This window comes from Galleria mellonella, unplaced genomic scaffold, assembly GCF_026898425.1.
Source record: "Galleria mellonella isolate WM207_F2 unplaced genomic scaffold, CSIRO_AGI_GalMel_v1 utg63, whole genome shotgun sequence".
Lineage (NCBI taxonomy): Eukaryota > Metazoa > Arthropoda > Insecta > Lepidoptera > Pyralidae > Galleria > Galleria mellonella.
The window spans coordinates 8,183,105-8,245,194 of NW_026442130.1; the positions used below are offsets into that span (position 1 = coordinate 8,183,105).

General features: G+C 31.4%; 6 protein-coding genes across 6 annotated transcripts; 3 read left to right on the forward strand and 3 right to left on the reverse strand.

Annotated features, from left to right (window-relative positions):
• Positions 1–8,865: 8,865 nt before the first annotated feature.
• On the forward strand, positions 8,866–13,876 carry LOC113521976 (uncharacterized). The gene is made up of 3 exons (XM_026907674.3): positions 8,866–9,276; positions 10,255–10,447; positions 11,857–13,876. Exons 1-3 carry the CDS (start codon positions 8,977–8,979, stop codon positions 12,153–12,155), a joined length of 792 nt encoding a protein of 263 aa, XP_026763475.1. The 5' UTR covers positions 8,866–8,976; the 3' UTR covers positions 12,156–13,876.
• Positions 13,877–14,367: 491 nt separating this feature from the next.
• On the forward strand, positions 14,368–17,098 carry LOC113521633 (proteasome subunit alpha type-4). Its single transcript, XM_026907228.3, has 6 exons — positions 14,368–14,511; positions 14,627–14,669; positions 14,752–15,081; positions 15,580–15,710; positions 16,397–16,520; positions 16,892–17,098. Exons 1-6 carry the CDS (start codon positions 14,509–14,511, stop codon positions 17,032–17,034), a joined length of 774 nt encoding a protein of 257 aa, XP_026763029.1. The 5' UTR covers positions 14,368–14,508; the 3' UTR covers positions 17,035–17,098.
• Positions 17,099–23,365: 6,267 nt separating this feature from the next.
• On the reverse strand, positions 23,366–27,984 carry LOC113521567 (peptidyl-alpha-hydroxyglycine alpha-amidating lyase 2-like). Its single transcript, XM_026907129.3, has 5 exons — positions 27,767–27,984; positions 27,550–27,695; positions 26,942–27,140; positions 25,390–25,905; positions 23,366–24,570 (listed from the first exon to the last, which is right to left on the reverse strand). Exons 1-5 carry the CDS (start codon positions 27,896–27,898, stop codon positions 24,451–24,453), a joined length of 1,113 nt encoding a protein of 370 aa, XP_026762930.1. The 5' UTR covers positions 27,899–27,984; the 3' UTR covers positions 23,366–24,450.
• Positions 27,985–28,079: 95 nt separating this feature from the next.
• Positions 28,080–28,968, reverse strand: LOC113521846 (uncharacterized). Its single transcript, XM_026907501.3, has 3 exons — positions 28,860–28,968; positions 28,672–28,782; positions 28,080–28,532 (listed from the first exon to the last, which is right to left on the reverse strand). Exons 1-3 carry the CDS (start codon positions 28,866–28,868, stop codon positions 28,359–28,361), a joined length of 294 nt encoding a protein of 97 aa, XP_026763302.1. The 5' UTR covers positions 28,869–28,968; the 3' UTR covers positions 28,080–28,358.
• A 480-nt stretch (positions 28,969–29,448) lies between these two features.
• Positions 29,449–51,012, reverse strand: LOC113521568 (uncharacterized). The gene is made up of 6 exons (XM_026907130.3): positions 50,453–51,012; positions 35,958–36,229; positions 34,005–34,212; positions 30,946–31,092; positions 30,393–30,533; positions 29,449–29,870 (listed from the first exon to the last, which is right to left on the reverse strand). The coding sequence occupies exons 2-6, from the start codon at positions 36,220–36,222 to the stop codon at positions 29,789–29,791; spliced, it is 843 nt and encodes a 280-aa protein (XP_026762931.1). The 5' UTR covers positions 36,223–36,229; positions 50,453–51,012; the 3' UTR covers positions 29,449–29,788.
• Positions 37,488–39,634, forward strand: LOC113521847 (uncharacterized). The gene has a single exon (XM_031909906.2). The coding sequence runs from the start codon at positions 37,645–37,647 to the stop codon at positions 39,598–39,600; it is 1,956 nt and encodes a 651-aa protein (XP_031765766.2). The 5' UTR covers positions 37,488–37,644; the 3' UTR covers positions 39,601–39,634.
• Positions 51,013–62,090: the final 11,078 nt, after the last annotated feature.

A 62,090-nucleotide genomic window follows, 5' to 3' on the forward strand; every position in this document is an offset into this window, starting at 1 on the left:
TATCTGTTATAATAGATACGATTTATAAGATGTTTATCTATTAATTCTATGCATTTAATGGGTTTTTTTATTAAGAATATCATATAATTTATTTCTTTTACTTGTATATTAAATCTAAACTATTTTTATTGAAGTTATTATGGTACGTATTTTCATATAAATAGATAGATACTTTTATTTTGCAAAATTAAATATGTAGCTACTGAACATAAGCTTCCCCCTTAAGGGATTTGCCTGTAGTTACCCCGCTTGGCAGATGAATTTAAAACCGCAGTCAGGCTTTGTAGATGTCTTAAGAGGGATGTTGCTGCCCATCCCTCTTACGACACCCACAGGAAAGGAAGAGGTAGTCCATTCTATGCCAGGACTACACGGCCATAAATGATATGTACTTATTTAGTGATAATTTAGTAATTTATAATAATATTAAAATAATTTAAAATTTAATATATAAATTGATTTCTACAATTATAAAAAAATAATATGTGACCCAGTTTACTTCTATCTCTAAGTTCTATCTATAGAAAAAAGGATTATATCTATTGAAGAAAGACTGAAAAATTAATTATCAAAATTAGTTAAGAATAAAAAAATCACAAATACGAAAAAAATCACATTATATATTCACATATTTCACAGTCTATCTGTGAATTTTTTTATAATTCACTGTTTTTTAATCAGAGGAAGACTTTGTAAAAAGTAATTTGCTTGGGTAACTCTGTCCCATTCGTATGTCTGTAGTAAAGCAGTTGTGTGTGCATGGCTGTTTCGATTTAAAGGTAGCGATATGGCGGTGAAATTACAGAGTACAGAGACATAACATCTTAGTCCGGGGGGAAAGGGATTGTTAGTAATGGAGACAGAGAATCCCATTGCTAGCAATATACCCAACCAGGTCAACCTCCTCGCGGTTCCCCCTGGAAACTATCATGGTTAATTCCTGATGAATTTAACATGATGGGCTAACTGGCCTGTTTTCATTCTCATCTATCACCCTTCACTGGTGCTCCGCCAGCGTATCCCGTTAGCGCAGGCGGGGCTACCAAACCATTTTCACCCATCAAAAAAAAAACACCTTAGTCCTCACAAATGGCAACATATGAGGCATATCATTGGCGACACAGAATATTATAGTCATGACACTGTATATAGACGACGATTACCACTTTCCATCAAACGGGCCATCAGCTTGCTTGCCAAAAAAAACACTTAAAACTCGTAACACAATTCGATATATTTAAAACGAATTGCTATGTTCAGTTAATTTATAAATATAATATATCCCTTTATCTCGCAACAGCTAATTTAAAATCAAAGATGATGGTGTATTTCCTTGTTTTATTTCGTTTTATCCTGAGAATTCTCCACTTATTCATTTGATACGGACGTCCTAGAAGACGGAATTTCAAAGGAACAAAACATTCCGAGTACATGGCACATCTTGTAACATGTACTTAGCTTAGCATAAGAAATATAATTTTATACATAGAATATAAACTCAGGCTTTGCAGTCGTGAAAATCCTAAAACACCTTATTTAGAAATAAAATATAAGCTGACCAAAATTCACGCCTCACGAAAATCATGGTAATTTTCTTTGAATTTATCATTGACAGTTAAATATTTTATTTAAAAAAAAATCTTCAAACTTCACAAAATTTATATGAAATAATACAAAAGTATAACATTAAAAAGATAATCAACAAAGTCGATTCAGAATTATTATCAAAGACGACACTTAAAAAAAAAACGAATACAGTCGAATTACGAACCTCCTCCATTTTGAAATTGGCGGAAAAAGACACTAATAAGCATATTCTACGATTATAATAAACACTATATAAATCAATATTTTTTTTACTGTTAGTATGTTTAGTATTTTTTTATTGACATACATACAAAAAGTCAACATTACATCGATACTATAGAGGACTGCCGTCAGAAATCCTGAACCACTTAATCGATATAGAATTGTAATCGAGATGACGAACAAAGTACGTCGAGTCGGATTTATCGATATCCGCTATCCGCAGTCCGTCGTCGCTCTGACGAGACCACACATTGGGAGCCGCTATTATTCGAACTAGGGTGACCACATTTTTCTCTAGACTTTTATATAATAAAAAATATACATGGCAGAATAAAAAAATATATTCTTATTAAAACTTATCACCATCATTTCAGAAATTAATTGGCCACCGTTTTACAAGCAGTTTTTGGGGGTACCCCATAAACTGCTAAAAAAATTTGTCCTAAGGCCTCTTATATCCGTTTACCTATAAAAAATGAAGCAACGTAGTATATATATACTACACTACCTCACTTATCATATATCTAGTGTATATAGTATATATGTAATATGTATAAATAACCCTCCAAATCCTGCAGTAGGTTAAAAAAAATGACGATTTAAAAGTTCTTGTAAACAAGTTTATTTGATTTCAAGATTTCAATTTGAATTTGAATTTATATCTAGGACTAATTTAACTTAGGTATTAAAAGTATTTATCACTCTATAGATATATATTTAAAATACATAAATAACAAAGAAAACGACATGTTTTACCGTAATGTACCTATAACTTATAAGGTATTTTCATATATATAAATCTTTGAAACATCTTTAAGAACATACACACGAATTGCAAAAACAATTTCAAAATTAGAAACATTTTTTACAATCGTTTAATTATAGCTTTAATTGTGGGTGCCGGCTGACAGCCCTATCGGCAGCCCACCCCGGACTACCACGGTCTGTAATCTCTATTGCTTTCTTATTAAGATATTAACTACTGGTCGCAAACGCAGTATTAATGGCGAAGTCGCTGTTCTGCTTTATGATTATGATTTGAACTGAACGAGGATGCCTCGGCCCGCTCTTTAGTTTGCAATAAATTGTCAGTTGCTTATTTCTAGAATGTACCGGCGCTGCAATTATTGTATCGATATCGGGTTCTTAAGAGAAAAACACGATACGATGATAAAAATGAATAAAACGCATACAACTTATTGACAATTATATTATAGTTTTAATTATGGTATATTTTATGTTTTTATGTCGCAGCCAAAATCAAAATACAAGTAAAACATAAGGATAACATGAAATAACTGAAGATATGTAATAAGATTACAGCATGGAGTTAAGGGTCGGCAACACGCAATAGACACCCATGGTGTTATAAGTGTCCATAGGCTACAGTGACTGTTTACCACCAGACGGGCTGTAACTTGTTTTCCACCTTTGTGATATAAAAAAAACGAGATTCTTTAAGAAAATAAGTGAGTAAAGAAGTTCTTTGAGGAATAACTACACAGAACCCCTTAGCAGCCGTTCATCCCTCACTGGTGTCATGCCAGCATAATCCAATAGCACAAGCGTAATTATCATTTCATCATTATCCATAAAACAATATTCCCTTATAAAAACTAAAATATCCTACAAACCTATTTTAACTATTAGTGTTTTGTCACTATCTGTCAAATTGAGAAATTAGTACATACGAAAAGGACAAAACACTTCAATAGTTAAAATAGGCTAAAATAGATGTTTGACTTTTTTCATGAAAAAAGGGGTAAGTGTATTAAAATATGATTATGGTATGTGAGGAAAAACAATTTTCAACTTCTTAGCTGTGTAACCGTGATTTTAATAAAAACCACAAACCAACCCAAGTCCATAATGTAGAGCGCAAGCGTGCGGCAGAGCTCGCGATGCGCCGGCAGTCACTAACGATAAATCTAATGATAATAATCGAATGCAGCCGGTGCCGCGTCTATCGGCCAACATCGATTTATAATAATTAACAGTCATGCCAATGACGCCAGCCATGCACTGCTGTGATTTACTTTAATTTTTTTTAACCAACCTTAAAAAAGTCTTCTACTAAAATTTTCCTATATTTTTCTCTCAACTTTATTATGTGGTGTGAGATATTTATTGATTTAGACATCATCATCATCATATCAGCCGTTAACTGTCCACTGCTGTATATAGGCCTCTCCCATAAAGGAGGGAGTTTTCCAGTAGTTGCCACGCTTAGCAAGCGCATTAGCAACCACAGTTAGGCTTTGGAGATGTTTTAAGAGGGACGCTGCTGCCCATCCCTTGCCCTTCCTTAGTAGCCTCTTGCGACACCCACGGAAAAGGAACGGGGTGGCCTATTCTATACCGGGATCACACGGGAATTATCACCATCATATCAACCGTCAACTGTTAAACATAGGCCTCAGCTATAAGAAAAGTTTTGCCAATAGCTGCCACGCTTGGCAGGTGGGTTGGCAACCGCATTTGGACATGTAATTAATAAATTATCATGTAAACATTTCGCAGTAATTCACTGACGATTTACGATTAGATAAAATCAGATGAGATTGTATCTAGCATGGTAAAGTCATGATAAGTAATCAGATATACAGGATGTACCATTAGTATCCTTTTATAACACTCCTTCTTGTTTTGTACTACTGCAACTGAACACTTTTCCTGAAGAAACATGAGAAAGGCGATATCGGTTGATAAATTATAGGCCTTCTTATAGTAACAGATTACTAGATACAATGTTTTTTTTTTTTTTTTTAATTAATAATGATGCAATGATGTCAGCACCAGCGCTAACGATATATATTGGCAAAATACCATTGAGGGATTATGATGATGAGGGGCGAGGATGAAAAACCAGATAACCTATCGAGATAAATTCATCTGGAATTAAGCACGATAGTTTCCACGAGAGACCGCAAGAAGATTGACCTCCTCCACTTCCCCACGCACTGAGTTAGCATAGGACCCTTTAATTATATTACTTTATATTAACGATAATACATAATTATGAAGTATATACAGAAATCAAAGAAAATTGATTTTAAAATTAGTACTCACGCAAACATATCTAGTTGAATAAATAAGTACCACACCATACTTGTAAGAATTTTATAATAATGCCTCTTTAAAAATATATACTATTATATAATTTAAAAGCTTTACGATAAATTTCTTTAATTTTACGCCACTTAGACTAACATTAACTAGACTTATTACAATAAAAAATGGAGTCACGCGTCGACGTATTCCTGGTACAATAAATCAGAATCAATAATCGACCATAATCGATATTGCGCAGACGCCGCCGATCGATTTATAATCGTCGTGAGTCGGGAAGTGTAATGTTACATGCCCATCCCTCGGAAGGTAATGACCGCAGGATTTACTTTCTTCCCATCATAGGTTGTCTTCGTTTATCTGCCTGTTAAAGTCATTTAGAATACGAGGCCTTACCAACGACTTCGTTTGCGTTACCGGGATATATTGTTTGACTAAAATATTTTATATATAACTTTTTTATTCCATGACGATTAATAAGCCGTTAAAGCGCCAAGAAGCAAAAAACATACAAAGTCATTTTAATTTTCAATACATTAGGTTTTATCCACGATTTGGTCTGTGTGACCGAGATATATGTATTCTTTGACCAGAATAAAAAGTAGCTTATGCCCTGTTCTATCCCGAATACGTATATCGAAACCTTACTGAATAAGTTTCCTCACAATTACAAACATACCATGCATATACATGCATGAGTAAGAATATATTTATGTCTACGTATGTATGTATTTGTATAAATGTACAATTAAATATGATATAAACAGTTATGCATAAACTTAAGTTTATCTAATTCTTTTTGTTTAAAAATTGTCACAATATTGTACACCGGTCTACCCGCTGATATTGATGCAGCTTTCCACTTTGGGTTTACTGGAAGAAAACTCATTTAGTACTTTTTTGTTCTCTTTTGTACATTTACTCACCTTTGTCATATGTTTATGTATTATTAATGTGTACAATAAACTATAAAATAAACTGCACCACGTCTGTATACTGTCACAAGCATTTTTTAATGGGTGATGATGGAACAGTAACCCCGCCTGCGCTATCGGTAGTCTCCATTATTAACAATGCCTCCCCCGGTCACATTAAACCTATACATACTGAGGACGATTAGAAAGTTTGGAATTTCTGGAAATTAGAAAATCCATTATAAGTTTCTTCTAACAGGGGAATTGTAGAAAAGAATAATTAAAATCAAGCACTTAAATATAATTCTACTGAACCACTTGGGTATAAAACTTTAAAAGTAAAATTACTTTATAATACGTGGGCATCTAATTGTTCGCAATTTGAGATTAATATCTTACTATATTTCAAATGAAATATATTTATTTATCCAAGTAACATATTTTATAAATCTCAAATTTCGAACAACACAATAAAATTGTAACAAATGGAAACAAATCAGTTCATTGCCTCACTTGCCCAAAAGGCTTTCAAACCTCGTTATCACGTGCCGCGGTGACAAATGGGCCCCGCCTCCCGCCACAGCTAACTCGTATGTCCAGGAATTCATTAGCTTCCCTATTAATTGGGGGCCGGCCGCAAGTCCTCCCTAATAGCAAGCGGCAATTCCAAAAGGTAGATGTATTTGTTTCCTTTTTATTTTCGTTATTTATAATAAATTACCTAAATAAAAAACAGTTCTAAATAGTTTAGGGAACAAAAAACAAATGAATAGGTTCAATTTTAAAATTGTTAGGATAGGTCTTCACTATAAGCACTTAAGTAATTTCTCAAAAAGTACTTAAGTGCCTTTTTTTACAACACGGGGCAAACGAGCATGCGGCTCACCTGATGGTAAGTGACTACCGCTGCCCATGATCACCCACAACACCAGCGGCATTGCAGGTGTGCTGCCGGCCTTTTAAAAAGGAATATACTCTTTTCCTGAAGGTTATGTTGTCGTATCGGTTCGGAAATACTACTGCTGGAAGTTGATTACAAAGAATGGTTGTGCGTGGTAGAAAGTGCTTTGAAAAACGCACGGTGGAAGACCGCCACTCGTTTAGATGATTGGGATGAAACTTTAATATGTGGCGGGTTGTACGGTGGTGAAAATCAGCAGCAGATATCGATCCGAACAATTCCTCAGAACACTTTCCATGATAAATTCAGTAGAAGATGCACAGAGATGCAACATCTCTGCGAATCTATTTTTAATACTGATATTTGCTGATTATAAATTTATTCTTTTATTTCTTATTTTTTTTTATTTAGGATCCTCGTTGTCAGTTGTTAATTCTCCACTTAGGCCTCCCCCATACAATGTCATAAGGAGTATTCCTTAGCCACAAGTATCCACTCACTCCTTGCAATCTGCAATATTTGAATTTTGAATTAATACATTAGAGGCTCCGTCACTGTATCTACTGAGGAGTCATCCTACACTGCATTTGCCCGTACCGGGTCACCATTCTAGATTCATTCTCCTCCGGCGATCATCAATTAAACTATAATATCACCATGATATAGATAATATAATATATGACCACTCATTGCCATCCAGCTTATCCTTCAGGCTGGGAAAACGGATTCTTAGTAATAGGATGTATGTTAGTAATGGAGATCCAACAGCCCTATTGCTAGCAATATACTCCATTAGTTCGACCTCCACGCAGTTCCCGTTGGAAACCACCTTGATTAATTCTTTATGATATCGTCACTATGGGCCAGCTGGTCTATTTCAAACTCAACCTAGAGCTTGCTATTCCATTATCATTCGTTAAAAAACTATACTAGTATAATAAACCAATAAAATAAAATTTATTCTAATGCCGATACATGCAAAGACATCTGTTGAGAAAACACTGTAAACTTCTCATGTAATGCTCCGAAGCTATGAGTAGTGTCATCTAGCGGGTAATAGCAAAAGTTATCTTCTATGATTATCCTAGTATTATAATTGCGAAAGTTTGTAACGAAGAAAAAGACAGATGTTTGTTATTCTGTCACACAAACACTGCTTAAATGATTTTAATAAAATTTTACCAACTAGTAGGTTAGGCCTAACGCGGGTGGGGCCACGTAATACAACTAGATTAGGATATATATCTATTAACCATATCAAAGAACAGAAATGAAAGCCAAGTCGAAAGAAAGTATTAAGTGTGCAAATGTGAAACTGAACAAAAATAAAAACGATGAAATGAGAAGCGAGAATTTTAGTATCGGGGTCAATAATAGGCTGACTTCGTGCAGAAGAAGGGACTCATTATGATGAACTCCTTCTTCCAAAAGCAACTATACAGAAAATAAACCTGGGCTAACCTCTATAGATACATAAAAAATGAGATAGACTTCATCATGACGACTAATTGCCATTTGTTCAATGATGTCTCAGTGATTAACAGGTTGAAAACCGAAAGTGATCATCGAATGGTAAGAGGCACATTGAACCTGAATAATAAACTGGAAAGATTTCGTCCGATGAAATCTACGCTCTGATCTTCGCATTATTGAAAACCCCAAGAGTTGTCAAGTCGAATTGTCAAATCGCTTTCAGTGCCTGGTGAACTGTGAAACAGTGGACGATATCAATAAAAAGCTAATGAAAATTGTGCAAGCAGTGGGAGCTAAATTTTGCAAGTCCCGATGCTCAAAAAGAACCCAAAAACTCTCTGATTATACTCCAGATCTTATGAGGGAACAGCGTAAATTATAGTCTCAATCTTCAACGTCAGAATATAGGCAGCTTACCGATATCACCAACATTCAGAATTTATGTAATAATAAAATATAAATAAAATAATACAGCCCTTTTGAACTTCTGGAGAACACCCACTCACCTATTTCAACACTGAACACAAATATGAAATATTATTACAAACCTCTCAATACATTATGTACCTACCTAATAACATCGACTGGCACAATTCACTAAATTGCGCAAGATGATTATCTTGAGAATGTCAATTTTTCGATAGCCGATCTATTGAATTCTCTTGCGTTATCTAAAACAAGAGTATCACTATCGTAAGTTACAATTTAGTACATAGGTCGATTAGGTTCCATGTAACCGTCTTGCTTGTAATAAGTAACTAAAAAACACTAAGCACGATTCGTGGTCACTATACCGTAAGTAGTAAGGCAATGGATAGACCTAGTACAAGTCGACAGTCCGTGGAGAAGATTGAAGTATTCGAAGTACGTGAACATGTTCCTTATCAAGCTGAAGTGACTAGGGCACCAGCGGCATACGACGAAGAGAGTGGGATAGCATACGATTCCTCATGGGATTCGGCTTGGCGAGCAATCTGTCAGCTTTACAATTTACTCCATCATATGCAAGTGGCGATCGTGGTGTTTTGTTTGTGGCATTTCGCGCTGACGTCGGAACCCAACGGAGCTATCACTAACTTGCAACTGCACATCATCTTCGCGGGCACTGGTGTATGTATTTATTATTTTAATATTTATTTATTGATAGTATATGTATCATCATATCAACCGTTAATTGTCTACTGTTGAACACAAGCCTCTGCAAAAAGGACACTGTTGCCTATTCCGCGACCATTAAGTTCGCTTTCCAATAATAATACAAATCAAAAATTAATTTTGTTACTAATTTCACTTAGAGAGTATTTCTATAAAAATTCTTATAGTATTACTGTGACAATTTTTGAACAATCTTGAATACCTTTACAGTAAGTTCTATTGAAATAGACTATAACAATATATCTGTCTATCGCGGCTTTATCCACATGGAATGCGTTATCTCTCGCACCTCATTCTTACTTAATATTATAAACGTCAAAGTTTACATAAAAATGATTGTGTACTTTTTACTCAATCACACTAAAATGACTAAACAGCTTTTAATGGAATCCTTATTTAATATTATAAATATAAAAGTGAGTTTCCGTGCCTGCTGTGGCAAACGCAGATAGGCTTCGAAGATGTTTTAAGAGGGGCGTTGCTACTCATCCCTCGCCCTCCCTTAGTCACCTCTTACAACACCCACGGGAAAGGAAGGGATGCTCATTTTATGTTGGGACTACACGGCTAATTGATTGATCAATTAGCACTCAATCAGATGAATTACTTCTGCCAATGACAATTATGTATATTTTACTCTGTAGCCCGGATAAAAAATGATTATGAACAATGTATGTTTAAAGTCACAGACACGTCAGAAACGCTCTCGACTTTAGTGCTTGCTTTGGTTCTGAAGAATGCCAAGGCATGGACTGTGTTTTTACTATGGCAATAATATTAATAATCTTTAAATATTTTTTGATACGTATTGACTTGTATCTGCATTTAGGCTCCATGATCAGATTAAGTGAACATAAAACAAATCAAAATGTTTCAGATCTTATTATGTTATGTTTGAAATTGTGTTTTAAAATGTTTAATTTCAAATTGCAGTACCAGCTATTCCTTGTAGAAGCAGTGTTAACATTACATCGACATAACTCCTGGTCATTCCAACTCTCTCCTGATGCCAAACGAATCGTCCACGGATGCCTGCAGCTAATTGGATCGGTGTTCGTGTTAGCAGGTAGCTTCCTAGGACTAGCCGAAGTTAATATGACCATACCTACTGCTCATGGAATATGTGGTAAGCATTCATTATTTTATTTTTATTTTATTAGCCGACTACAACAAAGAAAGGTTATATTTTAGCAATCTTAACTAGCTTGTTAAAATTGTAATTTTAAAAGTATGTTTGGGTTTACGTATACTCATCCGACTTTGACGAATTTGGTGTAAATCGACTCATTATTGTGATCCAGTAAGTTAGACTAGGTATTTTTTTTTTATTTTGTCTCTAGTAGAGTTAAAGATTTTAGAACTATTTTTTCTTATTGGAGTTATAATTTTTAAAACAAATTCTCTTAATAAATAAGGGTTATTTTATTAATTCTAATTTAATTATTTATGATATGTATATATACTACAACGAATCTATGTACTTATAGAAAAATAATTACGTCTACTACTGCTAAATCACTAAATAATTCTCTAGTAATCATAGTTCAATCTTTTCTTAATTTGAAACTTTGTGAAATTATATTTTTAAATTTGTTTATTATTATTATTGTTATCATAAAAAAATTCTAATAAGTACAACAACTAATGATGTTTTGACAAAAAAATGTGATTAGTTGGGAACAAAATTGCAACAAAATACTTACTAACGTTAACTCATTCTCTCATCAGCTTGATTTTCACTTCATAAATCTCTTATGATTCCCAGAGGATAAAAAGGAGTGATAACACATTGTATAGTATACCGCTACAGCTCTATATAAATGCATCTCTCGGATGATTGAAATATGTCTGTCATCATAAGATAACTGTAAGATTAGATTAGGTACTAGTAGTAAATTCTTGTTTGTATCTATCTAATGTTGCCAAACTAATTCACTGATAATGCACTGGGTATTTCCTTACTGAAATAAGAACAGCAATTGATAAAAACTGTAGATAAGTAATCTAGCTATTTAGCCATCCCGAAAATGGGCACTCTTCGGTGTACATTTTTATCAATTAAAATAAAATTTCTTAATAGATAATAATAAAAATAAATATTTTTATATAATTTTTTTTTAATATAATTGCCATGTGGTCTCGGCATAGAATAGGCCACCCGTTCCGTTCCCGTGCGTGTCGTAAGAGGACACTAAGGAAGGGCGAAAGATGGGCAGCAGCGTCCCTCTTAAAACAACTACAAAGCCTAACTGCAGTTGCCAATCCGCCTGTTAAGTTTGGCAATTACTGGCAAAATCCCTCTTATGGGAAAGGTCTATGTTCAGCAGGGCATGATGATGATGATGAAATGTTTTTATCCAACTTGAAATGACAAATAAACTGATGGGTATTTTTTAATGAGATTTTCTTTCCTAAAAACTGATAAGATGTTACTCGTATGTCTACAATACTTAATCATTTCACTGTCAATGCATTTTAAATTCACTCGTTTTGTTTTATTATTATTTACAAGCTTGTTTTGTTTTATAATTGCAGGTGTAATCGCCCTGGGATTTTCTCTATTAAGTTTTGTATCAGGCGTCATGGCACTATTTTCTGCCAAAGTGCGACTCATGGTTAAAAACGGTCCTATGAAAATGGTGCATATGGCGGTCGGCATTTTTGCTATATCCATGGGCCTTGTGACGATGGCTATGGGTTTCCATATGCCGTACTTCAGTGCTCGACAGGGTGGTCTGTCGACTGCTTTAATAGTTTTCGTAGTATTAAATCTTGCTTACATTCTTATACAGCCGATTGTTAACATAATATCAACAACAAAAAGCGTTATGTGACTAGTCGATGTCAAGGGCTCGACAGATGGCGACAGTGTAGCCTAATGTTGTATATCTCGCTCTTACGTAACTCAAAATTGGTAAAAAGTGTTAGTGAACTACCTACCTGAAAACTATTCAGGTTTCACAGCTTAAATAAAAAATACACTTCTTTTTCATACATTGCTTAAAAAATAGGTTTCTTTTCTTATTAGTGAAATCTCTACATACGCAGAAGTCTTTTCTATGTAGGTAGTTTATTACCAAATACTCACTTGGCCAATTTTGAGTTTTTTTTTTTTTTTTGTATAAATGTAAATGGAATAGTAACCCCGTCTGCGCTATCGGTATATACTGGCGTGGCACTATTAAGGGATAATAAGTAAATATAAAGCAGGTCAGTTAGCCCATCGTGACAAATCCACCTTTGTGAAACACACAAATTCACCACTGTGACAAGGAACCTTTTGATCGTTAATAAAATTTCCCTTCTGTCTTCCTGTACTTAATATAAGTTAGATAAACATTCCTTGCTGTAAATTTTTATAAGTGTGCTAAAACTGCATGCTGCATGGGAAATTTTGTCCGGTCTAACTGTCCATCGTCTGTATAGATTCTAATGAATTCTTAGTAAGCAATTTACAGTCTCATGTTTACTAAGTCATTTTATAAATAATTAGATTTAGGTCAATTATAGCTAAATATTTAATGTCATAACCACTGATAAATATTTCATTCATCAAGTCTCTATCATCCAGAATTTTTTATTAAGTTGTTTATTCGGTCTATAGTGAGTGTGATTGCTCCTTGGTGTCATTTTATCAAAAATGAAAAATAAGTAGGTACACCATTAATAATTATTTGAAGAAACATATTGTAAAATAGAGATAAATCTAACTTAAATCATTTAATTTCCTAATTTACCTTAAATCCTTAAATAAGGTATAATGTGTTAGGATATATTTTTAATTTTAATTTTTAATGACTTTTAAAGAGAGAACTTTTGATATTTTATATTTATATTCACAAGAGGTACGGTTTACTCTATTAACTCATATAAATTTTATCGTGAATGAAATAGCGGATTTTTGTAATTTATTTTGAATTTTCAATTTCATTGATTTTGCTTTGTTCTTACACAAATCTCTATGTACAATAAAAAAATTTAGTGTTTTAACTCTTATGTAGATATTTAAATTACGTACCTGTAACTTTGGTAACAATACAATATCTAATAACTCTATCATACAGCTGGTCTGATAATACAGATTTTTTATAAATATATGTAGCTATATTTTAAACTTAACGCGATGAAAATTTTTGCTGATAAATAGTACCTACCTATATACCTGCTACCGATATTTCTACGTTGTTTGCACCATGACGTGGTCATAACAGGACGACAGTCCTGTGTATTTAAAATATATGTAAACAATGCGAATTTTTTAAATTAACTATATGTAGTTGATTTTTAAGTATAATTATTAAATTTAAGGAATAACATTGGAAGCACGCTAGTACTAGGTACACCTAAGTACTAACTTGGCAACAACAATTTCTACATTCAAGTAATTTTTTTATATTTGTTTGTTATTAGCAATTATTATTATTAATTGATAAGATACTTGTATTGTTATTTAGTATAATAATATTAAGTAATGTGTAAGTGAAGATATACCTACTTTGCTACCTAAGGACGTGTAAAACGAGTGTGCTTGTAATAAATTAAATTCTAAATAATATTTTGATTCTTATTTTTTAAACATAAGTAGTTGCCTAGATATATATTTCCTATATCCGCTGGCGAGGCACCAGTGACGGACGATAGGTAAGAATGAAAAGACTAATACATTTGAAATTCAGCATGATGGTTTCCAGGGGAGCCACGTAGAGGTCGACCTGATGAAATCACATTTAGGAAAAACTATTTTATTTATATATTTTTTTTATAAATTTAAAATTAGCCCCTATATTGGTAGGTATGATAAAAATGGGTGAGTAATTCATAAAAGTAAACTTAATTCTTAAATCGCTCTGCAGAGACAGCACCAGCAATCGGCCATTAATTGCTTTTTAATTACAAACATATAAAAATGAAGAATGTCAACAAATATTGTGCAATTTTGGTTATCGCAATTACTTACCTATTTACTGTTATTTATGATCAAAGATTTCGGTTTGTTCATTTGCTGTTCATGCATTCATTCATCTTTTATCAGTCAGTCAAAATGAATCAGTCAAACAATCAACTGTCAAGTCACTTTGACATTCGTGAATCGACAAGAATTGTCCGGCTAAGTTTGATATTATTCTGTAATATTTTATTTTTACAAAACGATACTAATTTCATAAGTTATTATTTAATAACTTAATCATGGTACGTATAAAAATACTAAAAAATGAACAAAACTGTTGTTTTTGCTTGGTTATAGGTTATCATGTTCTTGCTTGGTCATTGGAATTCATAACATTGTATTTTTTTATTCTAACAGGCTCGTCGTTATGATACACGTACAACAATATTTTCGCCGGAAGGTATTTAATTCTAAATATTATTCTAACCTTTTATATATTGTACTATACCCGAGGTATATTACATTTTGTAACCTTTTTTTAGGTCGGCTTTATCAAGTTGAATATGCAATGGAAGCTATAAGCCATGCAGGTACATCCCTGGGCATTCTGGCTACTGACGGTATATTATTAGCAGCGGAACGTAGAAATACTAATAAGCTCTTGGATGAAGTTTTCTTTTCGGAGAAGATTTACAAGTTGAATGATGATATGGTGTGCTCTGTCGCTGGAATAACGTCAGACGCTAATGTTCTTACAAACGAGCTCAGATTGATCGCACAAAGGTACTTGCTACAGTATGGAGAATCAATTCCTTGTGAACAACTGGTATCCTGGCTTTGTGATGTCAAGCAGGCCTACACACAATATGGAGGTAAGCTTGAATTAAATATTACACAGTAAGGTAAAAGGCCAAGGCATTTCTATTTAAGGCAATCCTTTTCAAGGTCACTAAGGAAACTTAATGGTCATGATTTGGGCAGCAGTATCCTTTTTAAAAAATCACCAAAGTCTAACTGTGGTTGCCAACCTGCCTGCCCAGCTTGAAAACTACTGACAAAGCCCCCAATAGGGGGAGACCTATGGTCAGCTGTGAACAGTTAATAGTTGACATAATGATGAAGATGAAGGCATTATAATTTTGATTATATTAAAAGTGATAAATAATATTAATTACCACAATTAAATCTAAAGTATTAATTTGTTAACTGTTAAATATCTAAAAAGGTTTGGCCATTAAATGGCTGAACAGGTTTTAATGAAATTTGTTATATAGAGAGGCCATCATGTGAATTAACCGAGTAAATACTTGTTCCAATATACACAAGCTAAGCTGCAGTAAATAAGTATAAAATAAGTATTATTGTAATAGGAAAACGTCCATTTGGTGTCTCAATTCTCTACATGGGATGGGACAAACACTATGGCTACCAACTCTACCAGTCCGATCCTAGTGGAAACTATGGTGGCTGGAAAGCCACCTGTATTGGAAACAATAGTGCAGTAAGTAATTTTTTTTTTTATTTTGTTGCCTTAAGTTTAAATTTAGAATTTTTTTACCTTAACCTATATAGACTTGTGTAATAGCAGAAGGACAATGAAAACTGAAGAAACAATCTTTTGTGAAACTATATAAACATTAAATGAAATTATCATTTTTACCTTTCTTTATAAGTTTATAGTTAAACATGCTTATTACTGCACTGTATATACCAATTTTAATATGTATATATTGGTATATTTATGCCAATAAACTTTTTAATTAATAAAATTATTTAAAAAATTTCATTGACCATATAACAATATGGTGTAAAAGGTTGACTTAATGCTAATAGCATCCTCCCTCAGTCTCATCTTTAGAATAAACTGTGATTTGCTACTACTACAATAAATATTTGAAATATTTTAAATAATCTTATTCTCAACAACTGTTGACAAGAAATTCCTGCTAATAATAATAATATTAAGATTTCAACTTATGGAAGGTTTATAATAAATACATAATATGTTACCTGAATACCTTATTTTACACCATAACATTATGATAGAAGGAATTTATGATAAATATTGGTGTAATCATCTATAAGCAATTATTATAGAAAATAATAGTGATATAAATCAAAAAATGATATTATAGTATCTAAGTATGTACCATTTGTTCCATAATTTTACTCACCTGTAATTTTCAGGCAGCTGTATCAAGTCTGAAACAAGAGTATAAAGAGAATGAGACAACATTAGCTGAAGCACAAGCCTTGGCTATCAAAGTACTGAGCAAAACCCTTGACATGACTAAACTAACTCCTGAGAAAGGTATCTCTCATTAATAATTTAATGTTACACATTCTCACTATGTCCTATACTACTTTTATAATTGGCAATATAAACAATCTTGATATGACTTTTCATAGTAATTAGTGTTTTATGCACTTTTATATCGCTAATCATAAATAACTAAAATAAAAAAAAAAATATATATATATATATATATATATATATATATATATATATATTTACAGTGATCATGATTATAAAATTTAGAGATTAATTGTCTAAATATTATTTAAAATACTGTTACAAGTGATACTAGTAATAATATTCATTATAAATAAAATTAAAAGAAAAATGCCAATTAACATAATATTTATCGATTGAATTTATTTCACATTAATAATTTTTTTTAGTGGAAATGGCAACATTGACTCGAAAAGATAACAAGACTATAATACGAGTACTCACTAGTACTGAAGTGGAAAAACTAATTGCGGACTTTGAAAAGAGTGAGGCTGCAGCAGAAGCCGCTAAGAAGCAACCACCCAAATCCTAATTTTTGTATATTTTTATTTGTAATAAGTATTCTTTTTTGTCACAGTAAAACATTTTAAAATAAAGCACTATTTTATTTCACATAATATAATTAATTATAATCATTAACTTACCAATCTAACTTATTATTAAAAACAATATTTTTTTATAACATTAGTTGGTTAATGGTTCTTATTGCAATGCTTACCTCGCCTACACAATACAGAATTTTCTAAAAAACTATTTTATTGGTATACGCTGGCGAAATAGAATTTGGAACAATATTTAAAAAGTACTATTATAATTATTTAGTATTTTTTTAATACAATCAACAGATATTTTGTAAAACAAAATATTGCCTGTTTCGTTAATATATTTAAATACTCATAGGTTGAAAATAGTTCGTTTTCATAGACTAAGAGTAATACTTTGTCTATGAGAAATTTACCGTCAATGTCCAGTTTTGACGTGGTCTTGCTTGACATCGACTGATTGTAGTCTTATGTGTATACTTTGTACATTGTAACATGATGAACAACAATTAATAATAAACAGCTAACTTTTATTTTATATATTGACTTATAACTGTTTCCTCAGAGGAATAAAAATTTTAATAATTAAAATCAGCCAGTATTGTTGAATAAGATATAATAGATAGATAGAATATACCCTTTGGCCGTAATTTTAATAAAATTAATTGCTTCTACAATTTTAGTAAAACGTCAGTCGTATCATACTATCATGCATGGAGTATAGTATTATCTATCTATACATATTATATTTATATATCTCAAGTTAGACATAGTCTCATCTGTGATACCTATTTATTCTAGTTTATTATTGAATCAAAACTGAATACTTGTTTATTTAATTTAATATTATTCTAATTAAAACATAGTGACTTGCTAAGTATTCTTAGTAAGCAGCAGTTGTTTCAAATATATTTAGTTCTATAGACATGGCAGTCGAAAAAATGAAAGCGACTGCTGTTACAATACCTAAAAAATCACGAGTAGAAATGAACGTAAGGCAGCTGTTAAATAAATGTGAAATCATTGCTAAACAGGAGTCTGTTGATGGTAATTGGAGGCTTAGGAAGTACGTAGAATCATTAAATGAAATGTTAACTGAACTGAAAACAAGTCCGGAGTAAGTACTTTTTTTATTCTTACAAATGTAATAAAATTGTAACTAGGCGCTTCTTGAGAAAAAAAAATATTGAGAGGTTTTGATAAGAGCAATACAAGCCAAAACAATAAAAACAAATTTTATATTCTTTTCTGTCTGTATGTTTGTTTCGACATCAGGCAAAAACTACTACATTTAGTTCCATCTAGTTTTCACGGTTACATTCCTGCAGGTATAACTTAAAAATTGGTGTATGTTTTATAGAACTGGTTTGTTTCATCGATTTTTCTGCTTTTAAAATTCATGTATATGAAGTAACATGCATTAAGTCAGTATTGAAATAAAAACAAAATATTTATCTTTCTGCATATTACTTATTTCAGAAAGCCATCCAAAGAAGAGCTAGCTGGATATACAAAGCGGATAGGTTTTCTAAAAGGAATAATACAGACCGCTACATTACATAGCCCAATTGAAAAGGTGTTGTTATTAGAAATTTTTTTTTTTAATATGTTCTAGGACATATCTATATACATGCACAATGGGAACTTTATGAATTTACTGTTTGTTATTTCCAACTATTTATTTATTCTTTATCCACCACATTATAAAAAATTGTTTGAGACAAATGGTTCATTAGTATTGTTTCGACTTTATCTAGAAGTCTTTATCAGGCTGTATATTGTCTCACACTTTGTATCACAGCATCATGTCTTGCACTACAGGCTGCAGCTCACACAGTCTGAAGATGTAAGATAACAACAGCAAGAAACAATGGTGCTGTTGGTGTTGAGTGGTTGTATCCAGTGTAGTTGTAATTGTCTATGAAAGACTCACATAAAATTCCCATTGTACATGTATGTAAACATTAAAAAATTAACAAAAGTTATAAAAGTAGTATTTGGGACTAGCTAGTATATTCAGTGTAGAACTCACCAAATTGTTAATATATTGTTTTGTTTACTCTTCATTAATAAACTAGCAAGTAGGCTGAAATCCTAGTTGATTTATATTCCCAAATTTTATAATTCATAAGATAAACTTTCATCACTATTTGTGTAAGTAGTGATGAAAGCATAGTACAATTATGGAGAGATCAGGCAATAATGTCATAAAGTATTTTAAAAATAAAAGAATTTATGTCCATAGACATAAATAGCTCCTTGGTACACCTCATGCTTTACTACTCCTAAGAACTAAAATATATAATTATATAATTTCACTGCCGTGTTCCATCATTCAGTGGAAATAATGACAAAAACATGATTAGGACAGAGACACCAGGACAGTTATGTTTTTAAATCAATAATATAGAAATACTTAAGAAGGATTATAACCATAATCCTTCTTAAGTATTTCTATTTTAAAAATCATTGTTAATTAATAAACACAACTTTGCAGTTGGAAGCAGTACAGCAATTATCGCATGGTGCGGCGACAATGTGTGTTGATGCATTAGCTCAAGAGATACATCAGAAAACTGTAGTCAAGTATGGTGTGGAGTTGCGCTCAGAGTTGTTTGGGCCAGGTATGATTTCTATCATGTTTATTATGATTTATTAAGTGTGTAAATATGAATTTTTATCCTATCTTATTAATATAATAAATGTGAAAATTTGCAACAGCTAATGGATGTTTATTACTCTTTTACGCTTAAACTACTGAACTGATTTGAATGAAATTTAGTACATAGATAGGTTATATTCTAATTTAGTACATAGTATGTTTTATATTGAATTACAGGGTAGCAGCCTTGGGATATAACTATTTCTAAAATATACAAAATATATGCACATGTATATAAATATAGAGTATAGATTATTAGTTTTATTTAATATCTACATCATTAAATAATAATAAATAATAATAAATATTCTTTCTCCACAATTTCTAATAATATCTTAATGTAACTGATTATTAAAAAAACAATGAGCAACCTTATCACTATGAGCAATATTTACAATCATGAATATTGCTAATCATATACATGTATACTTATATCAAAATTCAAACCCTATGGATAAATATACATTACATACATTAACAAACTACATAACTTGGTGTAGTTACATACAAATACTAAATAAATTAAAGACTCTGTATAGAACTTATTAATTAATGCATTTATGAAAATTTTGTATTACAATTGTTTGAAAAGTACAAATGCTGTTTCCAAAACATATTGTAATATATTTTTTCTCAATAATTAATTCTCAGATGATACAGACGAGACATTACGGAAACGCAACATTATCAAAGCACCAAACTTCACAAGCAATAGCAGTAGCCAGGAGGATATTGACTCCATCCTGAAGTATCATCAAAATATGCAAGAGAAAGTTGCAGAGAATATGGTGATGCTGACAAAGAATTTGAAGGAGCAGTCGCAAATAGCAAGCACCATAATTAGGGGAGATACCGAGGTACAATACTGTCTAATGAATTTTTTTGTAGTGTAGTGATTTATGACATAAAGGAGGAGAGCTCTGCCTATCCACGTTTTTCTATACAAAAATTATAAAGAGTGAAAATTTGATTGTTTATTTGTAATGGATAAAATCAAAACTTCTCAACAAGTTTTAAAAATGTTTTTATCTAAGTTACATTTTCAGTAAGTAAGATAGGCTATATATATATATATATATATATATATATATATATATATATATATATATATATATATATATATATATTCTAAATACACAATGTGAAGCCTGGCCGGATCAGATCAGATCGGATCGGATTGGATATAATATCCACACTATAAATATTGTCAGAGGGAGACTTTGTACAAAAGTCGATTGCTTCGGTACCTCTGTCCCATTCGTGTTTCAACCGTGAAGCAGCTGTGTTTGCATGGCTGTGTTTCGGTTTGAAGGGTGGGATATGGCGTGGCGTCTAGAAAGTCAAATAGAAAATAGGAAATTTAAAAAAAGTTTAATAACTAAAATCAGTCCTTTGACTATATATACGTAAATTTTTTTTATTTATTTTTTTTATTATTTTTGATAGGTAGATAAGACAAAACCTAGTACATTAAAATTTATGTTAGGTTTATTGGAGATTTTATTTTATTGATATTGTGGTTTAATGTCTATAATTTTACAATGTGTTAACAGGCATTGAAGAATGCGTCTGACTTGACAGACCGCAATCTGATGTCACTAAAGAATGAATCGGAGCGGTTGAGTGAACACAGTCGCAGTGCTTGGAAGTGCTGGCTCTGGATCATGCTGGCTGTAGTTATGGTTATATTTATTAGTGAGTATACTAAACCTTGTCAATGAATCGAATTTTATTATCATTTATATCTTTTTTAACCCTTCTTTGTTAACCCTTCAATTGCCTTGGATGAGAACTGTCTAGGATATTTTCCTTGTACACGGCAATTTTTCTTGTGGCTTACAAAGCAATCGCTGTTAGTTTTTGCCGAAACAAATAATCTTTTTGTATGAAGTATAAATATTTTGAATTATTCGATCTTAGAAATCTGCGAGTCTCAGACTTTAATGAAAAGTATATATACTGTTCTATTACCAATTTAAATTGGCGGTCTGTAGAGAGTGGTTTTAGCAATTTGTATTTAGTTAAATATCATAAAATATTACAATGAATATAGATATACCTATATAGTATATACCTGCTTATGAATAAAATTTTATTTGTTGCAGATATGGTGCTCTTTATGAAAGTTATGAAAAAAAGAAAATATGACACTAATTAAGGTAGGTAACATTCTTTGTATTGTAAGTTAAAACAATTAATTTATTTATATATCTTAAATGTCATTGTATGTAACAACCATCTAAAATGTCGTGCAATAAACATTAAAATGTAAAAGTTTTTTTTAATTCTAATTTTAATTAACTTAAACGGTACAAAATACCGTAAACCTGTCTGTCTTCGTATAGGCGCTTGCCATTCGTTACTAATTTTCATACAATACCAAAAAGTGTCTGGACATATAAGCTACTAAGTGTCATAATCATTTGTCATCATTGCTGAATATAAACTCTCCTTTTTGGGGAGTTTGTCAAAATTTGTCACGCTTACCAAGCGAGTTGTCACCAGCAGTTAAGGTTTAATGATGTTTTAAGAGGAACGCTGCGGCCTATCCCTCGATCATTAAGTTCCCTTAATCGCCTCTTACGACACCCACTGGAAAGGAAGTGCTGGTCTATTCTATGCCGGGACCATACAGCGAAGGTAAAAGGTATAATAGCTGAGTATAATAGTCTGCAGTTGTCTACCGTGAAACATCACTGCGTTATTTTTCAATATGAATGATAGCGAAATTAGTCCCAGGAGAGATTTATTAATGAAATTAGTCTTCGGAGAGTTTTATTAATAGCTCAGTCTACAAAAATGGTAAAGCATCAAAAGCTGCGTGTAGCACTGCAAATGTATTTTTCACACCTATGTTGTTATAAGTAAACTGATAAACTCTTTCAATCTGATGGGCCGTTAATAATTGTATATTCCCAGTATTAAAAATAAAGCCTCTATCTATTATTTAAATATATATCGCAGTATAAATTATTCTTATGACAACAGTCACGGCCGAATTAACCATGTCGGGGCCTCTAGGCAAGGTAAGGACGTCACGTTCACAAAAATCTGCTATAATATAAATAACTTGAAATGCGTCAAAAAGAAAAGACAATAATATTTTCATTGAAGGTTTGTTAGAAACAAATATTCAAATGCAATATTCTCTTAAGGAAACATCTTTAGTTGATAGGGGTCCCTATACTGTTGCCTACACTGGCTAATGGATAATACGGTCCTGGTAACAGTTTTGATTAGGTCCTCTGTCACATTCGTGTTTCAGCCGTGAAGCAGTTGTGTTTACATGTATGTAACATAAAGAGTGGAATATGGCAGTGAAATACTCTGTTATATCCATGGTATTGTTCATGTCTATAGGCAACGGTTACCATTTTCCATCAGGTGGACCGTCAGCTTGTTTACCATTCTAAGTTTCATAAAAAAAATGACAGCTGAGAACACACCGTGTGTTCAATTCCCGCAATAGTCTGAGTGTTTTCTAATTATAATATATATGTATTACACAATATTTACATGATGAATGTTTTGCTTAGTTTGTATGATTAGTAGCTTTGCTAGATGGCGCTGTGTAACATTTTCAAGAATACATATTTGATGTTTGCACAAAAAGAAAATCTTACACTAAAGTATTTCTAAGAGGATTGAATGAAAGAGCGTTACTAAATAATATTTTTATTATCTTGCTTTCTACAGAATTCATATGAGTTCTAAGAGGTTTTGCCAGAACGTACCAAATCAATTTTTGGTCCATATTTATTTAAGTATATTGCACAACTACTTGCAACTATACATTTTAGAATTTAGAACTAATAATAAATGTATGAAAATAGTATCTTAGTACGATTAAATCATGTTAATTTTACTGTCAAGTGTCGTTGTCATTTCGGAATTTACTACATGACAGCTAATAGTTAATAATTGGCTACTATTCATATAATTAACTAATAGGAAAAAAAATAACGAAATATTGTTCTAATAAAACATCTCCCCTTTGTTTATGAATATATTTCTCCAAAGTGTGTGCGTGATTATATTGGACCATTCTTCCAATATTTAGTCCCATCTTATGGACGATGTTTAAGGTAGCGTAAGCCTATAAGGTAAGAACCTTTATATAATTTAATGACTTATTTATCTTAGATAAAGTACTATTTATTAATGTAGGTATAAGTAATATATCAATTTATTATACCGTTTTGTATCTGTTGTGATAATTTTTTTATATCACTTGCATCTCAAAGAATTAAACAATTTATTTCATATATATACTTACAGTTTGCAGAAGGTGCAAAACAAGTATTTATGAAATCTCTTAATCAAATCTTTAAAATATTGAAAAGTTTATCTATTTAATGCATGCCTGCATATAGATCAAAGATATTTAATGTTTCTGACGTATGTAGACGATGAATAGGAATTATTTAATTAAAACTGATACCGTAATTTAATTGATAACGATATAATAAACTTTCGACTAATATCAATTTAAAACAATTGCAATTTATTAACAGGCTCTATTACGTATTCAAAATTTAGTTTACCACAATTTATATATGTATTACAAACAGATATAGTACTATAATAATTTATTTTATACGTGTCACTGATTTATATAATTACATTTCCAACATTTTAATTGGCCTTCAAAGCGAATTTGATTCGCATCCATAATAAAAGCATTTCTCTATTATCATATTACGTAAAGCTCTATTTGGTTGGAATTTTTCTATGAATATTTACTCTACTTCTTATCATATACGTCTGTCAATTCAAACTTCCAGATTTTGTTTGGTCCTATCTCTGTAACGTACAGATGAGATCCGTTCCTTGTTACAGCCAACGAATGTGGGTTGGTGAAGCCCTGTAAAAAAAAGTTTCGGTACCTGATTTTAATTTTTTATATATAAAATTTATAACTATATATTTTTAATGAGTAATGTACGTACCAAAGTAAAGTTGAATAAATAAAAATAAATGTTTCTACTGCCAAACAACTGCTGGTATGGTTGTTTCAGTTTGAAGTGTATGGTAAAGTAGGGAACAAATGTAGCAGTAAAATTACATGTTAAGGTTTAGTCCTTAGAAATGGCAACACATATGAATTACGGTACATTCTGTGTAGTTATCGTTGACGAAAACTTAGAGACTTCCTTTATACGATAACTACATTAATTCTATTTAGCTATTGTATCACGACATTACAAATCTAGTGATATCGTGTCGTGGAATAGTTAATTATAAAAAAGTGCCTATAGTCCGCACGCTAAAGCATTCTCAACAGTAACAACAACGCATAATATTATTTTTAATAATAATACGAAGTGACTTTATATACTTGTCACTTTTCTAATTTGATCGTTATGAAATTGCTATACGGGATAGGATGTACTGTATGGGATGTAAAAGGGCACAGAAATTTTAAACTAGTCAATGATATATAATAAAATTAAAAATTTATATATATATTCACGACTGTAAACCCTAATGGTATAGTCAAAAGTATTTATCGACTGTTTCCGTTGCAGTGAATGTAATACGAGCATAGCAAGATGTTTATATTTCTAGCCTATTACAATTCAAATAGATGGAATTGAATGAAGTTGGTGTATTAACGATTTTGGTGTCGACCATATTTGAACTCACAAATATAATATCTGCATTAAAGATCAATCATACTCACAGTGCTCGGCTCCCAAGTATCCAAAATATTTCCGTAAACTGCATTCACTGTGAATCCTCTGACTGCGATGTTCTGAGCCGTCGGCCCGTTGACTGCATAGATCGTATCACCGTGAGACGTGACAGCAAACACGCGACCCAAAGTCGGATCCTGTATGACCATTGCAGGCTCCAGAATCTTAATGTAACTCTTCAATCCAGCCTTAGGGCAAACAATCCTCATATTCTCTCTATCAGCCACACATACAATGTCTAAATGTTCCAATAAAGTTACGCTGTGTGGAAGATTCAGGGTTAAAGTATCAGAATAAGATGGAATCGCCAACAACAATGTTCCCGCAGCATTGAACTTTAGAATCTGGTTATTACAATAGCCGTCAGCTACAAATATCTCCCCGGTGGTCGCGACGGCTACGGATGTAGGCATGCAAAGAAGCACTCGACGCCTGTATGGATAGCCAGCGGTAAAGGCTTCACCAATCGTCAAACTTGGGTATTTGTGGTTGTTGGGTATATACTGGAAGTATACAAATCATCATTATTAATATAGATCTATAATTTCAATGCTGGCTTCGAAATGTTGTTATCTGCTAAGAAGCACAAATATATATTTACTTAAAAGAAAAAATTGCTTCTTAAAAATGTTAGGCGTTAACATATCTAAAATGAAATCTAAATCATTAACATAATTTCAGGCTAGATTCTCCTAGTGAAATTGAACGTTTAATAATAAACAAGAGTTATTATTGTGTTCTCTTTAATTCATACGTAATTAGCAAAAAATAAGTTTAACGCCGGGTAAAGTATAGCCCCCTGATTTACCTATATAGTAAGTAAAATATATATACCTATGTATTGCAAAAATTAAAACCAATTCTTAAAAAATCCTAACTTTTAGAAACCACTCATTTCTATTTTCTTTACTGCAGCTACTTACTAACATAAAAATAAATTCTTAAGGTACTATCTTGTTCGTGACACATCCTAACTACTCGTAAAATCAGTTAATGTGTACAGTTAACGGACACAACACGCATACCTCTTCAGATAGTTATCATCCGTTAGCAGATTAACTAACTGCAGTCGAATAAAACTAACTATTGAAATGTTATTGTAGAAATTAATAACTACTTAGTACACGTATATATTAACATACGTAGAAGCCCAAATTTTAAATTCTAAATCTGAATTAACGAAGCTGTTACAATCTAATGGTTGATGCATAAAATTAGTTTCAGTAATATTAAAAGTAGAAAAGTAGTATGTCGAACATTATTAAAATTACGCCCTCGTCGATATCGAAGCTTTTACGGCATTAATTTCACTTCACATGATGAAATCAGTTACATGACTCTAAATTTATATAAACATGGCGCGGAGCACGTAATTCTTGGTTTCGGGAAACTAATTCATGCATTATAAAATTAAAAGTTTACACCTAAAACTTATTCAATCCTCTACTTTCTTAATTTGAATTGGTCTTTATTATTATCTAGTATTGCTTATTTATTTTAATTGTTCAATTTATGTTGTAAAAATATTATGTTTATTACCTTGAATACTTGATGTTTTGCTACATCAGTCACCCATACATTGTCATGGTGGTCAACGGTTAAACCATGTGGCATGTAGAATGCATATGCACCCCAACTATGAAGCACTGAACCAGTGTTGGGATCAAGAACCAGAATGGTATCCTCGATTATAGGTCCTTTATCCAGATTTTGGTAGACGTTTGATTCATTAAATGTACTGCAAAAATATAATTACCAAAATTGATCACAATATTTTTAAAGCTTTACTTTTCAAGTCTGTTCTCCAAATTAATTTTTATTACAGCGAATACTTTAATCAGGCAATAGTATTCGTATTGAAATTTGGTGAATTGGTATTAAAAAAGCTTCAAAATCAAAATATATATAGTTGTCAAATTTTTTATAGTAGCTAGTTTTATGAAAATCTTCTTCTATGTACGAGTACAATTAATGTTTTTGATCAACGGAAAATATTTTTTTAAAAAATCATATATCATCACATTGAAAATATTTTTAAAAATTAATGCATATCAGATAGCTACTACAGAGACTTTGCTGGACTCTGTATCAAAACGCTGTTAAATTCAAATACTTTGACATTCTGTATTTGTAAATATTTAAGTTACCTTTCATCCCATACTCTTTCCGCTCTGTGAAAAATCACAGGTTGTCCCAGAGAATTGATTGACACGGCGGTAATTTGTCCCACATTCAAAGATTGTTGGGGCCAATCTTTCACTTCTTGAGGTCTCAATACTATTTCATCCTTTGGCTAAAATGTGAAGTTATTAATTTTGTTAGTTGTTACATAAACGTTTATTGCAAAGAATTCATATTACATACCAAATGGAGGTCCAAATTCTTCAGTAAGTCATCATTAGAGCCATAGCTGAAGTAGTCGAAATTATCACGCACAGTTTCTGGTTCACAATTAATTACAGCAAAGGCTGAGACAAATAGTAGTATCGGCAACATTTTGAGATATTTGTTGTTATGTGACTATTGTTGAAATGTGTCTGCTATGTGGCAGATCAGTATTGATTGCTGGTACTTGACTGTATAAAGTACGCATGCGCTTTCCAGCAACATCAGCACGCAGCGTCTGTCTTCCCAAGGTCGATTTTAGGAAAGCCATTTATGACTAATGAAAACCAGATTACGTAAACATATTTTTATTTAGACATTTCACAAGTCTTCAGTAAAATGACGAAGAGAACACGATGTATTTACAATTTGAACAGGAACAAATCAATATTATTTTAGGTTACATAATTACGAAAATATAAGACGAAATTTCATTTCTTTTAGTATTGGATCAGTCTCAAATTAGAATCGTTGTTAACTTGGCACAATCACAGGCTTATATATGTTTACAATCCTTGTTATTCCTGATGAACTAGAACTGTACACCTCATAACACCTAACTGGTTGAGATTCACTGTCCACGCCATTCAGAATTTGGCTGATCCCAAATGTATCCCGTCTCTGTCATGGAACACACCGCGTTGTAGTATCTGCCTGGACTCCGACAGTAAGACCAGGAGGGGCATTTGCATCTGAACAGTATTTGAAATTCTTCTTTACAAACTTCATTCCACCAGCACGTCCTCTGCAATATAAACATACCTTATATTCACCCCGTTTGTCATGAGTTAGATCAATTGTTATTTTTTCTTCAATTTATTATTATTAATAATAACATTTTTAAAACTGTTAAACTATTTTATTTTCATGTCATTATTATTTACCTCAGTAATATAACCCCTCACAGATTGGTCCGAATAGCTTCTTTTCACAACGGATTCCGTTTCCAGCATAGCACTCAACATAATAATACATACAAACGTTACATATTGTGTCTGAAACGTAAATATTTTTCCACTATAACACAAACACGCGTAAAATGAACGCACACACTTCCATAAGTCATTCTTACCTTAATCATAGCAGATATCTGGTCTAAAAATAGAAAATTGACGGCCAACGTAACCTTTCATTTCACGCCCTGTATGGGAGCTTTTAAAGCTTTGCTGTGTAGTCGTAACGCTGCGAAGTTATTCACATGTGCCCAAAAAAATGTACACAAGAATGAAATTTAAAACATAAATAATATGTAAGCGTACTTAGTAAATATATCCAACGTTGTTTTTTGTAATAAAAAAATCTGTTCTATATAATAAATTTCTTATTTATTATATCAGAATGAAATTTCTTTCAATAATAATTACATGTATAAATATATTTATCTATAGATTAATAAAATGTATTGTTCTGAAAAAAAAATCACTATATAACTACACAATAAAGCTTAAATCCACGTCACTATCACGAGTAACTTTATCTCGTGTTCAGTCTATTCTGTGCTTTATTGTTGCGTAATAAGATAAACTTTTTAATGAATATCACTTTGTGAATGATAAATAATACAAACTTGGTGTCATATTAACGATTTTAATGTCTTAACAATTACATTTAAAAAAATCACTAGCTACATAGGACTTTCGTGATATTCTTATTCTTAAAGTAATACTAACAATAAATAGAGTTGAATAAGTACAAACGTAAAAAAAATATTTAAAAGTAATAATAAGAATTCTATTCAAACTAAGGTATAGATATTATTTTTTACAATGGCGCAAATCGAAACACTTCCAAAAAGATTGCATAAAAATAAATAGATATGTAAACCTTTCAAAGTACTCCAAATATACACAGCAATAGTACAAATTTAACTACTAAACAGATAAAATGGCACTAGATATAAATAATAAATAACAAATATAATTTACAGTCAACTTTGGTCGGACACTACCACTACATTTGGGATACTGCTTACAGGACATCTACAGAGGAATTGCTAATTTTCTACATAGCTTTCATTTGATCTATATTGTTATCATCAATTTCTGTTTGTTCCTGTCTCCTGTGCATGTCTTCTGCGTCTTTCCTGCAAATTATACATTAAGTTATTTATACACCCATTTAGTTTTTCATACACAAGCTCAGAAAATAAGAAGACTTCGTCACTCTATCCCGTACTTTCACGGAATGACCACTCAAGATCTTTCTTATATACCCTATAGGAATAAATTAAACACCGGAAATATCTTCTATAAATAAACTACCTATATCATACATAAGTTATGTATCTAGTTATTTTAACAACGGAAATTTAATTAACGTTTGAAAATGAATAAAATAAATGTGGTCTTATTTATATTATGATTGTTGAAAACTGGAGTAAAAATAATTTGAATATGTAGGTACTTTTCCGGAAGAACACACACATGCATATAGTAAAGCAGTAAATTTGATTTGACGTGAAATAATAATTTAAACAACCTTTGACGTTGTGTTTTCATTATTTAATTACGTTCATATCATAAACTCTTTCATCTTTATTGAATCCATATACAATTTTATGTAATGAAATTTGTTCTTCGTGTTTAATGCAAAATTGATCACTTACGAATACTTATTTGGGGATGCTTGGAATATACTCTTGGGGCAAAGTCGGAAGTAAGGCCAACATTCACCTCCCGCTTCGCTCCCTGCCTTCTCGGCTTCCACGTACTCCTTCAGTAGATGCGCGTAGGGAGATTTACTTGGACTGCAAATATTCAAATTCATTACAATGTTGTGACCGCTATTATTGCCACTCATTGCCAATATCTTTCAAACAATAATTTCATTTATAGTAATTTTAATTCTGAATAACAGTAAGAAAAATAAAATACTTTTTTTTTAATTCCAATCATCTTTATTCAAATAGAATAGCAGGGTTCGGAAAGTTGTTATCTATTAAATTATGAAATGTTTCTGATTCGAAATATTGCAGTAAGCTCATTCAATGCCACTATAAATTCTACTCATAATATTCTTAGCCAAGTGTGAGTAAATCGAATCTTGGAAATATGATAATACAAAGCGGCATAACATTCGTATTTTAAGATTGCAGTAGTAAATGTTTTAAAATCAGAATATAATTTAATTAAAAACGAATTATTTGTTTGTGTACTTACGTAAAAAACAATTTCATGATTTCTCCAAGAAAACCAAAGTTGGTAAGGGGATGCGCTTGCACCTCACATATCACCCGTAATAAGCATTCTTTACCGGATAGCCCGAAGTTTGCTAAGAGGTCTTCGGCCACCCCGTATAATAGAGCTCTGAAAACATACTATAATCAATATGCATAGTAATAAAATTTGAGGTTTTGTGTCACAAAAAGTAAATATTTTTGTATATTTTTTTTATGATTAAAAACTCCGAGATTTATTACACAATTAAAATAATAATTTATTCACTTAATAATTTCATTTAATATTTTATAATTCTAATAATGATTTTTCAACCGTTTAATAAATTATTAGATTTTCATATTTTAATAATACTTATTATTATTATTATTTATTCATTAGTACAAATATGTGTACATGGCGGACTTAATGCTAAAAGCATTCTCTCCCAGTCAACCATAGGGAAGTGTCAGAATACTCGAATGCGGTACTACTAATTATTGATATACATACATACTAACATATATAAACGAATAAATATATATGAATAACAAATATACTTACACATATATGATATATACTATATTATACACGAATTTGGGAGTAATATAAAGCACTTATTAATACTTCTAATTAATAAAGATATTCAACTGACTTCAAAAATTACTACATTTTTAAACCGATTTGGAAAATTCTTTTTTTGTCTGAAAGGATGTGCTTACAGATTAGCCCAAAAAAATTATCGCATTCAGTTCAGTAGTTTAATTTTTAAATCATAATAACTGGTGTTACCACAATTGAAGTCGGTTGTTTTATTTGTGGAACAAAATCGTTAACTATAATCGTGACAAAATTACTATAGGGCCAACACAAGGTTAAACCCTATCAATTGCAAAAATAAATCAATGAAATTAGTATAGAATTTATGAAGTTACTTTATACCAAAATACAAACGAATTGAGAACTTCCTCCTTTTTGAAGTCGATTGACAAATATAATAAACAACAATAATTCGTATTTCACTCGTGTCATTATTTTTCCTAAAGAAACGAGATATTTGCTTATCTTTTCAAGAGAATATCTGCAAGACTATCTCCGCATCTCGCAACTCTGCAAAAACTACGTCTATCCGTTTAAAAGAAGGGCTAATACATGTTTCTGCATTTATATTAAGTGGTTAAGATCATGATAAAATTTTTATGTGTTGTTGTCGGAAATACAGAAAGCAGTAGTATACTACACCAATTTTACATACCTATTTACTGTCTTAACTGTTACTAAACTTAAGCTAAGTAAATCGCCATCATGTTTTCGGATATGAAATAAACAACAGAAATCTGAGTATCTATTATATGAAATATAAATAAATTTTAAAAATCTCAGGTTGCTCAATAAAGCGTAACAGTACTCCACCCCGTGACAAAGACTATTGTTATATAAGTCGCAAGTTCAGCCTTTCATGGAGTACAGTTCTCATGTATGGGTTGGAGCACCTGGATATAAGTTTGGTCATCTTGAATCGGTATAAAGACGGGCTAAGAGAATTGTTGATTAAGAAGTATTGAGCCCTTAAGTCTAAAGCGAGACTTTGCCTCTCTTTGTGTGTTCTACCGCTTGTATAACGGATTGTGTTCTGAGGAATTGTTTGAAATAATGCCTACAGCAACCTTTTATCACCGCATAGCTTGCCATCGACAGGAAACTCATCCTTACACGCTTGAGCCTAAATGATCACAAACAATGCAATTTCAAAGAAATTTTCTTCTACGGACGCTCAGGTTGTGGTATGAGCTCCCTGCCGAGGTTTTTCCCAGAGACTTCAGTATGGGGTTTTTCAAAAAGGTTATATTAAGGTTTCTTCAGGGTCGGCAATGCGCACGTGACATCCCTGGCGTTGCAGGCGTCCCTAGGCTACAGTGACCGTTTACGATCAGACTTGCTGTATACATGTTTGCCACTTTTATGGTATAAAAAAAAATTAGGGAACAGCATTTAATTTTTATTATTTTATCTATATCAGCATTTGTTGCATCTGTCTTCAGACATAGTTCTCCTTCTCATCTCTCAATGCTTGCTAATCCTTTGTCATTTGCATCCACTTTATTATTTATATAAATTAAAAAATCGTCTAATTAATATAATAAAATTATATTAATTATACAATTTTTTTTAAATTTATATATAAAAAATTGTCCAATTAATATATTTAGTGAAATTTTCAATATGATCGGATTGCCTTTCTGACGAGAGAGAGGTTAATTTACGGAGTTTGGAATTTTATACTATACATATACCTTATAGAATTGAATATTACAACTGAAAAGTACTTACAAAAGATGATAAATGGATATCTTTTATCACCAACATTCAAGTTTTGAAAACTTAATAGTTTAAGGTCAATACCTTATTCGTGTTTTCCTAATATTGTGTAACTCTTACTCTTGGTGACGTTCTAGGAATTTAAATCAATTTCCAACGAATAGTTAGTTGTCTTCATGTAACCATAACAAAGCCAAATCGCGAGTCGAATTCCTAATCATTATTGGTATCCACATAACGAGAGTGAAAGTATCAATTCAACATACCTACTGGCTTCTGTCCACGTGGGACAGGTCGGACGATAAAAATGTGTCAATTGCTTTTGTGTCGCCTGGTGTCTCAAGAATTTATTGTCAGTCCCCGTTATTACGAGCTCATTCATTTATGTTACTATTTGTTACGGTTTTCGTGGTTATTACTCCTTTTGACAATTTTATCATGTTTAGAAAATATTTAGTTGCGCTTGAAATTTTTTTCATTATACAATTATGCAGAATTTATTGTAACGTTAAGTGTTTCATTCACCTCAAGTCTCTTATAGAATAGACTCGAAGTATATATACTCCATATACTCGTAGTACCTATTTCATTTTCAAAACATATATAATTTATTATTTTAAGTACCGATGGTGATTTTTTTTTCAATAGGTTTATTATCGTTTTGATCCTTTATTCTTAAAGTCTATTTATGCAGAGCAAAATATTAAATTATATGAGTAAATAATAACACAATAACTTCTTACCTTTCCCCACCATGTAATCTGTCCAACACAACTTTCTCCATATCAGGAGGAACATCTTCAGACCTCTTCCCTCTTCTTCTCTCCAAGTATTGCCCAACGTAATCAGACATCATGGAGACAGCGGCTCGGCCCATCGACCGCGCGAATATTGGAGGAAAATCCCCGTAAGGGTTTTCATTATCAGTTAATCCCAGTTTGTCGAAGTCAACTGTAAATGTTAATAATATAGTAGTTCATAATTACAAAATGTGTAGTCGACACACACACATACAATTTAATAAAAAAAATAGGTCTACATTTAATGAATAGCTAGTAAGTAGTTTAATAGTAATGATATGCTTTGTTTCATTTAATCAAAAGCTGTAAAATGCTAAATATGACGAAAAAAGACATGTTGCACATGTCTTTTTTTTTAAGAACATTTGTCCGCGTATAAATATTTCCTTTGTGTAAACTCTGTACACACACGGAGATAATTTGCGTTGCAGCATGCAATTTTTTCTATCTGTTCTTATTATGATAGCGAAAAATCTATAACCAGAACTACCTTCGTCTGAGTAGGTCTTAATAAAATATCTTTCGTTTTCTTTATGTTGATTAACCTAACCCACTACACCCTCGACCAGCCCAGAGCATATTACTTATATTCGCCTGTATATTTTTGTACGCAAGTTAAACAATAATTTTGCCAATTCAGAACTGATTTTGATAATTATTTTTTTGCAGACTCATAGGTTTGATCTTAATTTTGTCACGATTGAAGCAGTAATTCATTTTTTACAGACCAAATCCTAAACTATGACTTGGCGTGATTTCAGCAAGTTGTCTATGCGTTGATGTTACCCGTATGTTAGTGTAAAACGTTAGTTTCACAAAAAATATTACAGATTTTTCTGTTTAATGATACTATTGGACCCGTAATATATATTCTATTAAATATTGACCTACAGAAATAATTTTACAATTGTTAAAGTATGTATAGGCATTACTTAGTAAAGCTCAAGTTAAAACTTATAAATAATCAAAGTTTAATGAATTTTTAAATACAGTAATTTTAAAATATTTATTGTATTTAAAGTCTACTTCGTTATCCTATTTATTTATATTATTCTACTTAATATCAATACGTAACTAAAAAACTATAAGGTATGTTAATTCGATCGATAGTTAGTTTCTATTACTTATATTCGAAGTACTGACTTTCGAATTCCAGACGATAGTTTAAATTACCTGTAAACCATTTTCATTCGACTAATTATCTAATAACGATAAGGACACAAAAGTAAGTACTGTAATAGTAGAAATTTGGATTAAAGACATTGTTAGTAATTGTGTCTAACAACTCCATCGTTAGCAACATAGGCTAGCAATATATCCTGTTAGGTCAACCTCCACGCGGTTCCCCCTGGAAACTATCGTGATTAATTCTTGTGGACTTCATCACGATGGACTAACTGACGCTTTCATCCTTACTTATGATCTTTTATTGGGGTTTTGATACCGATTACGCAGAGGCAAACTATAAAACTGCTTTCTCCTGAAAATGCTTTTTTATATAAGTATTGAGAATATACCAGAATACTTAACTCTACTACTTTATATAAATTACTGGAAGTGATATTCTCTAATAAACTAACAATCGATTTATTAAAAACAATATACCGTTGTTGTTAACAATATATGAAGTGGTCATCATGGATATCATAGAATTGGACGTATTCAGATAATATAGTATGTGCTACTCTACGAAAATTTTATGGAAACATTGTACTTACCTATTGTACAATAATAGTAATATAAATAACAATATTTCTATTGTAATTCTAATTCTGAATTTATGATTCTATTTTGAATTGCATTTGTTTAATTTTAATTACTTTCAAAGTGCTACTGCGTCCAATTTTAAATATTTAAACGATTAAAATTTTTTTTCCTAAAACATCCAATACTTACTTGTAAAAGGAAAACTAACTGTCATATTTGACAAAAATCCTTTTGGTGGATGTCTGACGAATGGCATCGACAGTGACGGAGTGATGGCCATTGTAGTTCCTGGTGGTAACGCCAATCGCCCGTCATTTGTGATCCAAAGTATCCTTTTCTGTCTTGAATGTGGTATGTTTTCCTTCGCCAACCTCTCCTCATTGTTTGGCGAGGCCATTGGCAGGAGGGCCGCTAGTGCTATGCTGAGTAATACACGCGGTACTGTTGCGTCCATAGCCAACCTGTCAAAGCGAAAATAGAAAATAGAATCATTGCTAGTCCTTACTAATATAAATGTGAAAGTGGGTTTGTTGTTACCTTATAGTGCCTAAATGGCTTAACCAGTCACTATGAAATTTTGTATACACGCAAAATATAGTATGGGATGGGAAAGGATATAGGCTACTTTTTATCCCAGTCACACGTACGAAGTTGTAGGTAAAAGCTTGTATTATGTAAAAGTGAGTTTATTTATTTGTTGGCGCTATAATGCTTGCATGGCGCTTTAATGCTTACCAAATTTTGGTATACACGTACTGTATGGAATGGAGAAGGAAATAGGCTACTTTTTATCCCGTCAAGTATATACCGTCACGCGGTCGAAGTAGCGGGTAAAATCTAATCGTTTTCTAATAAATCAACAAATCCTACTACTATTATAAATGTAAATATTTATGAGGATGTTTGTATGGATGGATATTACTCTTTCACACAAAAACTATTGAACGGATTTAGATAAAAAGGTACATGAGTGAGTTATATGAACATGGGACACTTTATATAATGATTCACGAAGGTGTAAAATACAGCTAGTCATACTATTTATACGAATGAAATTACTACATAGTAAAAATTAATGTCTCCTTTCCGCGTTTGGCTAATATTGTGCCTGTTTATATAAAATCATCTCAGAATCGTAAAATCTTTGATATAGTTTTCGTTAATAAATGAATTTACTCACGCACGAAGCACGTACATATCATAGCATAACACCTTAGTCCTCAGGAATAGCAATGCACAAGGAGTTTCATATTATTGTGTGTAGACGATGGTTCCTCCTTGCATTAGGTAGACCGTCAGCTTATTTGCCATTCTAAGTTGCGTAATAAGACTGGATAATATAGTCCAAGTGATAGTTTAAAATTAGTAACCCGTCGATTACAATGTTTGGTTTATTTCACTATAGTAATGCAGTAGTTCTCTCAATATTATTTAAACCATGCAAAGCCGAGACGGGTAAGTTTACTATTATAAATGTGAAAGTATATTTGTTTGTTACCTCTTGGTGACTTGGTTGGTTGACGGCTCAATCAATCGTTATAAAATTTACTATTATATGTAGTATTTACTATGGAAAAGGACATAAGCCGCGATCACTTTTTTACAATTTATACCGATGACGTGGACGAAATCGCGGTTAAAAACTAGCGTTGAATGAATGAGGTGACGTTATACTCTCACTTTTAATCATAGATCATGGATAGTACCTGCGATTTTTCATTGGCTATTTTTTATTCTTTTTATTCTATCTTATTAACATATTAATGTCAAATATGAGTCATAATACTCATATTGAAATGACAGCTTTATTTTTAAATAAACGTTTTTGTTGATTTTCTTTACAATTGTATATAAATTATATTCGTTTCAAATTACTATGATAAAAATAGCAGACTGTAATCATATTCGCATTAGAGATGGCAATGCTTATGGTATCGACATTGAAAAATTTGTACACTCTGTAGAAAAAGAATTTAAAATCGATTTTAGGTCTTTACCACAATGGAAAGAAATAGTGAAACGTTTGCACGTGATTACTACCGACTGCAAACGAAGAATACAAGACTCCAAGTATCGCAAAATGATTATAATCAATAAACTTTATAATGAGTCTATAAGATTATCTCCATTCGAATTAACAGAAAATTTGGCAAGAACTTCGAAAAAGTGGCAAATTATGGAAAATAAAAGAAACAAACTAAAGAATATACTAAAATTAAAAACAGATATCATATCTAATGTTCAAAATTCTGAATCTTCATTGAACATTTTCAATCAAGAAAAAAGTGAAGGAGAACTCACTGCCCATCCAAATACAGAAATAATTCCCTCTGAAGAGATTTTTGAAATGCAAGTAAAATCAAAACCAGAAATGGATGCAAAAATAAGTACACCAACACATTTACCAGTTAATATTTGTATCAATCAGCATAAACTCGTTTCACCTCTTATCTCTCCGTACAGTTACGTAAGTTACAAGACGAATTCGATCGTTGAAGAAGTCGAGATGAAAACAATCGGTAAAGTTGATGAAAAAGAATGGTTGTTATTGAATAAAACATTGTCGATAACTTCTTCCCCAAAGGAAATTATTATCGATGATGAGTCAATGCAAGAGCAAGTTATTAATTTCTCCGTAATAAATTTTTCTACAAAATTCGTATTTGTAAGATTTATTTGTGTGACGGAAAAATCACCATTTAAATGGGCTAAAATTTTACCAGTCACTCCCTTAAAATTATGCCCAGGATTACGCATTAAGTATAAGTTCATATTTAAATTAATACAAAATATTAAGGATTTTGTGTCGAGCTTATATTTCAGAATAGGTCATGATATCTTAACACAAGCACCACTTGAAGCTTTATGTATTCCTGTACGAAGTAGATTTAATGCAGCTAGATTGATATCAGTTTCTAAAGTTGTATCTATACCTCCTGTTTATCAATGGCATATACAAAGGACTTGTGGATTTCCTTCAGGATGTATCAAAATAGCTGTTGATAAAAATATTTATAATGTGCATATAATAAAAAGAACAGTCGATTTTGTTGTAGAATCAAAAAAAGATTTGTTATCATTACAAGTAGTGTGTTCCAATACAGAAAGCTTGAAAGAAATGATAGATGATCCGGACGTTGAAACTCAAAGTAAACCATTAACTCCTAAAGACAATGTTTCTCCTGATGTAGAAATCGTAAACTCTATAGATGTAATCATATTAGTGGTTCATGATATTATTGAAATTGCATTAGAACCCTTTATGTTTGAACATACGTATTTAAAACTGCAACCTTATTCAAAACATAATATTCCAGTTTATTTCACGAAATCTGAACGTATAGGCAGTCATTACTGCTGTTATGACTTAGAATTTTTCGATCCTAATACAGAAGAAATAATAATGACAAAACGAGTAAAAATATTCGCCGAAGTACTACCCAATCCTATAAATATATATCCCAATATACTCGATATGTCTGAATCACCAATACGCCATGGGTTTTGCGAAGATAGTTTTACTATTACAAATAGTCATAAAGTATATCCAGTTACTGTAAAAATTATGTTAACGACCAAAATGAAAAAGATTTTACATATAAACCCTTTGGAAGTATTAATTCCTGCTACATCGAGAGTAAAATTTGAAGTTAAATTTTGCTCCCCCAGACTTTTGGCGAAGAAACCTGAGGAATTTGTACATTTTACATTCAAGATTATCATTAAAGGAAATCAAACTGTATACCACCACGTACCACCTCTTTTCTATGAAATTATAGCTCCATGTGTACCAGAATTCAAAAAAATATACAATAAAAAATATTATCCTTAGATACTTGACATTGAGCAAAATAAATTATTTTAAATAATTTTCAGTGATTTTTTTCTATAATTTCATTTTGATACATTGTCTGAGATAGTTGCTTCTATAAAAAAGTAGGAAATGTCGAAGAATGTCGCTAAGAGGGAGGCAAGGATTAAACCTGTTGGCCGACTTCAACTATGTAATACAGGTCAAGTGAGTTGATTGCTTGAACCCGCATAATATTCCAGTTCAGAACTGCAGGTCACACATGAACCGGTTTGGCGACACAATCGATTGTAAATCAAAGTAAACATTGATGAAGTATATTGTATGATATAAATTTATGTTACATTTGAATGATCAGCATAAATTAGCGTTTCGATTAATTCGTGATGAAATATTGGTCGATTTTAATGTCACTGTACAACGTATAGTAAATTTATACATGTATATGTATGTATTCTGTCGTAGATTGGTTCTGTTTAGGGATAAAGTTTGTGGTATCTGTTATTTTTCATTATATTTAGAACTTTTTTCTTTTTTGTAAATTGAAGTGGAATCGGGAATATTTGCCTAATATATAGTAATTATATTTTAATTGCCAAATAAATTAGTTGTAAAAAAAATCAAGATTAAACGAATTATTTTATAACTACAATTAAAGTAAATAAACCTAAGAATATGAATATATGTAACTTAACCTAAACTAATATTTCTTATAAATCAAGTTAAATTAGTTTAAATAAGTTTTTTTTTTTAAATAGTTTTAAATCCTATTCTCACTTTGATATTATAATTACTTATTATGGTTAAAGAATATTTTTGTTGCTAAACCATATATCAATTATCTACAACTCCTATGTGTATCCGTTTTATAATATTATTTAATTGTAGGATTTCTTCGATTTTTATACTACATAAACTTCTACTATTGTGTAAGTTTCGGTACTCGTTGTCTACTTTTATTTAAATTAAAAAATGTAACTATAATTTTTTTAATGACTATTTGTTCTAAAAAAAGAAATTGATAAAGACTAGAATAAAATAAATAAAATATATTAATAGGTAAATGGCTTAAAAAGGTAATTTCAATCTAACTGTACTGTTTTTTTTTCTGTGTATATTTATTAATCATAATTTTATTTTAATAAAGTCTTCAATTATTTAGCCTTTATATTCTTGTATACTTTAAATTCAAATGAACTGATCATAATTTCGAATTCCACAGGCATATTTTCTGTAATATTTATAAAATTTTATCGTTTAAATTCGTCGTCGCGTCTAGTAATTGTCAATCGTATTACCGACTATTTCTTTAACTAATTCTTTTCAATTCGGTACTTTTTATTTAATTACGTCAATCGATTTTTATATATACGCAAATTACAAATATGCAACATACTCGTATTGTTATTTCCGTACATGTGATAATATATTTTTGGTATAAATATAACGTTTTTTTCTAAGTATATATCTATATAATTATTGTAACTACATTTAATTATGCTGTGATATATATGTATAATCTTAATGGCTAAATCATCCAATCATACATCTAATCTATAGATTAGATCCAAAATATAGATAATATAAATGGATATTATTCAGATCAGATAATTAATTTCATATATATGCAAGTTACAGATATGCAACATACTCGTATTGTTATTTCCATATATGTGATAATATTATTTTGGTATAAATATAACGTTTTTTTTTTTCTAAGTATATATCTATAGTATTATTTTAAGTACGTATAATTAATGAGCTATAATTATGCTATGATACATATGTATAATCTTAATGGCTTAATTCATACATCTAATCTATAGATTAGGTCCAAAATATAGATAATATAAATGGATATTATTCAGATCAGATAATTAGATTAATAAAATTTGATAATTTGATGTAACCTTCATATATAGCGTTTATTAAATATTAGCGTAAAATAAATAATCCTATTTCTTGCTTGAATTGAATATGGTTCAACTTACGATATCAAGTAAGAAATAGCATTATTTATTTTACGACACCCTTATATACATTTCCTTGTGTGAATTAGAATTAGAATTTTCTAATCGATTGTCTTATCCGAAGCTGTCATAAACCTACTTGACATGCAATGAATTCTCGAATCGCGCCGATGCAACAATGCCAACTGAAAATCGATTAGTATTGATTTATTTAAAATACAATCACGAATCCTTTTTTAGTATTCGCTTCGTACATGACTTTCACTATTAAAATACTTACCATATTCGCTCACCCCTATAGTTTTTAAACAAGACAAATTTTCACTTGTTACCTAAAATCCGACTGAAAATTCGAAAGTTGTGAATACCATTATTTGAATAGTTGTTATAAACATGTTATAAAATATCTTTTTCCTGAGGGTTGACTGGGAGAGAATACTAGTCAGTATTATATTTCGAACTATGCATTAAGTGGTTAATAAAGTTATAAATAAATATTTTCATTTGATTTCGCGTAAATTTGCAAATTCAACCCTTACAAATCTAGCTTATCAAGAAAGTTAAGTTAAGCGGAAGTTAGATAGTAAAACCCTACCTCATAGCAGAAGATGGGTCGATAACTGCCGATATTACGCACAGAACGACATCTGGGTGATATAAATGGCAAACACTAAGTCGAATTCTCTATAATCCAAAACTGCCTATTAAAACTAAAGGTTATAAACAAATGTAAGACCAGTTTTATTCATGTCGTATGTTTTTTTTAGTCATAACCAAAATCATTAAAATGTGCATGTTGCATTGGGCGGGTGGAGTTATTCTTTAAGTGCGCAACGAGTAGGTATATATGGGGTAGTTTCAAGGTTGCGCATATCACAGATATATATATATATATATATATATATATATATATATATATATATATATATATATATATATATATATATATATATATATATATATATATATATATATATATATACCCGATTACGAAAGCTGACCCTGCGTAACGGGAAGAGGCGAGGGAAAACAAGATTTCGCCTGGACCGTAATTCTTGTCGTCTACTTATACCTAATTTCTAAATTCAAACAGGAGGGAAGGGCAGATATTGTTAGTAAGGGGGCCTAATAATCATATAATCATGTCGATCTCACTGCGATGTTCCTAGAAAACCATCCCGATTAATTCGTTACGATGGGGTCACAGACTTAGTTTCATTCTCACCTATTATCATTTACTAGTACTCGGCTAGAGTACACCGCGCAGATGAGGTTGCCACTTCATTCCATCACATGGAAAACGAAAAGTGATATAAACAATATATGTAAGTAACTCAGTCTAGTAGTACCCCCAATATCTTACGTCAAATGTAAACCAGACTTATTCGTTGAATGAGGTAACGTTCATTATTATTATTATTTCATGGAAGCTAGTCAAAGCGACTACACCCCATGATAGCAGGTACTATGATCCAAACATGAAAGTCGGTTTCGCAGTAGTTTATACTGTGACGATCGTCATCTTGACAGCCTGTAAATGTAGTTTTCACGCTCCGCTTAAATGCCTAAAATTAAAATTTATGTGTGAAACCTAACTACAAACATCATCTTCTTCATCTATCCTTAACTCAATTATTATTCGGAGGTTAGCATATTTTTCTCTTCCATTCTTTTCTATTCGCAGTCATTTTCACGTTCACACTCATTCTGGCCGTATCATTTTTACACGATCCATCCATGTCTTTTTATGCCTACTTGACTACGTATTGGAAAGTATTAAATTTTAAAGGGCGATGATCAACAACTTAACAAAGGTTACAGACGATAAATCTCAGCGGGGTCCTATAACGGAATTCCACATGTAGCGAAAGCCATATTTGGCGCTGAAAGACGATAAACTCTAAGAACTTACTCGTAAAGTAACAACGGCGTAAATTTGATTTATGGTTGTTTAAAGACTTCAGTCGGCTTTAAATATATTTAGACTCATAATACTCATGTTAATCGTTGATAACGTAATCGACAGGGGGGAAAGGGATTGTTAGTAATGGGGCCTAACCGACCTATTACTAGCAATGCTGATAGGGTTATCAGGTCTGCCTCCACGCGGTTCCCTCTGGAAACCATCGTGATTAATTCTAGTCGAATTCGTCACGATAGGCTAACTGATCTGCTTTCATCGTCACCTATCATCCCTCACTGGTGCTCCGCTACCGTATACCGATAGTGGAGGCAGGGTTACCATTCCATTGTCATTCATTAAAAAGAACGTAAGCTTAAGCATTATCAGCGAGTAACATGGGCTGTATTTATCTATAGATGAATTTATTTTTTAAAGTAGGCTAGATATTTTTAGAATTTATCAATTACAATTAAAAAAATATTTATAATATTAATTTAAATACGAGTATACTATGGCTATCGGATGTTTGAAATAAAAATCCCGTATCAAAATGTTTTTTAATGGTAATCTCCGAAAATAACTCAAACATTTTTTATCAAATTTTGTAAATGTATGTTATTTACTCAATCTAGAGTGAAATAGGATAGTTTTATATTTTTATGTTTTATAAGGCAAATAAACATTTATATATACTAAGACCCGACCATTTACCCTCCACTCTGCTGATGTCCAAATTAAAAGTGGATTGAATGTTTCGATTTGTAACTTATTTCATTTATCGAATATATCTGTGGCGAGGGATGTACAGCAGCATCTTTCTTTAAACATCACCAAAACCTAACTGCGGTTGCCACCCGCCTGCCAAGCGTGGTAATTACTGGCAAAACTCCCCAATAGGGGTAGGCCTATGTTCAGCAGTGGACAATTAACGGCTGATATGATAATAATAACGCTGCTCTGTGATAATTTCAACCAAACTTTGTTACCTTTTTGTTAAGTTCTATTTAAATAGACTATACATAAACCTTGCGGTCGCCGAACAAATTCAGATAGGCAGTAGCTTTTCGCAAAAGCCTCGAGTCGACGTGAACCTTTTGTTGCGGTGCAAATCACGCTATTTCACCTAACCCAAATGTGTTATTGTTTTAACACAAGGACTGTTTTATAGCATCAGCGTGGCTTGAGGTTTTGTAGCACAATTCGACCTCATTCGGAGTTGATGTGGTTTACATACGTTACACTACACACCGCGCAAACTAGATTTATGCCTAATACGAGTACTTATGAATTTGCGAAACAGTCATGTTATCTTTAATTACGGGAAGTTACCTTCCCGTAATTAAAGATAACATGACTGTTTCGCAAATTCATACATACTGTTAATTTTTTGTTACCTTTCGATTTACTAGTCCTTACACGAGAATGTTCGCAGATCGCCTGTTATTTTAACGTAATCTCTTTATCAATTATAATAATTATATTACCAATTAATAAAGTTTACCAACGATTATGTTGCGTACAAAATTTTCTTATAGACATATGATCCCACTTTCTAAATTTTAATATCAAATTAAATTCTATGGATAGATGTCTTTTATATTCGTTTTAAAATAACATTACTAAAGTTACTAATATTAATATTAATCTTGGCTGCTGTTTTTTTGCAAAGCGAAATTAACTCGTTTGAGTATGTTCCACAAATCTCGAAACGAAGGCAAGAGAAACTGAAACAATAAAAAAATACTTGGCATATAAAACGTAACTCTGGCTATTTTATTTAATGTTACATTTATGTGTAAACTAACTTTTACCCGAGACTTTGTCCGCGTGACCGGGATATGTTCAATGACCGGAATAAAAAATAGTCTATGCCCTTCTCTATCCCATATATCAAATATAACTGTAAATTTCATAGTAATTGGTTAAATCGTGATTGTGCTAAGAGGTAACAAACAAATAAACAAACATACTTTCCCATTTATAATTGTAGTAAGGATATGTAATACTAAATAAAGTAAGTACTTACTGTTTATTAAAACTACAGTTTATACTTTCAAATATCGGTAACTATGAAAACCGGAAAATGAGTACGCTAGCCCACTCGCCGGATTATAATAAATGAGCTATGAAACTGCATAAATTAAAATCAAAAAATAAACAAACGGAATGTGTTAGCGATAGTTAAGTGGATCCGATTCATATTTCAAGCATTACTTAATTTTAAAAAAATCATCCCAGTATTCCATCTAATGTACTAATGTATGGTGCACTGTTCTTTTGACTCTTTCAACGTACTGTAATTTTCGGTAGTATAAGTATAATTTACAAAAATAATATATATAAATTATGAACAAAGACAAGGAATTTCAATTTCATTCATATTTCGATAGTAAAAACTATTAATTTGTGTCAATAATTGCTTCTGATTTAAAAATAATTGCATTAGTTTTATACAAATTATTTGTGCAATTTTATTTTTTTCTTTCATAACATAATTGTTATATATATTTTTATGTAGTTTAGAACGGCAAGTAAACTGGCGACCCGTCTGATTGAAAGTGGTAATCGTCGCGTATAGACATGAGTATCTTGGACATAACAGAGTATACTGTGTCACCCATGATACCCTTCACGCGTTGCTATTCCTGAGATCTAAGGAACTGCCTCTTTACTCTGTAATTTCATTGGCATGTAAATACAAATAGAGGTCCCTAAGCAGGCGACTTCTGTGAAAAGTCTCCCTCTGGTTATTATATACTCCTTTTCTTAATAAGTAAAATTGCATCTTGCGATGCAAGATCAATCGCAATTGCAAGTCGTAGATTGCTTACTTGCGATGCATGTTGCGACTAAGTGCACCTCTCCAATAAATAAATTTGAAATGATCTCGAGTTCGAATCTTAGTTTGTATTCAACGTTAAAATCTCAATTTTAATTTCCAATATTTATAGGAGTACAAATTACAGTTGTCAATATTTTTTTCATTATTTTAAGCATATTAATAAAACTCCTGCAAAACTCGTTTCTACATTAACCTTAATACCGCTTTTTATCGACTATAAGAATCCTACGTAATTATTTAAAACATCTAGTTATTTATTTTTATCAGTAGTACACACTTAGTTACACTAACTAGAGGACCACTCCTTCAATCATTGACACTATTCTTAATGTAATAAGCAGGTACATAGGTGCATAGAAATTGTGCCCAATATCTCAACCTAATTGCATACTTAAAGCGTTATTGCAAGTTTTATTCATACATATTATTTGAGGGTTTTTATGAACCGATTTAGTTAAGTGTAAGTTGAATTCAAGCGTACAGGTTTCTACCATATATATACTTTTTAAGAGACTTCGAAAAGAAGGATGGTTTAAGTCGTCTATATTTTTGTGGCTATATTTTTAATTAAAAAAGAAATAATAGTACACATTAATAACGCGACGATTATAACTAGATCAGAATTGATAAATAGTTTTTATATTACTTGATTGGGACCTCTGTCCCATTCATGTTTCTACCGTGAAACAATTGTGTTTGCATGGCTGTATTTCGGTTTGAAGGGTGGGATATGGCAGTGAATACCCGCTTGAACTTTTCGACTCGGTGCAGGGACGAGCTATGAGAATTGTCGATGATCTCAGGCTTACAAGCGGTATCGAACCCTTAAGTCTTAAGAGAGATTCTGTGTCACTCTGCGTGTTCTACTGCTTGTACAACGGATTGTGCTCAGAGGAATTCTTCAATATGATGACCACGGCATCTTTCTACCATCGTACGGCTCGCCATCAACAGGGAGTTCACCCTCATATCTTACAGCCTAAAAGGTCACATACAACGCGGTTTATGTGATGTTTTCGCCCACGAACATTCAGATTATAAAATGTCGAGGTTTTTTTTTTTATTTTATTTTGGTGCAAACAGCCATTACAAATAAAAATATTGTTTCATTTTTTTATATTATTTAAAAATAGACAACGAGTACCGAAATATATACAATAGTATTTTTCAAAGAGACTAGAGCATGGGGTTCTTCAAAAGGGGGGTAAAGGGGTTTCTTCAGGGTCGGCAACGCGCGCGTAATACCCCTGGTATTGCAGGCGTTCATAGGCTACGATAACCACTTACCATCAGGTGGGCCGTGTGCTTGATTGCCACCTCAGTGGTATAAAAAAAAAGTGAATTTACAGAATACACAGGCTTAGTTCTCAGGAATGACAACGTATATACGCAACGAAGGTATCATAGTAGAAACAGTATACTCTGTTACGTCCATGACACTGTTCATGTCTATAGGCGACGGTTACCGCTTTCATCAGGTGGGCCGTTAGCTTGTTTGCCATTCTAAGTTGCATAAAAATAAATTATAATACAAATATTAGTCGTTTTTTAGGAGTGAAATTTTTAAAAATGATTATTTAGTTTCGGATTGTGGATCGTATTATTTATGTACTACGTTATTTTAAAACAGTTTATGTGCAAAAAAACATTACCCATAAAGTAATACAAATTGCTGTATTAGCTAGTCCGATGAACTTTCCGCCAAAAGCACCTGACTCCGTTACGTAACACTGCAAATCTTATGAATTATTGAAATTTTTACTTTGTAGAAAAAGTTTAATTTCAAAGTAACATTTATCTATTACTTTTTCTTATTCTTGATTTATCAGAAACTTCAATATGTACAAAATTTTTATTTACACTTTATTATACCATTTATAAAAATAATTTATACAGTTAATAAGAAGTGATACAAACAGCGGCCTTATCGCTAAACAATCTCTTCCAGATAATCTTTGGGTAGAGAACATTGAGAAAAAAAACAAAGGATAGATGATGCACTGCTATATATATATATATATATATATATATATATATATATATATATATATATATATATATATATATATATATTGTGTACACCTAGAACAGGAAAGAATGAAAGAAGAAGATGCAGAGAGAATACAGGAAAATAGTATTTAAAGGGTGAGATAGTAGGATTTAACAGAGGTTTTGAAGCTAGCGAGAGATTGAATGCACCGGAGACAGGTAATGAGTTCAATATTTTAGTTTATAAAGTGTGACATGCTGAACAGTATTATTATTGAAAATAATTATTTCAATCGCTTCATACTCATACTCGTAGATGTGAAATATAGACCAAAAATTACAGCAGTGTAGAGATTTAGATTTAGTTTTTTTAAATTGGTCTTTTTATGATTCCATATTAAAAAGTTATAAACTCTTATGATGCGTATTTGTCCGTCCGTTCAATAATCCGTCACAGCGCTATATATAGTTCAGCAACTACTAATGCTATCGATGTAAAATTAGGTATAATTGTACAAATTAGTGGCCCACATATATTGCAATAAAATTCATGGATTTTTTTAATAGATACTCAGAATTTCAAAATGGACCTACTTGTCCACGTAAAATATCATATGAAAGAATTTTATTTGTACATTTTTAAAACTGGTTTTTATTTATTTTTATGATACGTAGTTTTTGTTAGAAAAATCCTTTCTCCTCGTCTTCTATCTCCAAAGTTTGTGAAACGAAAAATCTGAAGTAATTATTTTATAAAGGTGTATATTACAGAAAAGATAAAACAGCGTATGTAACTAACATCGTTTTTGAAAATTATTAAAAACCTCCAAAAAAAGAAAAAAAACTTAGTATATATATATATATATATATATATATATATATATATATATATATATATATATATATTCAAAATAAGAAACAACAAATTGCAGTAATAATAATATAAATAATAGTATAAATAATAGTAATAATACCTAGTAGGTGTCTACTTTGTATAGGAATTGCAATAAATGTTAGGAATGTTAGTATCTTATATCAATGTACATATGTACGGAACCCTCTGCGTGTGAAGTTAACTCGTACTTGATTAATATTTAAAGTTTGTTTTTTGCTAAACCGCCAAATAACTTAATATCTATTAAATGGGTTCTATCTTTTTTTTGTTTGAGAACCCTAAAATGCTCAAATGCAAATTGGCTTATTATATTGACAGAAAGCCGTTGTTAATAAATATTCTCGTATCAGACATTGACCTGCTTGAGTACTTTTTTGTGCGAAAAATATAAGATGTATCACACCCACACTTACAGACATTATTACAATAAAAAAATCGAGGTAAAATTATAGGTTGCGTTAGCTCTGCAGTTTTATATTTGAACTAACTTTTAACCCTGACTTCGTTCGTTAGGGGAAATTAGGGATAAAAATAGCTTATATCCTTCTTTATCCTATATAGTATGTGTATACCAAATTACATAACGCAAAAATTTCGTAAAAGACAAATTTACTTTCACGTTTATAATATTAGTAAGAAGGGTTTTATACTCGTAAAATTTTAGCAACAAAATTACCGACCTTGACTACTAAAATAATGTTTTATTGCATCTTTTGACATTTTTGACGTCCCTTTCCTGGAGATATTCAGAAAATTCGTTCTTTAAGAAAAATAAGTTTCTCTACAGGTTTATGTTTCCAGTATAAATATATATCTTCATAAAATCATTACATTTTCATTACGTACAATATAGGTTTAAAATATAGATATATACTTTAGATTTATGATATTACACCAAAGAAATATATTGTCTTCATCTGTTCAGTTGTGATAATTGAATTGTAAAAGAAATTATAATGATAATTTACATCTTTTATGATTATTTTATTGACGGAAACTAATGGAGCCGAAATGCTTTAACAAAATTGCAATCAAGGAATTATCGTTGATGAAACATTGGTTTAACAACATGTATAATTATAATAAATCATCGAATCGAGATCTGCTTAAACTAGAAATGGTAATAAACTGATACAGCTAATCACTGTTTTATAATGAAAAGGATCAATAATTTGCATAGACTCGTTATTGAAATAGACTAGTATTATAACGGTGCAATTCATTAAATATATGTGATGAATATTTATCAGGAAAGCCTATAACAGGAGACTCACCTCTATAACACGGCTGGTCACAAAATTCATTCACTTCACAGTGTTTTTATTCGTCCTTACGAACTGCTTCACAATAGTGACACTCGACAATGTCCTTCGCGAATGATTATCACAAGGTGTACCAACTGATAGCAGGTCAACTATAGCCTGTTGTCCAGTTGCCAAAATTTCGCTGACTTTCGGCCACGGCTGTGCATAACAAGCACTATGGCATGAAACAAGTGTCCCCGTTCGGAATAATCCGCGACAAACTTTTCACCGCCATCGGCTGGGTTACGTCACGTTCGTCCTCGAGTCCTTCGGCGTCTGTAATTTCTTCGGGCGAAATATCGAGGAGAACTTTGTATTCATATGCCACCGAAACTCTCTTCGCTAATTGTGATGCGCGCCGCGTCCTTGGCTTTCCGTTTTGTAAAACAGTCGAGCGTCGACGCACCCTGGAGCGACCGGTGGACCCTCATTGTTCACACTGCGGTGTTGCATTCATGAGGTGACTTGTTTATAATGAGTTGCTTTTTGTAATGAGTGTAGGTGATCTGGTAGCGGGCGCGAGCGCGGCGTACCGGTACTGAATGGTGCCTCGCCGAGTGTAATCACTCGACGTCGCCTCGCCAGTTGGCCACTGGGTTAGCGGTGTTCCTTTTCCTGCTGCGACATCATTAATAGGTGACATACGAGTCCAACATATGTTTACGTCTCTGGTAAAACCCCTTCTGTAATTAAGGACACATGAACATTTAAATGAAAATATTTTTTATAGTTATAAATAGATGCAAAAATTATACAAGATCTACTTAGTATGGAACTAAATGATTTATAGAGTTCTATGTAAATTTATTCATAATCCAAAACTTTTGATTATATTCAAACTACTCATTTCTTCAATTCCTCTTGCAAACTTTCAAAGCCTGTACATCGTTCGAACACGTATATCTTATTTTAACACGTAATAAGCACTGTTTTTTTAACATAATTCACATTATTATATGTGACCACACATACAAATGTGATACAAGTCAATGCGTGTCCACAGATTCGTAATATGAAAGGCGTGTAGTATGTATTACACACAATCCACAATATTATCGCTATTAGAAAATGCTGGTAAACTATGTATAAAATGCCATGAAAAGTGGATGTTCCGGATATAAATGACGTTTGTAAGGCGCCTTCGATCTTCAGGTTCTGTATAAATAAAATAAGTTTAGATATGTACTATAATTTTGCCTTGTAATTCCGGTATAGAATTTCTTACCCGTGAATGTCGTAAGAGGTGATTAAGGATCTAACAGTCGAGAGACGGGCAGCAGCGTCTCTCTTAAAACATTACCAATGTCTAACTGCAGTTGCCAACCCTATGTGCGGGTGACACCAACTGGCATAACCCACCCCAAGGGTTCACAAGTGGACAATAAATGGCTGATATGATGGTGATGATGTAAATTAAGATCTAAATAATTGTAAAGGGCTTGAAATAAATTATTTTGAGATCTGGAATCTGGATCAGTGTAGGACGACCCGCCATTATGTAGAGCAAAGACCTTAAATGCATTGCAAGAAATTAGTGGACGCAGGTGGCTCGGGATCATTCCTTATGACAGTCTATGAGGGAGGCCTGTGTTTAGGAGTAACCAGTTAACTTGTGATATAATGATAAAGATGAACCTGGATAAAGTAGCCAATCTCAGCAATGCTTACAACTTTGCGTGAGTAATATTACAGATATATAAAATAAACCACGAATTGGATTCTCAGTTGAGTAAAATACCACATTTGCACGTCATAACAATATGCCCGAATTATTATCATAAATAGAAATATACTTGAATGCATAAATATCAGACAGACACTATTCAAAAATCGTCTACAAAGATGTTCGTGTATACAGTTGTATATTTAAGTAGCTGTGTTTACATGTCTATGTTTCGGTTTGAAGGATGGAAAATGGCAGTAAAATTGCGAGGTATGGAGGGATAATATATTAGTCCTTAGAAATGATACTACTTAAAGGATACCATAGGCACCATATCATGTACGCTGTTATATCATATCTATAACCGACGACTATTACTGGGGGAAGAAGGGATTGTTAGTAATGATTATTAACCCCCTTGCTAGCAATATACTCTGTTATGTCGATCTCCTTCTGATTCCCCGTGGAAACCTTTGTAATTGATTTCTTAAATTCGTCACGGTGGACCTACTGACGTCTGACCTACTTCATCTTCACCTGTCATCCCTCTTTATATTTGCCACCAGTGTATACCGATAGCTCAGACGGGGTACCATTCCATTATCATCCCTTAAAGAACCGAAGATTATTAGTTTCAAGCAGTTGGACCGTCAGCTTGTTTACCTGTTTTAATATAGAATTATATTACATAATAAACCTCTGTTTGTTTTAGGATTACATGATACTGTATCTAGGAGCAATATTTGTGTTCCAGACCTATTTATTTATTTTGTCTGTTGTTGGTTACAGTGGTAATATCAGTTTAAAGTATAACGACAGCTATGTGGCATCATGTTACGTGGCTGATGTAAATCATTTACCGCATATCAGATGCATTCACAAAGATTGTGTAACAGAACTGGGCCGGAACACGTCGTGATGTACCAGTACTTTTTATTTCGTAAATTCTTAAACATTATCAGAAACAATGGTAACTATTACAAGAAATTATTATAAAGGAATAAACATACCGATGTGAAATCAAATTGTAATGTTTAATATTCCACACATAAGTATTACAATTATGTATTTTGTCATTACAGCCTTAGAATAATTGTTGGACATAAGAGTATCGTATTGTAAAAAATTTTGCTTAAAATGGAAAATAAATACTTCAGTTAATAAAACCGATTTATAAATATTATATGTTTATTAGACAGTTTTAAAAATAAGGGGTTAAATATCTACAACTAGATTAACTACACCCAGATTGTCTACCTAATTCTCTACAACTGTCTTCTATAAAAAGAGTACTTTGAAATTTAGCATAGGACATTACGACGTATTGTGTGAAGAAGGCATCTCAAGTAAAGTCGATTATGTACCATCTTACCATATTAATACAGTATTTTAAAACGTAAAATATATATGACATTCAGTCTTACCTCCAAAATATAACTGCCTACCATCCCGAGAACGTAAAATATATAAGGGAAAAATGAGGTATTTTTTAAACCGAATAAACATCTTCATTAACAATATAATTTTCTCTCATAAACACAGTAATACTCGTAAATATTGTTTTGAACAAAGCGTTTATATTGAGACACTCCATCTAAAAGTATATGATTTACGAAATATGTATTATGTTAGTTAATAGTGACATGGTAATTAAGACAACAATTAATTGCTGATTTAAGTCAACGTGCAGTATAAGGTGGGTTTCTAATTTAAACAACAGCGCATAGAAACTTAGCTGAGACCACAACCGGCGCCTGTTAACCCTCACATATAAATAATGCATTTAACTGTCTCATTGTCATGGTAATTAATTTGACCCACATACTTCCAGGGTGAAACTTGAGATTTGTATGCGCTGTGACAAGGGCATCCGTTTGTTCTTAATATTTTAGTTGATTTCTTATTGTTTTTCCCCCATAGTTTTGCATAGAACAGCCTCCGGAAATAAATTATAAAAATATAAAATTTAGTCTTACCTATATATATATATATATATATATATTTAGTTGTATATGAAAATATGTAATTGTTTTATGCGTTTGAGTAAAATTCCCGACTAATGTCAGAAATTTACATCCTTTTCAACCGATTTCAAAAAGAAGGAGGTGCTCAATTCCGTTGTATTTTTATGATTGTTACATCATAACCTCGACAGTTCAAAACTGATTTGGATTTTTTTTATCTAAAAAAATATACATACTTACAAATTAGGCCATAGAAATTTTACCAAAATCGGTTTCGGTAGTTTAGTTTTAGATAAAAAAATAGCCTTATTTGTCAAATTGAAGTCTGTTTTTTTATGGGACATAATCTTTAATTATGAATAAAAGGGATCCTGAATTATGTATCAATATTACAATACATTGACACATATGTAAATATATTTAAACTATTACTTTTTAGCCGTAGTTCGTCCGTCTTATTAGTAAGGATTAAAATAGAATAGATTAGAATGCTCTATTTGCTTTAAATAGGTTAGTATTAATTCAGCTAATATTAAGAATGCAAATTATATGAATATAGTTTTTTTTTTTTAAGTTACTAATTAATTTTACAACAAATATATTTACCATAAACAAATTCGTACATACCATGTCATATTAATCATTAAATACTTAGAAATAAGATTTTGAAACCGAATTAGTAATGAGCAGATTTTCAGACATATATTTATTTATTAAACAATTCTACGGAATCCTTAGCTTTCGCTTATCTAACACACGCTTGGCTGGCTTTTAATACTTCCAGATACTATTGTTTCACAGTTTTCTTCAGAACTGGTCGGTTATTACAACGGCACAGTTTTCAAGGTAAACGTGTTCAAAGACGTATGACTTCTATAATATAGGTTAGAGGTAATAGAATTTGAAATACCTCTAGTTTTCTATATGTAAATATTTTAAGAAAACTTAACGAGAGTATAGCCATATTTTTAGAAATTTCTCTTTACTAATTACATATCATACCACGATATTACATTTGCAGTATAAAAGTATGTACTTATATTTACAAATTTCTTTCAAACAGAATGGTAGAGATCTTTTTTAAAGGCAACTTTTCCTTTGCTCTCATTGTCTCTAATTATAATTATTATAGCATTTTGAGTATATTAAAATTAATAATAGTAAATAAAGTAAAAATGAAAATTAAATATATTTGAATATATTAAAGTTAACAATGATCAATACATGTAAATAATATAATTAAAAAAATTAGTAACTAACTATTTACATGTATCAGAGTAGTAAACTAGAAATAGGAAAAAAAGAAATAAAAATATTAACAAGGAATAGAAATAGTGAACAATGACAAAAACAGAATTTGGTAGCTTCGTTATAATATCGTCTTGGAACCTTGTCTATTTTCCTTTGACCGAAATAAAAAAAAAACTCTTACCTAGAGACCTAATTAAATTGTTATTATTATTAAAAACTCATCCCCCTTTACCTTACCAATTCAGCATTTTAGATTATTTCGTCAAAAATTAACGGTATCAGCTAAGATCTAAAGCCGTTGGAATTCAATGAATGTAAGACGCTAGAACGTGAAAAAACTGTTATAGAAACAGTTAATTTATGTCTTCATGTATACTAGACTATTAGTCGGTATTAATTGGGATAATTAATTAAAAGGATATTACAATTAAAAAGAAATATTATGGCAATTTATTTAAAAACAATTTAAACAGTCATTAAACTACGTTTGAGTATATATTATATATATAATATTTTATAATTTAAATTCATAGAAGCCCAAACAATAAAAGCCCTTATTCATGAACGACATGACTCACGTGTAACACCGTGTGATAGTTATTAATCAATATCATCATTATTTAACTCAGAGATACATACAGTTTATTATTTTTATTTCTATATGATTTAGAATTGTTAACGAACTGATGTCTTATCATCTATTGAAATAAATACCATCATGGACACCACAGACTACATTGTTACGCCTTCGATACCCTTTATGGATTGCCATTTCTAAGGACTAACTACTAAAAAAACTAACATTAGCTTCGGCTCGAAAACCAAGACATTTATAATTAGACTATTAATTAAAATTAGATGTATTTTTTGTGTATATAATTATAACGTGATATCGTCGATAAATGTGGGTTGATTTCAATGATTACTTTTTAATTATGTGGAAAATAAACGTAAGTTAATCCAATTATATAACAATTGAAATATTTTGATATTGTTTGACCCACTATAAGTAAATAAGGTAAGTAGCATTAAAGTTTCTTTTGTAAGTATTTTAGCTGCTTTCGCTTATTTCGTTTTTTTTTTTTTTAATTCATATAACTAGATAAGGAGCAGAGATTGTTGTGATTATAGTCAAAAAAGTTTATCCTTACATTAAATAAAGTCAGATCACGTAATTGGGTTTGCATAGAAAAGATGAAAACGTCTGATTTGTAAATTTGCCAATTTCATATACATAATAACTGTTTGCGCTGCTCCGTCTATTTGAAGTGCTGAACGCTCAAAAATACAAAAAAAAAATACTCACAGTTTCTTCTGGGCGTTGATTAATCTGTAAATTTCAAATATATAATAATAAAAAATAATTATTAATTTTGTGATAAAAATACCTAGATATTTTTAGCTCTTAACTAAGTTAACTAACATTTAATTATGTTTTTAATCATAATAAATAAACAAAAATTACGAACACTAATATGCCCGTAATTTATAATAATTAATAATAATAAATTAGAAGTAATTAATTTTAAGCACATGATTATCTTCACTAAATAACTATAAAGTATAAGCCACACAATGGGTCTCCTACGTTCCAATAAATAACGAAAAATATTAGTACAAACTATGTAAAATCTACCTATTTTGATATCTGTGAATGTACCTGTGTGAAAATTAATAATATAAGAATATAAAATATGATAGTGAACTCTGTTAACCTGAAAATAAATAGTGTCAATAGTTTAAAGAACCTTGAGCCTAATGAGAACCAGTCTGAGCTGCAACTTGTGAAACCTGATAAACCTAGAGTAAGGATGTAACGACTCGTTGCTATCTGCCCTCACAGTACATTGGAAATCTCAGAGTAAATCCATTCCCGTGTCTTCATTCAATAAATAATAAATTCAAAATTAAACACAAAAATATTACACATTAAAATTGTTAAGTTTTTCAAATATAATGTATACTTCACATACGAGTATACATCTCCTAATTAATAAAAAAAAATCATCGAAACTATTTGATTTTTTTCGATATCTTTGTAAGTAAGAGAACACAAGGGAAAAGGGATTATTAGTAATGATTAAATAGTACTCCTCGTGGTTCCCTCTGGAAACCATCGTGGTTAATTATTGTTGATTTCATCATAATGGCCAACTGACCTGCTACGTCCTCACCTATCATCCGTCACTGGTGCCCCATCAGTGTTTACCAATAGCGCAGACAGGATCGCTATTTCATTTTCAACTACAAAAAAACTGTAATCTATTAAGCCCGGCCAGCAAATAGAGGTGGGTTCATATCACATCATTCGGGTTATCGAAAGATATTTTTTCAATTTAATAATTTTGGATTGCTATAGTGATACTTCAAATAAAATTTCAAAGAAGTAGGTACTTATGACATTATAGGTATTATTATTATAGGTACTTAGTATATAATATATTATATACTTATCTAAATTTCAAGAGAACATTTATATGTTCTCATAATATAATAATATCTATATGAATATCGAAACTTGAAATTTGCGTATTGGTTATTACGAGTGTCTATTAAAAATAAGCGAAGCTTCTAAATGGGCAATTCTTTGGAGTTTTTTTAAATCATTTTATATGAAAATATGAGAAATTATTATTATATTATTTATTAGATTATGTCTTCTGATAAACTGAGAGTATTATATTTATATATTCTTCGTTTACTCAATTATTACTCTTAGTAGTCTCTTGTGTTCCTGGCATAGAATAGACTACCCCTTCCTTTCCCGTAGATGTCATAAGAGGCAATTAAAGGAAAGCGAGGGATGGGCAACAGCGTCCCTCTTAAAACAAGTTCAATTGTGCCTAATTGCGGTTGCCAATTCCCTTGCCAAATGTGGCAACTACTGACAAAACCCCCCCTAGGGAGAGGCTTATGTTCAGCAGTGAACAGTTAAAAGCTAATATGATGATGATTATACTTATATTTATCTGTATAACTATCAACAGATATTATCTCTATAAGTGGTAGACCTACTATGTTCAGTAAGCCTCCACGTCCTTTCGCTCAAATCTAACAAACCTCTATCAATTACTTACAAAGTTTTCGAGATTTGGGCAAACTATTATCTAAAACGTCATTTATATTCAAACAATGTACAAAACATACATTACATACGTAGTACCAACATGATGTTTGTACAAATATACCAGTTTTCCACTAATGGGAGTTAGTACAATAGTTGATATTTGTAGGTACTGCGTATACTTTTTAGCAAAGTATTGTTTTTGAGATCTTTTCTAAAAACCCTTAATTTAAAAAGAATACAAAGTTATGTAGATATGTAACTTTTTTGTGGGTTCATTATCCTATTTTTCTATTTACTTTGTAGTTGTAACTTTGTGTAACAGTCAAATCATAGAAGTCTATACCTTTATATATCTTTCATGTCACAGTGTTAGGATTAGAGTGGGATGAAATTTAGATATCAATTAATACCAGTACTAGAATATTCCCTTCCCTAAGGTTGATTGAAAATTGAAGAGAATGCTTAATATTTGTACTAAAGACTAAATGAATCAATAAATAATCGCACTAATATGAATATTTTTAAAAGTTAAAACTTAAAGTATGGAAAATCTAACTTATAAGATTATGACAATAAGCGATGTATCTTAAAAGTCTAATCGATAAATAAATTCTGACACATCGTAAATGAATAGTTTAAGATGCACTTGCACGCACACACAGATACAATTTAGTGCACGTTGTTCACGTTGATTCGGTATAAAAACTATGTATATGAGTTTAACACCATTATGATGCGTTTATAGTCGGAATATATTTTAATCACTTTTACAATATTTGTATTGTTAATTTAAATTAATATAATATGCTCATATATTATAAATACCATGCAATCACACTAACCGCTTGGTCCTCAAGCTGTACCAGAGCTTAGTACTCAAGATACCCTGTAATTTGAACCAAGCAACGAACGTCTAAGGCCATAAAGCGTCAAAACACCGGAAGCTTACAAATATTATACAATCGCCATAAATATCTTGTTCATAAAATGTGTAAAGTTGTAAACAACTGTGATGTAAGTTTTAAAAGTACTTCTTTTCTCGTAATGTAGTTTTAAAAGCTAATACAAATTTTATGTCTAACTTCATCTACAATCAAACAGCGAAACCTCATTTAAAAAAGTATGCCTTAGAACCCGTTTACTTGCTCTACCGCTCAGTGCTCGGTAGTGAGAACGTCATTGCATTCTGACTGCCATTATGAAAGTATTTTTAGTGTTTCATACATTTTATAAAATGATGTCTAACTTTTGAGGGTTCCGTACCTCCGAAAGAAAAAACGGAACCTTTATAGAATCGTTGTCCGTCCGTCTGTCAAGACCCTTTTTCTTAGGAACGCGTGGAGGTATCAAGTTGAAATTAATATCATATACTCAGGTTCGCAATCTTTTAAAGCAATAATAACATCAAGCATCTAAATCGACGCAATCAAAAGATACGGCCGTTTATGTTCTATTTATATCGCATATGTTGACATTCACAAAGGAAATCAAAATCTTCAAGGTACTTTTCATTGACCTAGAATCGTGAAATTTGACAAAAAGCAATGTCAGTAGGACAAGTAAAGTAAAAAATCCGAAAACCGTACATTTGTGGTTATTTCACAAAAATAATTTAAACTTATGATTTTGTACGGAACCCTCGTTGCGTGAATCCTACTCCCATTTGACCGACTTTTTTTTATTTTGTTAGATACTAGGAACACCTAATTCATCTATGAGAATCTAATATGTCCCACTGCTGGGTAAGGATCTCTTTCCCGTTAGAGGGGAACATTATTGATCTAGAATTACCATGTTGATTAAATGGTTTTGAATGGAATAGTCTTTTGAGGTTTTACTCTCTTGTATAGATCTCAAGTAATTATTAATGAACTATCCAAAGTTTATATGTACATTACTTAAAAATAAGAAGTTAAAAAGAAAAGGATGTCTAGTTGACCGCACTGATTGCCACTCTCTAATCTCAATAAGCACTCTACACGAACTTATATGTTTATAGGGGAAAACACAGATGACAAATGTATAGGAAAATAAATGCGAATACATTAGTATCTTAGATTAATATAAGATTGGAACCCAAACAGTAATAATCGTGCTTATTAGGTACGTATCAAATAATATTATCTCACATTTGTTTTGATTCGAAACATAGAATTAATTTCTTTTCATTATTTTTGTTATAAAAAAATCTATTAAAAACATTACAATAAAAGAATAATAAAAAAAAAATGGCTCCGTAAGAAAGAAATAACAATAATACATGGTTTTATTTTAAAAAATTTCATCGGAAATTTATGAAACAGTGACCAACTTTTATTGAAAATATCATAAAAATAAAATATATAAAATTAGTAACGAATCAAAACATTCAAATAAATTTATTTATATAACTAAGGTGGCAAACAAGTATACGGCTCACCTGATGGTAAGCGGTTACCATAGCCTATGAACGCTTGTAATAGCAAGGGCATTATGCGTATGTTGTCAACCCTAAAGAAACCTCTTTATCTCTTTTTTGAACCATAAAACCCATATAGTTTCTTGGAAAAACCTCGACATCATTCCATAACCTGAGCGTTCGTGTGAGGAAGCATCTCTCAAACTGGGCTGTATGTAATCATCTAGGCTCTAAGGTACGGGGTAAACTCCCTCTCAATGGCGAGTTGTACGATAGTAGAAAGTGACCGTGGGCATCATATGCAACAATTCCTCTGAGCACAATCCATTGTACAAGCGGTAGAACACGCAGAGTGAGGCAAAATCTCTCCTAATACAGTAATTTATTGTTTTAATTGTTTGTTTACATTTTTATTAAATTCAATTGAAACAGATTATAATTTTATTATGTATGCAGTTTAAATTATATGTGCAACAAAATCAGACGATTGACGTCCTAACTAGTCCTATAATAATTTATTTTAAATGTGAAAGTGAGTTTGTTTGTCACCAACTGACGCGTCAGCGACCCAATCGTCACGTTTGGCACATTATATGCAGGGCATGCACGAAACGTTTAGCTTGAGGAAGGACATAGTAAGTTGGTTAGCCCGAACGATAAATGTAATACTAATTTTACGTGGTCAGTAGCACTAAACATTTGGATATGAACTCAGACGAATCTCTAAATATGAATGAATAATGCATGGAAAATCAACTGAAATTTGTCAACAAGACAATAAAATATATCACTCCCTCAGCTAGTCTTCTAATTACATATATATATATATATATATATATATATATATATATATATATATATATATCAAGATCCAACAAATAATAGTAGCCACTATTATTTGTTGGATTTTAAGCAAGATCCTCTCTGAAAAATATGATCTTTTTTATTTCATTCATGTCCATAGACAGTGATTCTATCTGATGGACTGCCAACTTGAGTGCCAAGTAGGTGATATGAAAAACCTATTGACATTGTGGCTCTACTTGTATGAACGATATATTTAATCAATAATAAGAAGAACTTGCTATTGCCATACAAATCTATCTTGACAAATCCATCAATACTAATAAAGATATCTACCAGCATATCACTTTTTATTGTTTTTCTTTATATTTTCATCTTCTATTGAATTTCTAGTTTCTAAATTGAAAATTTAATGAAATCCTATACTACATTAAAAATAGAATAGATTTTTGAAGATGTTT

What these genes read in the sequence shown, in the direction of transcription:
- LOC113521976 (XM_026907674.3), top strand. Translation starts at nt 8,977, where the DNA reads ATGGATAGACCTAGTACAAGTCGACAGTCCGTGGAGAAGATTGAAGTA. An exon ending in TCATCTTCGCGGGCACTGGT is followed by an intron (nt 9,277 to 10,254) that starts GTATGTATTTAT and finishes TTCAAATTGCAG; the next exon opens with TACCAGCTATTCCTTGTAGA. An exon ending in TACTGCTCATGGAATATGTG is followed by an intron (nt 10,448 to 11,856) that starts GTAAGCATTCAT and finishes TTATAATTGCAG; the next exon opens with GTGTAATCGCCCTGGGATTT.
- LOC113521633 (XM_026907228.3), top strand. An exon ending in GTATTGGAAACAATAGTGCA is followed by an intron (nt 15,711 to 16,396) that starts GTAAGTAATTTT and finishes TGTAATTTTCAG; the next exon opens with GCAGCTGTATCAAGTCTGAA. An exon ending in TAAACTAACTCCTGAGAAAG is followed by an intron (nt 16,521 to 16,891) that starts GTATCTCTCATT and finishes AATTTTTTTTAG; the next exon opens with TGGAAATGGCAACATTGACT.
- LOC113521567 (XM_026907129.3), bottom strand. Translation starts at nt 27,898, where the DNA reads ATGTTGCCGATACTACTATTTGTCTCAGCCTTTGCTGTAATTAATTGT. An exon ending in AGAATTTGGACCTCCATTTG is followed by an intron (nt 27,696 to 27,766) that starts GTATGTAATATG and finishes TTCACATTTTAG; the next exon opens with CCAAAGGATGAAATAGTATT. An exon ending in GAAAGAGTATGGGATGAAAG is followed by an intron (nt 27,141 to 27,549) that starts GTAACTTAAATA and finishes ATATTTTTGCAG; the next exon opens with TACATTTAATGAATCAAACG.
- LOC113521847 (XM_031909906.2), top strand. Translation starts at nt 37,645, where the DNA reads ATGATAAAAATAGCAGACTGTAATCATATTCGCATTAGAGATGGCAAT.
- LOC113521846 (XM_026907501.3), bottom strand. An exon ending in TGAGGGGTTATATTACTGAG is followed by an intron (nt 28,533 to 28,671) that starts GTAAATAATAAT and finishes TTTATATTGCAG; the next exon opens with AGGACGTGCTGGTGGAATGA.
- LOC113521568 (XM_026907130.3), bottom strand. Translation starts at nt 36,222, where the DNA reads ATGGACGCAACAGTACCGCGTGTATTACTCAGCATAGCACTAGCGGCC. An exon ending in AGTTAGTTTTCCTTTTACAA is followed by an intron (nt 34,213 to 35,957) that starts GTAAGTATTGGA and finishes TAACATTTACAG; the next exon opens with TTGACTTCGACAAACTGGGA. An exon ending in AGATTACATGGTGGGGAAAG is followed by an intron (nt 31,093 to 34,004) that starts GTAAGAAGTTAT and finishes GTATGTTTTCAG; the next exon opens with AGCTCTATTATACGGGGTGG.